General features: G+C 43.0%; 2 protein-coding genes across 2 annotated transcripts in view; one reads left to right on the top strand and one right to left on the bottom strand.

The window, feature by feature from the left end:
* TRIML1 (tripartite motif family like 1) overlaps positions 1 to 1,586 on the bottom strand; it is a 6,692-nt gene extending 5,106 nt beyond the window's left edge. The window contains exons 1-2 of the mRNA XM_040966127.1: positions 1,026 to 1,586; positions 683 to 778 (exon numbers count right to left, since the gene is read on the bottom strand). Of these exons, the coding sequence (XP_040822061.1) occupies positions 683 to 778; positions 1,026 to 1,478 (549 nt within the window). The 5' untranslated portion in view covers positions 1,479 to 1,586. The remainder of the gene's footprint in view (positions 1 to 682; positions 779 to 1,025) is intronic.
* Positions 1,587 to 22,002: 20,416 nt separating this feature from the next.
* TRIML2 (tripartite motif family like 2) lies at positions 22,003 to 35,941 on the top strand. The gene is made up of 7 exons (XM_040966260.1): positions 22,003 to 22,182; positions 22,438 to 22,533; positions 25,648 to 25,842; positions 27,521 to 27,661; positions 29,542 to 29,564; positions 29,720 to 29,820; positions 35,266 to 35,941. Exons 1-7 carry the CDS (start codon positions 22,003 to 22,005, stop codon positions 35,814 to 35,816), a joined length of 1,287 nt encoding a protein of 428 aa, XP_040822194.1. The 3' UTR covers positions 35,817 to 35,941.
* The last annotated feature ends 36,148 nt before the right edge of the window (positions 35,942 to 72,089 follow it).

The following is a 72,089-nucleotide window of genomic DNA, read 5'->3' as shown; positions in this document are numbered from 1 at the left end:
CCTTGTTTTCCCTGAAATCATTTGAGAGCATCTTTTTTAAAATTTATTGCAGGACTTGGCATGCTAGTCTAGTAGTTTAATCCTTGCTTTGCCCTTACCTGGATCCCATTTGGATGCCAGTTCTAACCCTGCTGTCTCACTTCCCACCCAATTCCCTGCTTGTGGCCTAAGAAAGCAGTCAAAGATGGCCCAAAGCCTTGGGACCCTGCACCCACATGGGAGACCTGGAAGAAGCTGCTGGCTCCTGGATTTGGATCAGCTTAGTTCCCGGGGGGGATGGCCACTTGGGGAGCGAATCAACAGATGCAAGATTTTCCTCTCTGTTTCTCCTTCTCTCTGTATATCTGACTTTCCAACAAAAATAAAACATTAAAAAGATGTTTAAAAAATGTATTGCCATCCCATGTTATGTCTGTAAAACTAGTACCCTAAATAATTACAATCAGAGTCTCATAATAAAGTTCCCTAGGTGCACAAAGAAGGAGAGGAAACATGTCTGCTTAGAAATGGGGGAACTTGAACTGAGTCTTGAAACATCCAAGTGGACAAGCCAAGCAGGACATGGATACTACTATGTGTATACTGCGAGAAAAAAACACTGTTCTGATAGGAAGTATGCCCCTTCTAGTCCCCCTCAAAATACCAATGACAAATAAAATCCAAAAGTAAGAGTAGTACTAACCTTACACAGTATCACTCTCTCCTTCTCATGGGTCAGTATAACCTGAGCTTCCTTTCTCTTTTTACGCAAAAGATTTAGGATTTCATGGAGTTTTTCCTGTAAAAGAAAGAAACACCCTGTGGCAAACAAGAACAGCACCTGGTCATGGAGAGACCTTGACGACTGCTATCTAAAACAGGATGCCTGGCACTCTAAAAGAAAAAGATAAACATGGGGTCCACACAGTTTCTGCCATGGTGCTGGGAGAGGACCATCATAACTGACACGCATGAAGAATATTAGGGAAGCTGAGTGACAGAACCTGACTTAGATTGGGGGATTTCTATTGAGCAACCGATCTTACTTTGTGTTGTTCCTCAGCCTCACTTGAAAGATACACTCGGTTTATTCCATGACATGGGATTGAGAAAGAATTTGTACTCTGCTCATCATCAGAGAACACCTTAGTAGTTGCAGCAGCTACTGCTGCCGCTGCTGCTGCTCCTACTCTCCCAAAGTTGCCTTGTTCGTCCTCATTCTGTGACGCCTGTGATCTGAGTTGCCTGCCAATAGAGGCCAGCCTCCCCAAACGCTCATTGGGCTGGAAATGGGGGCCGTCCAAGGTCCTCCAGCACTCAGGACAAGATAAAGGCGTGTTATGTTCCTCCCAGCTCTTGAGGAGACACATCAGGCAAAAGCTGTGCCCACACTCAGTGGTCACTGGGCTGTTGAAATAGTCCAGGCAGATAAAACAGGTGAGTTCTTCTCTGAGATTCTCCATCAAATCTGCGGTAGACATTTTCTCTGCGGTAGACATCAAGCTTATACCTATATTCTGGGATTAGAAAAGTCTTCCCTGCAGTTCGGTTGTTTTGAATAACAAGTGGGTGATCAACTGCTATGTTGTTATTACAAGAATTCTTACTCTCCCTGTGCCTGGCTCCATCAATCTACATATACTCTCCCAAAACAAAGCCAATTATGACTCAGTGTGGAACTCCTGGACACAGGGTTCATCACCAACCACAAACTTTTATTGAATGTTTCTCTATGTAACCTATGTGCTGGAAACTAAGATTTGCTCCTATCAGATTATTTCAAAAGTGATTACTGCGTATAAGTAATATCACAAAACTGTTACAACATCAATTGCAAGATTGAAGACCAAGGACTTTGGTGTAAACCACTACAGACATCTGAATTATCATGGTCTCTACTAAGGTCTGAACTGCAATTAGGTCTAAATATTTTGGGAAATTCCACTAAAGCAACTTAGTCAAGAACAGAAAGAAAACTAGAATGATACATTCTAGTTTAGTTTTAGATTTGCTTTATTTTCGCATTATATTCTAGTTTAATTAGCCTTTTTCCAACAAAAATTCGCCAAGTACTAGATATTTTTACTAAATTGTATTCATCCCAACAAAATGAGACTTTAGACATGCGGTGGGTTACCAGACTCGTATTCACTGCTCCATCCTATAGACGAATGCTCTCACCCACCTGTCTCCACGGAAGAGTGTCTCAGGCAATGTTCTTCCTGGCAACAGCCACAAGAGGCAGTTACCCTGTGGAGTAAATAAAAAGAATCACGTGTTAGTGTGCATTTTTTCATTATAACTCTCTAACAATGCCCAAACTAGCCCTTCTCAAACGAAATAATGGAAATAGGAAAGAAAACATAGACACACTTATTTTAGCCCTTGAAAAAGTAAATATTAGAGTGGAGAAAGTACACATGACGGCCACTTTGATTAGTGCTAAATGCTATAAATCCACCATGCCACAGGCTTATGAGTCAGGTCTCGTCATGGCCCACCTTCCACATACTGTATGCCAAGAAGTGAGAGTAAAGCTCTTCCTCAAAGTTGGACCATTAAGTTCATCATTTGATATGTAGATTTGCAGCTAGTCACACTCCCATTTAGCAACCTTCCCTAAGTCTCCATTATCTAAGTTGTTCCATTAATCTTTTCCTGACTTGCATAAATAAGATCATCCTTTCCCACTGATGTCCAACAGGATGCTGGGGATTTTCTTATCATGAGCTTTGAGAAAAAGAGTTCTGGCCCAAAATTATTCTTCCTCTATTTATTTCCTCCCAGTCAAAACTCACCTTCCCAAAGTCTTAATTCAACATGTTTTAACCATGTACTCTTTGTATGGTATTTGTGAATTATTGAGACAAGAATTTAAACTAAGAGAGATCAGACCAAAGGGATGCTATTTTAAAAAGGAAAGATGGACAGCATCATGAAACCTATATCACTTAAGTGACTGGGAGGAAATAAATAGAGGAAGGCTAATAAGCACCCCTAAACTATTGCCACTAATTAGTATTAAGTGTTTAACAAAAAGAAAAAAACACTAACTTTCAATACTGAGAAAGGAATTTATGGGTTATCATCTCCAGTCAATGCGCTACTCCCACATAAACCCAGAAAAACCACTTAACACTGAACAAAATCGTTAAAATAAGCCTTATAATAGAATTATGGCAACATCACAAAGCAAGTATTCCAATTTGGAATATAGAGGGAGTGGCATATTCTATGTTCAGTTCACACTGATCTTTTCTCACTTCCTCCTTTTAGATAAACTCCTAAGTTTCATAATACAACTGTATCTTATTTATCTATAAGTAGAATAACTCTTTATGTTGAACCAGGAATCAGCTTATCTGTAAGATTCAAATGAACAAACAGAATGACAGAATCAGTCATCTGTCTAGCTAGAAGACAAAAGATGAGCCAATCCAACTACTTCTACAGATGACGAAGAAAACCAAAGCTAAAGTCAATTGAATTGACTCCCTAATACTTATTGAGTCAGTGGGATCAAGATTATAAATTTAGTCTCCTATCTCCCAGATATTCTTTTGTTAGCACAGTGCTCTGAATTGCCTCTATTGAATAGTAAGTGGATGAAAGTTTCCAATTATCTCAATGAAACGAATATCATTCAAATTCTGCCAAAAGAAAATAAGACAGCTGTAATTACAGTGTCATAGTGTGACACGTATTTGAAATCACTCACTACAGTCACTGTTGGTTTATACAAGCTCCTTTAACCACCTCTCTGAACATATTGACTAAGCTATATTTCTCAAAGCTCAAAACAAAAATTAAAAACACACCATCTAAATTTAAGATGGACAATTAAAAGAAAAGAGATACAGTCTAATTTCTTTCCCCTCCTGATAGTAGGAGACATGAAGTCTAAGATTTGAGATTTCTGGAGAAAAATAATTTGAATTAATGCCATACAGGTAGGATTAAAATCAATGAAGAATGATGGTTGCTTAAAAATAAAATATCTGAATATGAGGATCACATTTCCATGTCTTGCTTCTGAGAGGCCACTTTCACTCAATTGTCCAATAATTATTAATGTGTCGAGTTTTAGGTGTTGAGATAAAAGCTGACTAAGTACTGTCTGCTGTAGTAACCTAGCGGCCAAACTCTTTGCCTTGCATGCACCTGGATCCCATATGGGCGCCAGTTCTAATCCCGACAGTGCCATTTCCCACCCAACTTGCTGCTTGTGGTCTGGGAAAGCAGTCCAGGACAGCCCAAAGCTTTGGGACCCTGCATCCGTGTGGGAGACCTGGAAGAGGCTCCTGGCTCCAGGCTTCAGATAGGCTCAGCTCTGGCTGTTGTGGTCACTTGGGGAGTGAACCAGCAGATGGAAGATCTTTCTTTCTGTCTCTCCTCTTGGGAAATCTGACTTTGCAATAAAAGGAAATAAATCTTTTTTTAAAAATCCACAAAGTATCACCCCATATTAGACTAGCACTTTATGCGTAAGAAAGCAAATGCTTATGCATATGCTTTGTTACCAATGTTTTCATGAACTCCACTTTCTACTCTTCTTAGGGAAATCTCAATACTTATTCCAGACTATCTCTTACCATAAAATGTATGCTCAAAGGAAAATACATGAGATCAGTGCATACACATGTACATCTCCCACTTCGATCCAGGTATTAAACTCAGCACACATTGGTTGTCTGATCAAGGCATCCTCACCCTATGAGGCAGGCATGAATTTTAGCCCTATTTACAGATGAGAAAGCAAAGTCTAGTTGTGTAGTTTGTCTTAGATCCAGAGAGGCAGCATAATTATCTAATTGAATCCATGCTATTTACCACAGAGTGAGGCGGCCATGTCCAAAGAATGGGATGAGTCAAGCAGGTGTAATCAAAACAGTTTTGAAATTGTAGCCAAAGGCTGGTGTGGTAAGCAAGGATCGAGTCAAGTCAGTCCCTGAGGGTAAATGGGTCCAGCGGTGACCGGCGCTCGATGCACGGGATCAGGGAGCGCTCCTGCAGTGTTCGCCTCTTACAGCCACGGATATTAAGGTCAGAGAAAGCAGCATTTTGCTTTCTTCTGGGTCATCTAACGACATAGCAGTGAACAAGAACAAGTGCAAGCAGACAAGATCCTTCTGTGCCACCACAGCTCTTTCTTGGATTCCAAGGGGCGACCCAAGGAAATGTGACTCAAGGCATGAGACTGTTACTGTGGATGAGAAGGAAACCACGGGAAGGAAGAAGACGAGGGATATTGTGGGAAAGAGCACGACAAAGGGATTGGAACCTTGCAGGCAGAGCAGCTGGGGACATAACGCTAAGTGTGTGGTGAAGGTCGGCCAGGACACTGACAGCACACACTCATCTTTACATGCACTGTCTTCTGGACGCCTGACTGTCCCGCCCCAGCCTTCGGAAGCTTCCCTTCTCCTGGGTGTTCCTTAACTCTGCATGTCAATCACGTGGGAAGGAGAAACATCAACTGGAAGTGCATGTGCCACCTGCAGTGGTTCTGAGGGAGTTGATATAAGATCCTAAATAATCTAGGGCATTCCTTAGTGCTTCATAGCATCACCTTGAATGTGTTAGAAATGCAAAATCCATGGCCCAGCGTGGCAGCCTAGTGGCTACAGTCATTGCCTTGTACACACCGGGATGCCATATGGGCACCGAGTTCATGTTCCCGGCAGCTCCACTTCTCATCGAGCTCCCTGCTATGGCCTAGGAAAGCAGTCAAAGATGGCCCAAGGCCTTGGGACTCTGCACCTGTGTGGGAGACCCAGAAGAGGTTCCTGGCTCCTGGCTTCAGATCTCAGCTCCGACCATTATGGCCACTTGGAGAGTGAACCAGCAGACGGAAGATCTTTCTCTCTGAATATCTGACTTTGCAATAAAAATAAAATAAAACAAAATAAAATAAAATAAAGATAAATCTTTATAAAGAAAAGACTTTTTCAGGTCGTTCTGATGTACTGTAAAGTTTGAAAGCTAGAGGTTTGGGTATCACGCTTATTAATAGGTCTCCAGAGATTTCTAATGTGCAATTAAGTTTTACAACCCTGGCTTTAAAAGGTTGGGTTTCAAGACACTAGCTGAGGGCCCAGCGCCATGGCCTAGCAGTTAAAGTCCTCACCTTGAACACAGCAGTATCCCATATGGGCTCCGGTTCTAATCCCGGCAGCTTCACTTCCCATCCAGCTCCCTGCTTGTGGCCCGGGAAAGCAGTTGAGCACGACCTTGGGACCCTACACCTGCGTGGGAAACCTAAAAGTTCCTGGATCCTGGCTTCGGTGCAGCACTGGCCATTGCACTCACTTTGGGAGTGAATCATCGGATGAAGATCTTCCTCTCTGTCTCTCCTCCTCTCTGTATATCTGACTTTGTAATGAAAATAAGATAAATATTAAAAAAAAAAAAAGACACCAGCTGAAAGTTAATTCTTTTCCCTTTTCCTAAAACCTTCTCTCGCTCTAAAACCTTCTCTGCCGCCAACCCCTCCCCTTGTACAGACAAGAGCCTCTGGCGTGAATGTGGGTTGTGATTAGCACTGAGAAGAAGAGGGCACAAGAATTAAAGCCCCAGACAACTTCTACACCAAGTGAGAACTGTGATTGGGAAGAAGGTGAGAAGTGACTCAGAAGCTAAATGCAAGTGTGAGCTGACAGGGATTCTGGCTGTTACAGAAGGCCTGGCTGAAGTGAACTTCTGGTTTTCTTACTCCTTGTTCCTTCTTTCCCCTCGCAAAATGCACAGAGGCTACCTTATATCTATCCCTATTGCAACAAAGAGATAACTTGTGGGCCCAGCGGCATGGCCTAGCAGCTATCCTTGTATTGAATGCACTGGGATCCCATATGGGTGCTGGTTCTAATCCCAGCAGCTCCACTTCCCATCCAGCTCCCTGCTTGTGGCCTGGGAAAGCATTCGAGAATGGCCCAAAGCCTTGGGACCCTGCACCCACGTGGGAGACCCGGAAGAGCTCCTGGCTCCTGGCTTCAGATCGGCATAGCATCAGCCGTTGCGCTCACTTGGGGAGTGAATCATCAGACAGAGGAGCTTCCTTTCTGTCTCTCCTCCTCTCTGTATACCTGATTTTACAATGAAAATAAAATAAATCTTTAAAAAGAGAGAGAGAGATAACTTGTTCTATCTGTTCACACTACCTGATCGATTTATTTGATTGACTGTGGGCAGAGGTTTTGCACTAAATGCCTCTCTAGAAGCCAGAAAGAAACTCCTGGTTGCAGTGCCTGCGTTAAATGCAACCATACTTACAATTTAAGAGATGCAACAGTCACAGAGCTAGGGATTATGGCTGAGATGCCAGGACAACTGAAGCATCATGGGTAGACTTCAAGAATAGCATAAGTTAGGAAAACAAACATGAAGAGGTTCTGTGCGACAGATCAGAGCCAGTGTGTAAGATCTCAGTAAAACACATCCCGCTCAGTGTTCGCCATTGAGAAGGTAAACGAAATCTTACAAAAAAAAAAAAACCAAAAAAGTATCTTCTGTTGGGAAATTCTTGGAGCTCATTCTCCTTCATTCATTCATTCTTTTGGTAATATCTTGTGACTTCAAATTAAAACTATTGTCTAAAGAAGTTTTCCCTTCCTAGCCATTCAACAATGGAAGCTTAAAAGCCCCCAAAGCATGTTAGATTAGGAAAAAACTGCTAATTTTCACATTCCAATTCCTGTCAAACCTATTGCTACAACTCTATAGAACCAGCATAACAAATTCTTGGGCCTGGCCTGGTAGACTAGCAGCTAAGGTTCTTGCCTTGCACATGCTGGGATCCCATATGGGCGCTGGTTCCGATCCTGGAGGTCCTGTTTCCCATCCTGTTCCCTGCTTGTGGCCTGGGAAAGCAGTGGAGGATGGCCCAAAGCCTTGGGACCATGCATCTGCGTGGGAGACCCAGAAAACGCTCCAGGCCCCTGGCTTCGGATTGGCTCAGCTCCGGTCATTGAAGCCACTTGGCGAGTGAATCATAGGACAGAAGATCTTCCTCTCTGTATATCTGACTTTACAATAAAAAAAATTAATAAATCTTAAAAGTAATAAAAGGAAGAGCTAGCATAACAAAATCCGAGAGGATTCACAATGATTCTTTTCCAAATGAAGCCCAGAAAATCTTGAATCTCTATCTAAGAGAGTAGTATTTCGGTGGACAACACCTTCCTTGGAAGAGAAAAACTCATGGTTACTCTGCTGGGGCTTCTTCAGTCCAAAGTGAATCCAAAGGCAGAAACTGTTGCTGTCCCTGCCACAGGGACCTGAGCTGTTCCAGAGGCCGGGATAAGCTCCTGTTTCAGGGAAGCCAGCCTCATGAAGGAAAGGAAAAAGCAAATGGACAATCATGACCCCAAAGATACGGTATAATGGCTGTGATGAATATATAAAGAAGGTACCATTGCTATGGAGAAAGAATTAGAAACAAATATAACTCAAGCCCGTGGTTATTTGGAAGAAAACAGACAAGGCCTAGTAAACCTAAGAGAACTCTACTTGATTCTAGAAATGCACATTTACTAAAATGTCCAACAATCTGCCATGATCGTGGGCTTTTTTTTTTTTAATGGTAGGCTTCATGTTGAGTCACAACTCACAAAACTTTGTAACTGGTTGCAGTTCTCAGAAAAAAAAAAAAAATATATATATATATATATAATGGCAGTGAGGTGGAAAGAAGGAAACTGCCATCAGTCTTCAAGACAAGATGGCTAAAGCTTGGTGTTTAAATATAAAAATATAGAGAAGATAGTCACTAACAGATGATACCAATATTCTTGAACAGCCAAGTGAATGTGGTTGCCTTTGACACACAGGCAAATACAGAGGTGCTCGTACAGGAGGATCCTAAGCATACATACAGCACTCCATTTTGGACATGTTGACTTTAAGATGCCTATATGATATTTGGATAGAACTTTCCATAAAAGCAGGGCCGGCACTATGGGGTAGTGGCTAACTTGTGACTCCAGGATCCCATATGGGTGCCAGTTCAAGTGACAGCTGTTCCCCTCCCCAGATATCTCGCTACTAATGTTCCTGGGAACGCAGGAAAAGAGTTCCCAATTGACTGAGCCGCTGCACTCATGTGTGAGCCCCAGATAGAAACTCCTGGCTCCTGGCTTCAGATGGCACAGCTCTGGTCATTGCAATCATTTGGGAAGTGAACCAGCAGACAGAGGATCGCTCCCTTTCTCTAACTCTGACATTCAAATCAATAAACCATTTAAAAAAAAATCCAGACATCAATATCTATATACATCCAGTCTGAAGATCAGCTGTAAGATTAAAACTGGAAATAAGGATTTGGCATATAGAAGGTAACTAAAACCTGGAGAATAATTGCTTAGAAAGACTTTATAGAAACAGAAGTCTTACATAAGGAGGCAGGTGAAATGCAAAATTCAAGTACATATCAAACATTCCTGAAAATTGCCCTCCTAGGGTAAGAGATCCACTCGAGGGCTAAAAATAGCATGTTCCCATAATGCAAAAAAAGGGTATTCTCTGATAAGAAAACCCCTGTGGGTCCCCTGTGATTTTCTCCCACATACAGTACAGAGGCGTGCAGCCAGTCACCAATGCAGCAATCGCTTTACCACCGCAATAAGCACTCACACTGTTCTCCTCTTGGCTCCACTGGACTAGACACCATCTTAGCAAAGCTCGTCCTGCTGTCCCTGTGTCTTCCGTCCTTGCCACCCTAGTTCACTCAGTGCTTCCTCAACTCGACCATCACTTTCACTTCGCAGAAAAGATGATCCTATAGTTGCCACTTATTTTCAGTTTTATTGTCAAAAGTTTGTACGTCCTTCACTATACATATGTGCATAGTTTTTCAAGGTCAACAATTTTTTTTTTTTATAAATATCTGGTTTGGGTTGTACGGGTATTCAATGTCATCCCCTTATATTTAGAAAAGCAAAAGTATTTCTAGCTTGTGATTTGGTAAAATGTAAGGTGTCTCTGATTTTACGAAATCACTTTTTATACATCAGGAATGTAGATATTTGGAACAACAACAACAAAAACAAAAGCACCCTAAGATCAAATTCTAGATGTCAATGAAAGAGACACCAGTATATTTATTAAGATGCTAGCCGGGCCCTGAGCAAGATCCCTGTCAGCATCGTAGCACACATCTGGCCAGATTGCCAGTAGACTTGCAAAAGAACTAAGCAACAAAGCAGGCACATGGAAGCAGACTCATGGCCTTAAATGATAAGATGTCACTCTTCTCCATGGGCAGTAAAGAAAACTATGCATGGTTTATGCAGCTTCAGCACTCACACCCAGCTGAAACGTTCAGCAAAGGCAACCTCATTTCACTAAGAAGCTGATGATTTCCTAGCAGGTTAGCACTTTGCCATGCAAAGAAATAGTAAAGCCAGGCTCTTAATATTTTTGGATGAATAAAAATCTGTCAGTACTACTCCTATGGTCTATAACTTGGCTTACAAACTGTGTAAGTCTAACTTAAATACCATTGAAACATAGGTGGAGACTTGGGATTCTAGGTAAAAACCCACACTTTTTTTAAGACATTGTAATGTTCAAGAATTTTAGCTTGATTGTATTTAAGTATAAAATATCACTTATAATTTTGTCCTTGGGTAAATTATTTGGAAGACAGACTATTGAAACATTAAAAAACAACAACAACAAAAAAAAAAACTTCAGTGGTGTTTGGCGCAGCAGGTAACATGCTGCTCGGGGTACCCACCCCCGTGTTGGAGGGCCTAGGTTTATGTCTCAGCTCCTGCTGGAATCCAGCTTCCTGCTAATGCTCACCCCGAGAGGCAGCAGGGGATGGTGGCTCAGGTAGCCAGCTGGGGCTCTGCCAGACTGCAGCTGCTGGCTTCAGCCTGACCCAGTGTGGACTCTGGAAGCCACTGCAAGTGGACCAAGAGACAGGGGATCTCTCTTCTCTCCCTTCCCTCCTCAAAAAGCAAACTAGCAAATAATTCTAAAACATTCAATGTAATATTTAAATTGTTAGCTGCAGATGGACTATACGAAGTAGTATAAGATCAAAGGTATGGACTTTAGCAGCTAAAGTCCTTGCCTTGAACACGCCGGGATCCCATATGGGCGCCGGTTCTAATCCCAGCAGCCCCGCTTCCCATCCAGCTTCCTGCTTGTGGCCTGGGAAGGCAGTTGAGGACATCACAGGGCGTTGGACGCTGCACACCTGTGGAAGACCTGGAAGCTCCAGGCTCCTGGCTTCAGATCCGCTCAGCTCAGGCCACTGTGGTCACTTGATGGAGTAAATCAGCAGACGGAAGTTCTTCCTCTCTGTCTCTCCTCCGCTTTGTATATGACTTTGTAAGAAACTTAAATAAATCTTTAAAAAATTTGCTAGGTTTTTATAACAAGACTAAACTAAAAAGCTTAAGGAAGCCTGTTTTCTGAATCTGCTTTTATAAATACAAAGCTTCTGAATGGCTTAAGCTAAAAAACACTGCCCTCGTGGCACCCCCTAACGTAGACATAGATCCGTGTGTTACATAGAAAGGCCCTTGAGCAGCCATGGAAAACACCATTTGAAAACTAAGCTTTCCCTAAACCATAACGATTTTGAAAAAACGGACAAAAAAGCAGTCTAAATGATAGGAAGAAACAAAGAATGTATTTGTTCTGCTCTTGGTAATAGCTTTCGCTTGGAGCCACCAATCATTTTAATGAAGAAAGCGAGCTTTCATTTATCTGTTTGCCCAACAATGTTTATCTCCAGAAATGAGTCTGAGGGATTAATGAAAGCTACTTCTGGGAGTGAAGGGCACCTTTGTTTCCAATATGCCCTCCCCCACCCCACCTCTCTTCCCACCCTCTCAGTTCGAGCTTCCTTGGGGAAGTTTTTCCAGATTTCCTGGGATATTTAAATAACTCCATTCATTCGTGCAGCGCAGACCCCTTTGTACTTCTTACTGGCTTTAGTGTTGCAGTTTTGTCATTTGATGCTTCAATCATCTTTCTCTTGCATCAGACTGTGTAACTCTTTTTGTCAGTGATTTTCAAACTACTAACCACAACTTACTAGAAGATACACTTTGACCGAACTTGGACCAGCAATTCTTATATAAAACAGCCTAGGCATCACAATAAAAAAAGTACCCTGTAGCTTCCATTTTTCAGTGTTGGTTTCTATTCCTCATGTTGACCAGTTACAGGCTAGTATGAGAGCAGGGATCATATGTACAGTCAGATTTTCCCTAAACATTGTATTTCAAGAATTTTGCACCTACGTAGACAAGCATAAAATTGCTATAAACACAGGGCTGAAAGACTTCAGCTTTTATCACCAAGCTGTAATTATGTACAAAATTCCTTTTGTGAAAGAAGATTTCATATCTTAAAATAAGTCTGGGGCTGGCACAGTGGCCTGGTGGCTTAAGTCTTCACCTTGCATGCCTGGGACCCCATATGGGCGCTGGTTCTAATCCCATCAGCCCCACTTCCCGTCCAACTCCCTGCTTGTGGCCTGGGAAAACAGTTGAGGACGGCCCAAAGCCTTGGGACCCTGCACCCGTGTGGGAGACCTGGAAGAGGATCCTGGCTCCTGGCTTCGCATTGGCTCAGGTCCAGCCGTTGCGGCAGCTTGAGGAGTGAGCCATTGTATGGAAGATCTTCTTGTCTCTCCTCCTCTCTGTATTTCTGACTTTGCAATAAAAATAAATAAATCTTATGAAATAAATACTGGTTTCATCCTGTCAGAGTTCTTCCCAGAAACAACTAATTTTGAGAAAATGCTTTGGGTTTGCCAATTACATGTAGAGTTGCAGCCCTTTGTCCTTAAGGCCAAATAGTGTCAAAGCGGTAATCAGATCTCCACAACCTTCGCTCACTACTTCCTCCAAATGCCGCTTCACCCTACTCTCCCTGGATTACCCCAAAATGGAATAATGATATAAATCCCATGTTACAAAGGTGTTCACACTGGATCTTAGACTAGTGGGAATTATACAAGCATTTATTTCATTATACGAAGCAAGTGCTTTTGTCCAAATGCAGATCACAAAATCTATGATTTATATGTATATATTTTTTTAAAGATTTATTTTATTTTTATTGGAAAGACATATATACAGAGAGGGAGAGAGAGAGAGAGAGGAAGAACTTCCATATGATGATTCACTCCCCAAGCAACCTCAACGGCCAGTGCTGCGCCAATTCAAAGCCAGGATCCAGGAACTTCTTCCAGATCTCCCACACGGCTGCAGGGTCCCAAAGCTTTGGGCCATCCTCCACTGCTTTCCCAGGCCACAAGCAGGGAGCTGGATGGGAAGTGGAGCTGCCAGGATTAGAACCTGTGCCCATATGGGATCCTGGCACGTTCAAGGCGAGGACTTTAGCCACTAGGCCACTGCGCTGGGCCCTAATATGTATATCTTATTAATGCTTCTGCCAAATTTATCCAGTCTCCACTTCCATCTCCAAAAGGGATTGTCACCTAGTAGCACCAGTAAACACAAGGATCTTTTGGCTTGGCAATGAACATGCTGATAAAGACAGCCCCGTGCTGCGCTGGAGGACCTGGGCTCAGTCGGCCTTGTTTTTCTTTTGACTCCAGCTTCTTGGTAATATAGATCCTATTAGGCAGTAGTAATGGCACAGGTAACTGGGTTCCTGTCTAAATAAAATCATAAACAATTTCTCTTGGGACAGTAATATAAAAAAAAAATATACATGCCTTTTTTTTAACCTGAGGAAGAACATTAAACATAAGCAGACATACACTGTATAAACTGCTAAGTCTTTTTCCCCCTATTACATTTTTTAACCATTAAGTTTTTTCTTTTAAGATTTTATTTATTTTTATTGCAAAATCAGATATACAGAGAGGAGAAGAGACAGAGAGGAAGATCTTCCATTCAATGATTCACTCCTCAAGCTGCTGCAACGGCTGGACCTGAGCCAATGCAAAGCCAGGAGCCAGGATCCTCTTCCAGATCTCCTATAGGAGTGCAGGGTCCCAAGACTATGGGCCGTCCTCGACTGCTTTTCCAAGCCTCAAGCAGGGAGCTGGATGGGAAGTGGGTCTGATGGGATTAGAACCAGCGCCCATATGGGATCCCAGTGTATTTAAGGTGAGGACTTAAGCTTCTAGGTCACCGTGCCTGGCCCTAACTATTAAGTCTTTAAAAGACTTATACTAGTTATTTTTGGATAGCAGAAACAGTTTTATGCTTATGAATAATTTAATATTTAAATAGTTACTAAAATATTTGTGTTCATACGAGTTTTGTTAATATTTTATTTACTTGGAAGAGTTACAAAGGGAAGGGAGACAGAGAGATCTTATACCTTGCTGGCTTGCTCCCTAAAGGACCACGGAGCCAACTGGAAGCCAAGAGCTTTCCCCGGGTCTCCTTAGTGGGTGGCAAGGATCCAAGCACTCGGTTCATCCTCCTCTGCTTTCTCAAGCACAAAAGCAAGGAGCTGGAACAGAAATGAGGCAGCCAGGACTCCGACAGGTAACAACATCGGATGCTGGCACCATAGGTGGGAGCTTAACTCATTTTACCACAATACTGGCCCCACATGAAAAACTTTTTTTAAAGAAATGCTTTCATAAAAACTCTTGACTTCAATGTATAATCTTTACAACCTTTCTGTGATTTCATTGTTTTTTGTTTGCTTGTTGTTTTTTTTTTTTTACTTTATTAACAGCATTCCATGACTAAGAAACAGCCAACAGTTTGTGACTAATGAATACCTGGTTCAATGGAAATACTCATTACCCACTGCTGCTGCTGTTGTCTGTCTCTGTCACTTGAACCACTTCCATGATGGACCAGAATGCAGCTGAGCCTGCCTTGCTGACAAACATTGTGAGAACTAATATTGAAGATGGATTGGGGATGGATTTCCCATACTCTATTCTGAGAGAAGATGGATGAAACTATTTTTATTTTGTTTTACTTCTTATCTACCCTTACTCACTGTGGCTAGGACTATGAAACTATAAAACCATTTGCAGTGATAGTACACTTTACGAATCACCCCCACTGAGTGAATTTCTGTAACAGTAACGCTCTGGATTTTATAAAAATATTTTTACAACATAAAAATTTTCTGCTTGAATTAATGTTGTTGGCCTAAGAACCTTTAATGCAGAGTACTTAGAAAGCTTTTTTGGTTGCCGTTCCTCAAAGCTGGCGGTTTGGACAGACTGCTATTTAATGCCAATCTTCATCCACACGTGCACTTCCCATTTCTAAAAGATGCTCTAATCATCAGATGACTGCTGTGTGGACTCCTTGTTTCACACGAAGATGTAAAACTGCACGTTTTCCAGTGATACTGAGAAGCAAGAAGTTTCTAATACCTTGATCATGGAGTTTTATTGTTGAAATTGACTGTGATGGAGTAGTAAAAATTTCTTAAGCATATAAATGATTTAAAAAGAGGAGTGGTTTTCAAGCTTAATATGTGCATCAATATCAATTACATAATTCCAACTTTATCAAAATGTGCTTTCCTAAACAAAAGAAATTGGAGACACACAGAGATGCTCGTTACTTCCCATATCCTAGTTGCCCCTCTGTGTCACCTCTACGACCTCTCCTGCTGCACCCTCCCCTGGAAAGCACTGCTCCAGACTGAGCTGCACAAGGAAAGAGAAATGCCTCTGCTGTGTGTTACACAACCTCCCATAAATTGCTCCCAAATTTACAAAAGGTCATTTCACTCTCATTTTGTACATGATGCTCAGTATTCAGTGACTTGCTCAATGCCATGGTAATTAAGTGGCAGAGCTAAATGCAAGCCCACTTAGACTGTCTTCATCAAGTAAACATAATGCTTTCCTTAATGTATGACCCTTGGCAAAATCCCAAACCTCATTTGCTCAGGGTTAATGGATTCCAACTAAGGGATGGCACTGTGGCTTTTACTCTCACCTGCAGTGACAGCACCCCATGTGGGTGCCAGTTCAAATCCCAGTTATTTCACTTCCAGTCCAGCTCCCAGTTAATGTTCCTGGGAAAAGCAGAAGAAACTGGCCAAGTGCTTGGCCCCTTGCACTCATGTGGGAGATCTGGGAGAAGCTCCAGCTTCCTGGATTTGGACTAGCCCAGCTCTGGCCATTGCAGACATCTGGGGATTGAACCAGTGGATAGAAGATCTGTCTCTCCTTCTCTGTCAATTGGCCTTTAAAATCAAAATAAAATAAATTTTTAAAGGATTCCAATTAAAGCCAGCCCTTTAGTTTTGCAGATTATGTTTTTAGTGACTAAAACATAGAGATCTCAGCCCTGGAAGGTAAGGTAAAGGTAACCTCCACATTTCTGTGCAAATTAATACTTGAGAGAATTAGACAAGCATGACTTGGGGGCTAATCCTCTGCCTGCAAGCACCTATATGGGCGCTGGTTCGCGTTCCGGCTGCTCCACTTCCCACAAGCTCCCTGCTTGTGGCCTGGGAAAGCATTCTAGGATGGCCCAAAGCTTTGGGATCCTGCACCCGTGTGGGAGACCAAGAAGAAGCTCCTGGCTCCTGGCTTCAGATCATCTGAGCACTGGCCATAGCAGCCACTTGGGGAGTGAATCAGTAGATGAACGTTCTTTCCGTCTTTCTCTCTGTAGATCTGCCTTTCCAATACAAATAAATAAATCATAAAAAAAAGAGCATGCATTGGGTTATAGTTGGCATAAGCAACAGACAACTGTGCTACCACTCTGTTCACCAGAAGTGCTTGATTCTTTAATGTTATTGCTTTCTGAAGAAAGAAATTCGAATAACTACTACAGTTGTAGTATATGTGCTGCCAAAGCAAGCACAACTGCTGGAGCTCTTAGTCAAGGGGGGTGAGTGAACTATGCAAAGTTCAGCCCAGCTTCTATAGAACAGCCTGGAAGGAAGCACAGAAATTGGCTCCTGATAAATAATACTATGCGGGTCATCATATAACTCTATCCCTAAAGTGGGATAGGAAGTGGGTTGCTACAGCAGAGTTGATTCCAGAAGGAATAAGTGTCCTCATTCATCATCACTCCTGTTCGTTTTCTCCAGAAGCTGCCAGTAGATTACCCTGGGCCTCACCAATAGCTCAAGAACTGTGATTAGCAAACACGGCAGGAGATTTAACAGTTCCTCATGAATTGCGTGGTTCGGCCATAATTTTATCCTTTGACAAGTAGAAAAGCATCACAATTACTAAAAAAAATGTTTTCATTAGTAAACTGCTTTCCTCTTTTTTTGTGGATTGTCTGTTTGAGAGGCACATTCACAGAGAGGAAAGATGGAAGAGAAGCCTTCCACTCCACTGGCTCTACACCCCAAATGACCACATTAGCCATAGCTAAACAGATCTGAAGCCAGGCGCCAGGAACTTCTGGTTCTCCCATGTGGGTGCAGGGACCCAGGGAGCTTTGAGCCATCCTCCATTGCTTTCCCAGGCCATCAGCAGGGAATTTCATTGAAGTGGAGAAGCCAGGACTTGAACCAGCACCTTCTATGGGATGTCAGATTTTCAGGTGGAGGATTAGTACTCAGAAACCAGGCCGACCCTGTTTGCCTCTTCTTTTTCCTTACGATTTTTATTTATTAAAAAAAAAAAAAAAACAAATCTTATTTATTTGAAAGACCAGAGTTAAAGAGAGGGAAAGACAGAGAGTTCCTCTAGATGCTGGTTCACTCCTCAAATGCCCACCCCAGCCAGGGCTGGGTCAGGATAAAGTTAGGAGCCATCTCTCATGTGGGAGGCAGGGACGCATGTAGTCAGGTGACTTTGTGCTGCTGTCCCCAAGCACCTCTACAGGGACTCCAAGAAGCTGAGGAACCCAGACTCAAGATTTGAGAGCTAAACCATTGTGCCCAGGTTGGCCCTTAAAGCTTTCCTCTTAAAACTTGTAAATAATCTGTTTTTCTTATAAATGTATCTTTCACTCTAAATTTATCTGTTCCACCCTGTAAAATCATCTTGTAAAATCTGAATCATGAACTTGAGGCATCTACTTTTTTAAATTGGCAAAACAATTGGTTAGCACTGTAATAGGGACAAGTTAAAACAGTAAGAAAACACCATGGATTCGCCATTAGATAGGCTGGGATTCTCATCCCGGAACTGTAGCCTCCTGCATTGAGGGCTCTGGTTTGGTTCATCTCTGCTGCATGTGCCTTATGATCTATGAATGCTTTCAAACCTCCCAGGTTAACGGGATATATAAAGAAACGGAGTCTAGCACAACATATTGAACTGTTTTAAGAATGACCTTAAAATGATGCATCTTCTAGAATTAATAACTGAAAAACAAAGGCTACCTTTAAGAGACTCCAGCATCTGAGAACTTTCCAGACACGTCTGCTCAATTCAAAGGATTTTGGACAAAGATGCCTGCCAAAATACGTAACTGTGGGTTCTAAAAACTCAAAGGATGCTGAGGATAATTGCAAGAGTAACAGATAAGACCTTCACAGAAAATGGCTGCCCCCAAGGCTTCAGAGGAGCAAGGATTGGGGAGAAAAAAAATTCCAGAGCAGAAAGGCAGGTTGCTCAGGCTTAGCAAGGAGGGACAAGAATGTGGTTTATTTAAAGGAGAGTAAGGAATTCGAGTTCAGAAGAGGGAAGGGGTGTGGAGTAACGCTGGAGATAAAGAATGTCTGAGTACCTGAAACTCTAGAAGGGTAGAACCAGATTTGGAGAGGATCAGAGAGCAAAGCACAAGAATTTTCTCATTGTCCAGTCAGCAGTTAAGAAAAAAAAAAAGGTACTGAAGTTGATTTGATTATCGTAGGTCGGATTGATGCAACAAAAGCCTTCCAGGGGACAGAAGTGTACATTTTAAGAAACTGCAGATTTCACTACTGAAGCCAACCGCGCAGAGCCGAGGGCTGTCCTCTTCTCCGTCCGTGCCAAACTGACGGGCAGTTCTCTCCACGCTTGCTTTTCTAGCTGTGAAAAACGTAATGATCACTGTCTTCAGCACACATTCTGGGAGAAACGAAATCAGGTGTTATTCTCTAGATAAAGTATTTGACAATTAATTTTTTGAAATGTATGGCTAAAGTGAAAACAGTTAGATTGTAGACTTTTCCTCCTGTGAATTTGTCAGTACGCACTTGAGGTTCATCTTAAAAATACGGAATTAGGAAGGGAACTACGACCCCCAGGCACTGTACAGTGAAGAAACTTAACCATCCATCCGCAGAGTGGGCTATTCAATATTCTCAGGGAGCTCATTAGAAATGCAAATTAGTTGACCCCACCCTAAAGCTATAGAGTCACAGGCCCCCGGGGTGGGGGTGGGGCCAAAGAAAACTCTGTTTCAGTAAACTCAGGTGATTCCAGGGCTGGCTGGCTGAAGTCTGAGAAGGACTCTCCTGGAGGAATTCCTGGGGTACTGTAGGAAACCTTGCAGAGGTCTACTCAGTGCTATGACGGGGAGCAACTGACAGACACAAACTCTCCAGGGCTGCAGCCGTGTTCCGGAAGGGAAATAACAGGATTACAGGTAAAGTAAGCTTTCTTCTTCTAGATCACTTCTTTCGTTGTTTTTAAGATTTTATTTGACACGCAGAGTTACTTTGAGAGGGGGGACAGAGAGGAAGAGGGAGAAATGCTCCATGTTCTGGCTCATTCCTCAGGGCCATGACGGAAGTTGAGCAGCCGGGCCGCGACGCTTCAACATGGGAAACCTCGCCGCTAACAGTGCTTTGGCGGTACTACTGACCCCGACAGAAAACCTTTTTCCTGGTTTTCTATAAAGTCCTAAAGAGATTTTAACTGAAAATGTAAATCTTCTGAAAGATTTTCTGGAGAAACTCAGAGACCAGAACTAAACTCTCTAGCACCCCAAGATTTAGAGATTGAAAAGACGTGGAGAAAAAAATTTTTTAGGATGCAGAGACCCAGAGCAGATAAGATAGGCTCTTGGAAACCAAGAGACGAAAATATTCTAGAAGGAAGGGCAAGGTCAGTTTTGTTGATGGCTTGTGAAGGTAAGACAGGAAAGTTATAGGGAGACCGAGGCAGAGTAAAAGCGATTATAGTATATTGAGAACTGGTTTTGTGGCCTGGGCTCGTAGTCTGGGTCACCTCTCTGTTGGGGTGAGAAAGAGCGGGGAGAATTTCTTTAAAAGTGTACCCAACGCTCGCCTCCGCCCGGAAAACACTTTTAGCAAGACAAAAGTGCCTTCCAGCCTTTAGCTTATCATGAAAATGGAAGGAAGTTACCAGTCACGCTCATCAGGTGGCTTTTTGTTTTATCAGAAACAAGCTGGAAAACAAATAAAAACAAGCTAGATGGGCCTTTCTCCTGCACCCTTGTTGATTGTGAACCGAGGTTCCAGTCACCAAAATGGTGCCTACGAGATACTACTGCCACCATTTTATTTGGCCTTTCCTCTCTTGGCGCCCCCTGCTGACACAATGAGAGATTTCTCTTAAATCGATTTTAACACTGAAATTGCATGAAAATTCTTTAATGTGAGACAATAATCGAGGTTGCCTTCGAATTCCCTGTGACAATTTCAGGACATCTTTGTGCTCAAAATCATTGATAAAAATATAAATAAGGTTTGCTTCTATATGTTGACATCTATATTTGCTGTATGAGAAATTAAAACAGCAGCTTAAGATGAATAATTCAGTAAACTTTTCATAATTATTGCAAAAGATAATTTCATTGTTTTTGCAAATTTCCATTTATTTCTTCTCAGTTATCCCAGTATGGGTATGCTGTTTACATTTAAGTAAGAAAATCAGTTCTCACAGGGTGCAGGATTAGCCCCGCGTCGGGCTCCTGACCCACTGGCAAGGGTCCCAGCACTTGTCTTCCAGGTACGTGAGAAAGGTAGCTTACATTTCTGGGTTACTAAGCCAGCCCCAACGCAGTTGGTACAGCCTCAGGTAATGCAGATGTGAACGCAATGAAAAGGTAAGGCAGTTCTTGGGAACCAGATTTTGAAAATGCTGCTTGAAAATCATACGCATGAGATGCAAAATACCTTTAAACTTTATGTCAGAAAAAAAAAAAAAGAATGAAGAGCTGGTTTAGTTGATGGCAAAGGAAGAAGGCTGTAGGACAGGACAGGGAATGCCGAGAGCTGTTCTGTCAGAAAGGCTAGCTGGCAAAGTGGGAGAGAATGGGAATAGGAGAGAGGATTTTGAGAAACTGGTACTTGATGTTAAGATGTCACCCCCCAAAATGACAAGACATAGAAGAAAGCAAGGAAAACTAAGTCAACTGAAAGTGTGCCTCACGGGGAAAGTTTACAAAATTCAAGCAGTAACACATTTCAACAATATGGTTAAAACAGCATTTCTAGGCAAACGGTAGAAACGTTGATCAAACATAATAACAGTTGTGATAGCAACAGAGATGCATATTATTGATTGCTTCGAAAATGAAACACGTAAGTGAAGGTTCTATTTCTTAAGAAAGTTTTATGGGTTGTTATTTTAAGAACCTAAATGCTCAGAGTCACAAAGTAGCCTGGACCTGCTGGGTTCAAAAATTGAAGGAGGCACTGAATTCTCACTCTCAGGTGCACCTTGGCAATCTTTGAATATGAATGGCTCCTTTAATTTGGTACCCTAGCACCTCACTTAAGGCTTTCAAAGAGTGTTACCTTGAATTTCTGCCACATTTGCACTACAAATGCCTAGTTTTACCTTCTCCTAGTCCCAGATTCACCCTTTGCTTAACACCCCGCCTCTTATTAGTAGTCTTTTACTTCCTAAATGACCTACCAGGAAGTGGTGAGACCTGATGCTGTTTTAGTTTTCAGCCTGTTGAGATTGTTAGAAAGTTTGATTCTCTGTGATCTTGCAACACTGGCTTACCTCTTGTCTCCTTCCCCAGGTACGGGGCTGCCTGAGGTCTGTGGGTCTGAGGAATCCAGGTTGGACTGACCTGCTGTCTACAGGAACAGTTTGCTTGGGTGTTTGATGTCTGACAGTTCACCTTGAGTGCACCTGCTCCCAAACCAGACGGCAGCCTGCCAGTCCTCTCCTCCTCAGAGTTTACACCAGGAACAGGACCCAAACACCACCAAGGAGCAGTAACCAGGATGTCCAAAACACTCAGCTCACAGCACATCCCAGAAGACGCCTACTGTGAGGTCCACCTGGAGCCACCACAGCTGTTCTGTGAAGATGACCAAGTCATACTCTGCAGCAAGTGCTCCCAGTCTCAGGAGCACAAGCATCACCTGGTATACGGGATACAAGAAGCTGCTGACAATTACAGGGTAAGCCTCTCTGCCCATCACAGGGCACTCTAGCCAGCTTGGGTTGATTGATTAATTGAGCAGAAGTTATGATCTGTCCAGATGTTGATGAAAGTGTAACAAACAAGTACCATGCTCAGCTGAGCCTTCAATTCCATGGCGAACAACAACAACCAAATACAGTCTATTCTTAGCCATTCAATTGTCTAATGCTAGGAATCCAACTCTCCTAAAGTGATGAACTTATCCAACGCTCTGTGACCTGTTTCTCCACAGAATTCATTCCAGGAAATGTTAAACACATTGAGAGAGAAACTTGAAGTAGCTAAAAGTGTATTGGCTGATGAGCAAGAAAGAATGGTGATGATTCAGGTCAGTACTTGTCTTGATTCTAGGAAGAAATACATTAATGACGTCGGGTAGCAAATAATGTAAACAAAGTCCAAAAATAAGCTGGAAAAATTTCTCAAATCCACAAGGATGAAAAATGCTAACATCTAAATGTATGGAGAGCTCTTAAGTCAATATGAAAAAGTCTAGAAATTCAATGTAAGAATGGAGAAATGAAAGTTTATTTTAAAAAAAAAAGGCACAATGTTTAAGATCTATTTTATTTGAAAGACAGTGACACAGGGAGAGACCTTGCATCTGTTGGTGCTAATTGAGTGCCACAACCTCAACTGAGGTAGGCAGAAGCCAGCAGCCAGGAATGCATCCAGGTCTGCCATGTGGCGGCAGGGGCCCACATACTTGGGCCATCTTCACCTCCCTTCCCAAGTGCATTGTGTGGGAGCATGACTCAAACCGATGCTGTGATACTGTCCAAGTGACTGTTTAATCCACTGGCTACCATAGCCCTGGCCCCTGCAAAGCACCATTTACACATACCAAAGGGCTTGAGCTTTGCTAGAGATGCAGACATATAAATTAACTAGATTAATTTGTTATGAAGTAGCACTTTCAACCTTTATTGGCAAGAATCAATAAGTTAACAATTTATAACAATAGCATTAAAGGAACTAATATCGTGGATCATAATGGTAGCCATGTAAATTGTGAAACTTTTTTAAAAGATTGATTTATTTTTATTAGAAAGGCAGATGCACAGAGAGGAGGAGACTCAGAAAGACCTTCCCTCTGCTGGATCACTCCGCAGGTGGCCACAACAGCCTGAGCTGAGCTAATCTGAGGAGCCAAGAGCCTCCTCTAGGTCTCCCACACATGATCAGGATCCCTAAGCCCTGGGCCGTCCTTGACTGCCCTCCCAGGGCACAAGCAGGGAGCTGGATGGGAAGTGGACCATCTGGGACACAAACCAGTGCCCATTTGAGATCTCGGTGTATGCAAGGCGAGGACTTTAGCCTCTATGCTACCATGCCGGGCCAATTGTGAAACCTTTTACAGAATAATTTGAGAAATGCTACCAAATCGAGACCTCGTCATCTATTATACATATCAATTTCAAACTGAGTGTTCAATTTTTAACCCCGTTCCATTTCACATGTTCCAGAGCTCTGGGTCTTCTTTTTCTTAGTTGTTATAGAAAAATAAATGTCCAGTTGTAGATGACAGAGGAAGAAAATAGTGTAACCGCAGAAGAATTTTTCAACCCGTTCCCATATTTCCCCAAGCATCGTACATTCATCAAAGATTAAAATCCCACTACTTGGCAGGCACGATGTGAAGTGCTGAGGGGCAGGAAAAGCAATTCTGAACTTGCAAGATTTACATTTCAGTGGACATAAACAAAATCAGTTGAGGGTTTTACATGATGGATACATTTTTAGTAAATTGGCCCAAGTCCTTGCATTCAGAAAATTGTATTTCAGAAGACTCGAAGAGGTGTGGGGTGAAGGGACACAGTTCTCTTAAACAAGATTATTTTGGGCAGAGGGAACACCCGTGTGGAACCGCATGAACAAAGTGGAGATTTTTAGAGGATGTAGCAAACGAGAAAAGGGTCCCAACATGGAATGCAGTTAGCTTTAAACAGCATGAGAAAACCTCTGCGAGGTTTAAGGGAGCAATGGCGATGTCCCTGCCATTTTCATGTTAATATTCTAGCTGCCAAGGTAAGAATAGAGGCTGAGAGCAAAGGGGAGGAGATCTGGATGGAAAGGCATGGCTGCTGTCACCAGGCCCAGGCGGTAAGAAGCCGCTGGCTCTTGGCTATATCAGGAGATGAAATATTATCTCTCCAATAACTGATTTCGGGGTCAGCATTTTTAGGTCAATGAGCGCAGCTGCCTGTGATGCCCGAGTCTCAGATGGGTGCTGGGTGGAGTCCTAGCTGCTGTACTTCATTCCAGCTCCCCCTGGGAGAGCAGTTGAAAATGGCCCAACTCCTCGGCCCCCTGCCATCCACTCACATGGCAAGTCCAGATGCGGTTCCAGGCTCCTGGTTTCACCACAGCCACTGCAATCTTTTGGGATGGAAGATTTCTCATTCTCTCTCTAAATCTGTCTTTTCAAGTATATTAATGAATCTTTTAAAATACTACTTCCATATACATTATCTTCAGCCCAGACTTCCAAATGGAAATTTATATGTCCAAATTCCCGCTTGGCATCTCTTTCTGGATATTTAATGGGCCAATCAAATTCAGCCATATCCAGAGCTGAGTTTCTAATATGCTCCCTACCTCTGAAATCTAGCCTTTGTGTAGATACTCTATGAGGGTTAGTCAGTGTCTTCCAGTTGCTTGGTCAAAAAGCCTTTGTGTAGGGCCCGACGTGATAGTGTAGTGGTTAAAGTCCTCGCCTTGCATGCGCCGGGATTCCATATGGGCGCAGGTTCTAATCCCAGCGCTTCCCATCTACCTTCCCTGCTTGTGGACTTTCTTTTATTTTTATTGGAAAGGTGGATATACAGAGAGGAGGAGAGACAGAGAGAGAGGAAGGTCTTCCATACGATGATTCACTCCCCAAGTGAGTGCAACGACCGGTGCTGACCCGATCCGAATCTAGGAACTTAGACCCTCCTCCAGCTCTCCCACACAGGTGCAGGGTCCCAAGGCTTTGGGCTGTCCTTGACTGCTTTCCCAGCACACAGCAGGGGGCTGGATGGGAAGTGGAGCTGCCGGAATTAGAACCGGCAACCATATGGGATCCAAACGCGTTCAAGGCAAGGACTGTAAGCCGCTAGGCCACTGCACCGGGGCCAAGCCTTTGGGCTTACATTGATCTTTTTTTTTTTCCCACACACCCCTAACTAAATCACATTTTAATGGCACTAACATCTGGTCTTCCTTGTTCACAGAAGCTGTAGCTTTTCAGCTTTTCTGAATTAACTTAGGTGTATTTCCTGCTTTAACCTCGTGGTGATTTCTTCACTGATTTTGAAGCACATTTTCTTTTTGCATTTGGATTTCTTTCCCTGTACTTTATATTTTCTCATCTTTGTACTGGAGTTAGAGAAGGAAAAACAAGTACGTTGTGGTCAATGTGTTATGTTTAACCTCAAATCTATCTGTGTCTATGAGGAAGGAAGAGGAGCAGAATTTTAAAAGGATGATTGAGTCTGAATATAGAACAAAGTTCCATTTGCTGAGTGAAGAAAATTACCGGAACTCTCTGAAGCTTGAAGAATACATGTGTGACTCACATTTGAGAGAAGCCAGTGTGACTCTCCTGGCCAAGTTCGGCATGGAGCTGGAGGAGAAGTCCCGAGAAATGCTACAGGTGAGTTGTTGAAAACAGCGTCTGTCTGTATTTAAGACATAAACAATGAGTAAGTGTGCCAGTTGCAGAATAAGACGTCCAGGGACAACTGTAGATGTGTTCAATAACTGTATATAACCATTCGGCGACTATGTTTATGCTTACAGCAATTCAGTGTCTGTGTGTTTATCCTTATCCGTGCATGAAAAGGCACGGAGATGAGCCAGCGCCGTAAACGGGCTTCACTATACTTCACTATAAGCCATTGGTCAGAATTTAATTTTTGAAAACATGCTGTTGGAGCTTTTGTCCAGGATTTGATCTTTGTGGGTCTGTTGCTTAACCTCTGACTCAAGTCCTTCAATTGTAAGAAGGAGCTAACATTGTTCTCTAATTATAATGTTGCTGTGAGGTCTGAGAAAGATAAGACCATACTCCATCAAATAGTGTCTTGCTGGGTTGGTGTGAAAGCATAGTGGGCTAAATCTCTACCTGCAGCTCCAGCATCCCATGTGGATGCTGGTTCAAGTCTCAGCTGCTCCACTTCCAATTCAGCTATCTGATTATGGCCTGGAAAAATGACCAATGCTGGCCTAAGTCCTAGGATCCCTGCACCCACATGGGAGATTCAGAAGAAGCTACTGGCTCCCAGCTTTGGGTGGCTCAGCTGCAGCTATTGAGTCCATCCAGGAAGTGAACCAGTGGATGGAAGATCTCTCTCCCTCTCTTTGTGCCTTCTCTCTGTGAAATTAAACAACTGATGAATAGTGCATATTATTATCACTCATATAGCATTTATTGCTAGTAAGAGATTAGACAAAACCTGCAGGAGTGAACATCTTACTTAGTAGTTAAGACTCTTGCATTCCATACCCATAGGGCGTGTGTTTGAGTGCTGCCTCTGTCTCCAGCTTGTTGCTGATGCAGCTGTAATGGCTGAAGTCATTGGGTTGCTGCCATCCATGTGCGAGAACCAGATAGAGTTTCTGGTTTCGGCCTCAGCCTAGCCCTGGACATTGAGCACGCACACACTCTCTCTCTGTCCTCCGCCCCCCATTATCTGGCTTCCTGCATCTCAAATAAATAAATGTTTAAAATGTGAAAAGACAGAATTTGCATTATCAACAAGCAACTCGCAGATAAATCGTACTATATATATAATGTGGAGTACTCTTGAGCATGTGGAAGGACACCATGGCTCTTGGTGCAGGAATAGGGAACCCGGCACTCTCCAAGAAGCAACTTTTCTCATGAATGCTTCAATATAATATGCCGTTGTTTATGGATATTTTGGATTTTTTCCTTAAATAATCATGCTTATCAAGGTAGAATGCACATGAAAGGATAGAAAGAAAATGCTTAGCAGTTGCTTAACTATTAGTAATTAATTGATGCAATTTACTTTATTTAAATTGCTTATATTTCAATGGGAATTTAATGAAGAAAATAGAAGAGTGCAGTGTGCTTTAGGTGCATATTAATCTGAGTATTTGGGCTACTTGTAAACACATCCCTCTTGAATTAAAACATATCAAATATCAATTATTATACTTCTGGTGAGCTGTCCAGCTTGACAAGGCCTTAATTATGTCCAGTTTTAAGTGGCAGGCAGAATAACAGGTTTCTAATGATAGAGTTGAGTTAGAATTAGTGAATGGGATGTTACCGGTTGGAAAAATAACAAAAAATACTTCTGCAGAGACTGACTGTTCTGGGGAGAGAGAACATGAACAAGCTGAAGGAGAGTGAAGCCCGGGTTTCGGAGCAGATCTGCAGCATCCAGAGCATCATCACGGAGCTCAGCGACAAGTGTGAGGAGCCTGCCTTCACAGTGCTCCAGGTAAACCTCTGGGCAGGAAGTGGGACGTGGACAGTCCTCATGCGGGAACTCGGAGAACATGGTGTCCAGGGCTCCGCAACCATGCACGAGGTCCTCACCGCTGTTTTCCAGTTGCTTTCTGAATTGTCATAAACTTATGGGATTCTGTCAGTTACTATGAGATGAGTTTTCATTGTAAACTTATCAAAGAGCAGGTTTGACCTAATTATTCTTCCATAGGATCCATTGCCAAATTGTGGTATATCATATTTTCTTTTTGTTTTTATGTTTTTATTTATTTGAAAGGCAGAGTTACAGATAGAAAGGTCTTTCACCTACTGGGTCCCCAAATATTTGCAACTGCCAGACTGAAGCCAGGAACCCAGAACTCCGTCTGGGTGTCTCATGCAGGTGCAGAGGTCCAAGGACTTTGGCCATGTTCTGTTGCTTTCCCAGGCACATTAGCAGGGAGTACAGAGGCCTTGAACCAGAGCTCATATACAATTTAACCCTCGGTGCCATAATGCTGGCTCCTCCATGTTATAGCTTACAAGCATAGAAAAGATGCTGAAATACTTTTTGTTTGTTTTATACCAAAGAAGCAAATATGTATGTACATATGTGCTTGCTAACATGCACAGCTATACTGTGGGAAGCTTAAAGAACTATGCACAATTAAATACTAAAAGTTAGGCGGAATGGCATTGTGGTATAGTGAATGAAGCCACTGTGATACTAGCATCCCATCTGTATGCTGGTTCATGTCCTATCTACTCCACTTCTGATTCAGCTTCCAGATAATAACCAAGAAAAACAGCATAAGATGGCCCAAGTGCTTGGACTCCTGTCACACATATGGAAGTTTAGATGAGTTTGCCCAGCCCTGGCCTTCACAACCATTGGGGGAGTGAACCAGTGGATGAACTCGGCTTTCTCTGTATACAGTTTCTGTTACTTTGCCTTTAAATAAATAATTAATTAATTAAAAGTAAAGCATTCATATACTTTGTCTAACCAAAATATGTACAAGACATGTCTGCTTAATTACCAACAACATTGCAAACCAAGGTGAGATCTATTTGTATGGCGTATGGTAAGGTCCAAGTGTTGTTATTTCCAATCCCCAGCCCCCAACACATGTGTACTTTGGAAATTCTCACCTCAAAACGTGATAGTATTAGGAGGAGGACCTTTGGGAAGCTATTAGTCCTGGGTACAGATGCCATGAACTCATTAGTGCCTTTATAAAACTTCAAAACCAATTATCCCTTTCAAAACAGTAAACAATCTACAAGAATTCAGCAGACATCAAATCTACCAGGGTGTGGGTCTTGAAATTCCCAGACTGCAGAGTTGCAAGAAATCCTGTTGCACTAAGTTTCCTGGACTCTGTTGTATTTTATTATAGCACTCTAACCAGACTAAATATTTCATATGTTAAACTTTATATACTAGCACACATTGCCTTTTTAGAAAGTAACTATTTTTTAACATCTGTTGTGTTTCCCTTTGCAAGGTGAAAGATTGGATTATAAGTTTGTCAACTTAATATCTCTTGACAAACCATTAGGAAAGTGTTAAGTTCTGGAAATTCTGGAGCTAAATCTAGTTTCAGACTGTTTAGGCAGATAGGTCTCAATTATGTTCAGATCCTGAGCTGTCTGCAGCTACCCGTGCCAGCCTTCCTCTGCTTGGGTCTAACCATCACCATCACAGAAAGCTAATAGACTGCACCATCTGAAGGGTTTTGACTTATCACATGAGGCTGAAAAAAAATTACAGGAACATTGAGTTCGTTATTGCAAAAGAAGATATTTTCATGAGTTAAGCTCTGGGGTGGGAAGGAGGGAACACCTTGGTTCAAATACCCCCGCAGTGACCTTGTCTCTTTCTCTTCTTAGAATGCAAGACATATTTTGGAAAGGTAAGTACTCAGAGTGGGATGTGCTGATGAGCACACGAGGGTGGGACTGCTGGGAGAGGAAGAGGGAGGTCCTTTTGGCAGAATGTGGTGAGGTCCAGCTTGGAGGGCGAGGACTGGGGTCTGTGCACATCGCTGAGATTGTCCTTTCTTTATAGGAGCAAGTCTCTCCTGCTTCAGTGTCTGGAGCCTGCTCATATCACAGAGATGAGTTTGTGCCATATAAAAGGAATGAGCAAAATGCTAAGAGTGCTCCAAAGTAAGTTGACACCTACCCATGATTTTAGGGCCCTTTGATTTTTGTAGTTAAGAATCAAGTGACCACACCATCGTAAACAAAACTAAGCTCTACTAGTTTAAAGATTTAGCAAAATTTAAGCCCGGCGCGATGGTGTAGTGGTTAAGGTCCTCGCCTTGCACGCCCGGGATCCCATATAGGCGCCGGTTCTAATCCTGGCAGCCCTGCTTCCCATCCAGCTCCCTGCTTGTGAAAATAAATCTTAAAAAAAAAATTTAGCAAAATTTGTATGTATTAGCGTTCAACAAAATAGCTACATGATTATTTGTTAAAAATTTTTTTCTGCAAATATTCTTTATGACTTTTCCAACCCTAAAACATAAATGCAGACAGATTTTCATTACTTAAAAATATAAAACTTCCTGGGGGAAAATGCTAGCATACATGACAAAATTTATGTCTTCTTTAGCTATGGCTTTGCCATTTTCCAGACTTTAGTTTCAGTGAAACCACAATGTCTGGCCTTTTGAATCCTCCTGGCTCACTTGGCAAAGCAGAATAATGACGCGTCAAAATCAGTGGTTTTTTTTTTTTTAATTGTTGGGAGTATTTTATGCGAGGATATATGCTCATTTATGCTTTTCCAAGTTCATGGACACCTAGTTGCACTCAACTTTTTGCTATAAATTTGACACTGAATTTTTGTGTAGATATACTTCATATTGCTTGATTCAGAAGGAGGATTACAAATTGCTTTCCAAATTGTCAGTACCATTTTGCATTCTTACTAGTAACGGTTGTTGCTACATCCTCTCCAGCTTTTCTTACTTATTTTTTTTAAAGATTGATGTTATTTTTATTGGAAAGGTAGATATAGAGAGGAGGAGAGACAGAGAGGAAGATCTTCCATCCGATGGTTCACTCCCAAAGCAGCCACAACGGCTGGAGCTGAGCCAATACAAAGCCAAGACCCAGGAGCTTCTTCCTGGTCTCCCACACAGGTGCAGGGTCCCAAGGCTTTGGGCCGTCCTCAACTGCTTTCCCAGGCCACAGGCAGGGAGCTGGATGGGAATTGGGGCTGCTGGGATTAGAACCAGCGTCCATATGGGATCCCAGCATGATCAAGGCGAGGACTTTAACCACTAAGCCACCGCACCGGACCCGTTATTTTGTTTTTTAGAGCCAACCTTGTACATGTGTAATGGTATCTCATTTTTAAAAATTTGTATTTCTGGAATTTGTTCTCTTTTTTTATTTAACATTTATTTATCTTACATGTGCTTTGCGAATAATTTCTCCTCATTAAATTTGTATTCTTGTTTCCCTGACCATGTCTTTTAAAGAATAGAAGTTTTGTGTTTTTGATGAAGTTTAATTATGAATTGTTCCATTAGGACTTGTGTTTCATCTATAACTTATTTGCTTTCTTTGTAGTTTTGAGTTTACATTAGGTCTGTGATCCATTAGGAGTTAATATGTGCATATATCTCAAAAATGGCACAAATATTTTGTTCCTGTTTCTCTCTCTTTGGTTTGTTTCTGTTTTGGCAAATGAGCAGGCAGTTTTTCCAGGGCTGTCTGCTGGTGAAACAGATATCATTGCTTGATTGAATTGACTCGACACCCTTGTTGGAAATCAATTTGCATATATGACCAGGTCTAATTATGGATTATAACAGTCCTGTTCATCATTGAGTCTATTCTTTTACCAATACAACATTGGCTTGGTTGATAGCCAAATAGCATTGAAGGAAAATGCTGTCAGTTTGCCAAATTTATTCCTTTCAGAATTTATTCTAAATTCTTTGCTTTTCTATATAAAGTTTCAAAGTCACCTTGTTGATGCTTCAGAATAAGCTTCCTTGGGATTTGGTGGATATTACCTTGAATCTGCAGACCAGTTTGGGGAACACTGCATATTGACAATACAGAGACAGAGATTTCAGAGAGAATGGGCAGAGATGGAAACATCTCATCTTCAGGCTCGTCCTCTAAATGCCTTCCATAGCTAGGGCTTGCACAAGCTGACACCAGGCACCAGAAACTCCGCGTCGTTAAAGCAAGAAGCCAAGTACTTGGACCATCCTCTGGTGCCTGCCAGGCACATTACCAGGAAGCTGGGTCACAAGTGGAGACACAAATGTGAACAGGATGTGGACATTCCAGATGGCACCTCAACATACTGTGCCACACATTTGCCCCAGTGATTTGTAGTTCTCAGCATTCAAATATAGGTGTTTTTTTTTTTTGGGGGGGGGGGACTATAATACTTGATTACTTTTTTTTGAAGATTTATTTATTTTTATTACAAAGTCAGATTTACACAGAGGAGAGACAGAGAAGAAGATCTTCCGTTCGATGATTCACTCCCCAAGTGAGCGCAACGGCTGGAGCTGAGCCAATAAGTCAGGAGCCTTTTCCAGGTCACCAAGGGGGGTGTAGGGTCCCAAGGCTTTGGGCCATCCTTGATTGCTTTCCCAGGTCACAAGCAGGGAGCTGGATGGGAAGCGGGGCTGCTGGGATTAGAACCAGTACCCATATGGGATCCTGGTGCGTTCAAGGCGAGGACTTAAGTCACTAGGCTATTGTGCCGGGCCATAATACTTGAATTTTTTAGAGCTATTATAAATGTTTTTAAACATCAGTTTTTAATTTACACTTCATTTATTTCTAATTTATTATGGATATCTAGAAATCAAAACTGTTTATACGTTTGAGTCCTACAGCTATGTTACACTCATTCATAGCGACTTATACAGATAGATTCCCTGTGATTTTCTAATGAAAAACTAACGTTATCTGTAAGTATTGTCAGTTTCATTTCTTTCTTTCTAATCTGCCAGCATATCTCTTATTTTTCTTGCCTTATTTGTATTGGCTTAGGTTTTTAATATGTTGAATAGGAGTCAGCAGAGTGGACACTTGTCTTCATCCTGACCTTTAGGAAGAAGAAATTTAAAATTTTCACCTAAAGTTTCCTGTTAGCTATGGGTTCATATAGTTTCACTTCATCTTGTTGGAGGAAGCTTCTCTGTTCTAGTTTGCTAAAAAAATTGTGTCATTCATATATAGTAAGTTAAAGTATAAAACTGTTGTGGTGCATTAAGCTTGCTGCTATTGTATTTGAGAACTCTATTTGGTGTCAGCTGCTCTTAATCTAACTTCCTGCTAAAGTAACTGGAGAGGAGGCAAAGGACAAAGTGCTTGCTTGCTGCCACCCATGTGGGAGACCGGGACGGATTCCCCTTTGGCCAGGCACAGACCTCGCTTTTCAGACATCTGGGGAAGGAACCAGATGATCGAGTATAGCCTCTCTCTCTCTCTCTCTGTCATTCTGCCTTTCAAATAAATAAAAACCAAATCTTTTTTAAGAAAATCCAAAAGTATTCAAGAGCTTTTTATATATCTTGACAGGTTCATTTTTTTTCTTCTGTTAATATGGTAAACTATATTGATCGATTTTTCTATATTGAGCTAGTCTTGTCATTTCCAGGTTAGACACTTAGAAATGATGCTTTACCCATTTTATACGTTGCTGTATTTCGCATATTAATATTTTGTTAAGATTTTATGCATTCGGGGCCGGCGGCGCGGCTTACCTTGAACGCACCTGGGATCCCATATGGGCGCCGGTTCTAATCCCAGCAGTCCCACTTTCCATTCAGCTCCCTGCTTGTGGCCTGGGAAAGCAGTCAAGGGCGGCCCAAAGCTTTGGGACCCTGAACCCGTGTGGGAGACCCGGAAGAAGTTCCTGGCTCCTGGCTTCGGATCGGCATAGCATTGGCCGTTGCACTCACTTGGGGAGTGAATCATCGGACGTAAGATCATCCTCTCTGTATATCTGACTTTCCAATAAATAAATAAATCTTTTTTAAAAAAAGATTTTATGCATTCATATTCATGAAGGATATTATTCTTTCACTATTTTTTCTTGTAATAATCAAGTGCTAATTTTACCCTGATTGGTTTTGGTTTGAGTAATCTATTTCGTTCATTATCAGATCGGTTTAGTCTTTGTTCCTGTATTTCCTATATCTTACAACTACTCCTAAAGTTCCTTTTTCCTTTCTAGCAGTGTGCCTTAAGAGCACATGCTTGATGTTTCACGTTTCTGAAATTCTTTACAGGTTTATTTCTGCCAGTTGCACTCATTAGCAATTTTAAAGTGTGTGCATAATGATTTTTGATAGTACATTTCCCGTTCTTTGTCATATTATTTTTAGAAAGTCTTCGCTGCTGCTAGGAATGAAAACGTGTATTTTTCCAGAGAAAGTCTACAGTTGTTTCTGCCAGCCTTCTGTAGACATTAAGGGTCTTGGACAACCTGAAATTTAAAGTGCAAGGCCTGTGCTCTTTGAGACCATTCTAATCATGTGAATTGAGCTTCCAGTCCGAGCTTTAAGTCAGTTTCATTTACTGGAGTTAAGGAACAGGTCTTGGTGCTGTTGGATTAGATGTTAGAAAAAGTAAGAAACAAAGGACTACCCTAGCTTCTGCTTTAATCACCGAGAGCAGTAAAGGTGCTGTTCAGTGAGAAGCATCGACTGCGGAGGACGCGAACGGGAGTTCCACTTTGGATATATTATGCTTGAAATTCCAATGTTATGTCTGAGTACTATTTGCCAATCTGTTTGTGGAATGAGCCATGAACATGTAGAAAACACTTTTAAGTAAACCAAGTCAAGTCACCAAGGGAAGGAGATATGAGACCGGTCAGTTTCAATCTTATTTCAGTTGTAAGGAATCATATTGAGCTTTCTTGTTGTGAGCTTGATTTTCTGGAACATTCCATAAGTTTTCCAGTCTCTGCTAGTACAAGGGCACTCTGCAAAGTTTGTGGGAAAATAGAAACGTGTATTTTGGGAAAAGATAATTTGAAAATCTGTATGCAATTTTCTAATAACATTTTCTATGAACTTGTTGAAGAGTATTTTCTATGAACTATATTGTATGCATAGACTTAAAAGCATTTATGTGATAAAGCCAACTCACTTTAATTCCATCTGCATGAACTTTTTGATGTATACTCAACAGTACTTAATATCAATGTTTTTTTAGGAATTCAAGTCACATTCTGGGGGAGATTTAAAATACCTGGACTGATTAGACAGATAAGAGCCAAATAACTTTTGTTCTACGGTCAGACTTGTGTTTCTGACCGCTCCAGGCCTTATCAAGATCTTTAAGAAACTAGAGTTGGGACAGCCCCTTGGTTGAAGGTACTTCTAAATCTTCCATCAGTCCAGTATTCTTGATTTCATTCTTCTTCCTCAGGCACAAACATCTCTTTTGATTGTTTTATTGACTTCTTTTTCATGATGCTCACTTACCGAAGTACAGCTTGGAGATTCCTTTTCCTGGACCCTCCTCATATCTGTGCCCACTCAGCCACAGACCTGCATGGCAGTGTCTCTTGCATTGCTATCAATGAACTCCAAGGTTAACTTAATGTCTCTCTCCTTACAGGAAGCATAACTTTGGATCCTGAAGCGGCTCATGCCTGCCTGGTTTTATCAGAGGATCGGAGAAGCATGAGATGCGGCAATACCCAGCAGGCTGAGGCTGGCCACCCGGAGAGATTTGATTTTGGTGCCACGGTATTAGGTGTGGAATGCTTCACCTCTGGGCAGCACTACTGGGAGGTAGATGTGAGGAAGGCCACCAAGTGGCAGTTGGGTGTATGCAGGGATTCAGCGCAGAGGAAAGACAGCAGGCCCGGCAGCCCTGGGGAGAGAGTCTTACTCATGGGAGCCAAGATGGGGGCCGAGTACACCTTCTGGGTCTTCCCACCTTTAAAAAAAGTCCCCCTAAAAAAGCAAATACTGCAAGTTGGGGTTTTTCTAGACTATAAATATGGGCAGGTATCCTTCTATGATGCAATGGAAGGATCCCTCATTTATAACTTCTCTTGTCTTCCCTTCCAAGGAGCTCTTAAGCCTGTATTTTCTCTTTGTATCCCAAATGGAAGCACTGATTCAGACAGTCTCACTGTTTGCCCTCCTCGTGTTCTTTCTTGAAATGCTACTGTGAACCCTTAACCTTCCATTATGGGTTAACCCAACACTGCAAGAAACCAGAAGGCTAAGAACAAGGCTTTGTGAAATAATGTATATAAAGTTATTCAATAAAAGACTGGCTTGAACTGGAATCCATTTTAGTTGAGCCTTTGCACTGATGTGACTGTCAATGCATGTTTACTGGAAGAAGTTGCACGTAAGTTGAATTCTGAATGATGGTAACTGAGAGATAATAGGCTTGTTAGAACAACGAGTGCCTAACACATCATAGGCTGGAGTAATCAGAGAATCAATATGTTCTAGGATGGTGAAGATTAGGTTAAGAATTCTTGCTATGTTGAAAACACTTGCAGAATGACGTATAATTAGGAGGAAACACAGGACCTTGGATTTGAGTCTATCATCAGAGTGCCTTGTTGAAGTAATATCCTGTCACTGACATTCAGGCCTAATTTTGTCAATGGTACCAAGACTTCTAACATTTATTATTCCAAATAGAGAGCTATTACTTAATATGCCTATATATTTTATGTAGACAGCAAAGAGGTATTGTAGTAAATGTGAATTTTCAAAAATAGTTTTGAGGTGGTTTTTTCTGCTTCTCTGACAAGGAAAAATTCAGTCTTTGAAAAGGAACCCCACAGTTCAAGGCTTCAAAACACACAAGAAATATTGTAAAGATGTATTTGCTCTCCTTTTTCTTTGATAAACCACTGAAAAATGCTGTGTCCTAAATCCCTGCCCAGGTGGTTATATAATGCTGAGAAGAAAGCAAAATATTTACTGGGGGACTTTTATATGAAACATTTACATACTTCATCTCCCTCAGTGTGTTAAGCAATCTATTAAGTATTATTAATCTTATTACTCAAGTATAGAAGATGAAGCTCAGCTGGTTTAGCTTTCCTGAAGTTAGGTTTCTATGAAGTAACAAGGATAAGGAACTAAATATAGATTACCATGTGAAAAGACGAGCCCTGCGTGAAATTTTAATACATGGGCTCCTACTGTGATGGCTAGCATAGAGGGCAGTGATTCAGTTCTATCCAAGTTTTCTAAAAATGTAAGCCAGTTTCTACATGAAATGGTGGAAGCGTGTTAGTTGCATTGTACTGTGTGTGTTGCAGAAGCTAAGTTCTTCAAGATAGGAAGAGATAAATATGAGAAAATTGCTTGTGTTAATTTCAAATGTCTGGATGTTATAGCCTTAATCATTTGCCTTTGGGGGAACATTTTTTTTTTATTTGTTTTCTCTGTGTCTGTCTACATCTCAAAGACATTCAGCACGTGCGTGCACACACACACACACACATTTCTCTTCTACTACTTCATTCCCCGGATGCCAGCAGTACCTTGGGCTAGACCAGCCTGATTCCCCCCCAAGTCGGGTACTCATTGTAGATGCCCCATGTGGGTAGAAGGTACCCTTTACTGAAGCAACAAGGTCTGCATTAGCAGAAATCTGGAAGCAGAAACACAGCAGAGATCTGCTCAAGCACTCGGAGAAGTGGTGCAGGCATCCCAGGTGGCGTCACCACAGTACTAAGCACCGCTCATGGGGAAGCTTTGCACTGAACAGCTAGGATTCTCCTGGCTCCTGGCTTCAGATAGCTCAGCTGTGGCCGCCGCGGCCACCTGGGGAGTTAATCAACAGATGGAAGATCTTTCTCTCTGTCTCTTCTTCTCTCTGTATATCTGACTTTCCAATAAACATAAGTAAATCTTTAAAAAAGAAAAATCTGCAGCCCAGGTTTTACACCCTGTGAAAACCATTCTCATTTTGAGGCAGTAATAAAAGTGCCAGGATTATGTTCCTTCTCAACACTAAAGACCTCATTTATAAGCTTTGTTTGATCAAAGTTTTTGGAGGGGTTCAATAGTTGACATTTTTTTTTTACTTTGAATAACAGAAAGCAAGTTCATCTTCATTATAGAGATGCTTCCTCATTTCTAGTTGCAATGAGCCAAGTTGTTCTACTTTGTATTGAGTTTTTTTTATTATTATTATTATTGAAAGGCAGATATACAAAGAGAAGTAGAGACAGATCTCCCAGTATTCATTCCCTAAGTGGCAATGGCCAGAGCTGAGCCCATTTGATGCCAGAAGCCAGGAACAACTTCTGGATCTCCCACACAGGTGCGGCGTTCCAAGGCTTTGGGCCATCCTCAACTGCTTTCCCAGACCACGAGCAGGGAGCTGGATGGGAGGTAGAGCAGCAAGGATACAAACTGGCATCCATATGGGATCCTGGCACAAGCAAGGCAAGGATTTAGCCACTGAGCCATCATGCCAAGCCCCATTATCAAAAGTCTAGGTTTTTAAGAAATCTTTGGCTAGGGATCAGAGATTGGCAAAAATTTTCTACAAAAACCAAAAGTTAGAAAAAGAGATAACTAATATTTTAGGCTTTATTGAAATCCTGACCCTCTTGAAGCCGAGTGTGGTCCTAGACAATACTTAGATGAATATGACCCTCTCACTCCTGACACCTGTTGTTAAGTTTCTCTATAGTCACTGGAGAGAGCCATTTAAAAAGATGCTTTCTTAGAGCTGTTTATTTGGAAAGTAGAACAAGAGAGTGAGGAAGAACATGATCTTTCACACACTGGTTTATTCCTCAAATACCCAGAGCAGCTGAGAACGAGCCTGACTCGAGTCACAAACCAGGAACTTCCAGGTCACGCATGCGGGTGGGAAGCAGCCAACTTCTCGAGCCTCCCCTGGTGCACACTATCAGGAAGCTGGGCTGCAAGCAGAGCAACAGGAACTTAACCAGGCACCCCGATTTAAGGCACTGGTATTTCAAGAGGTGACTGTCAACAATTCTCACTCCTGCGGGCAACCTGCGCAATGATGAATCGGGCAAATGGTATCAAGCTGACAAAAGCCTTTCAGTGGCTTCTCACTGCTTCTAGAATAAAGGCCTGGTCTCTCAGGAGATGCGTGGCTCAGCACACACTCACCATCTTGCCTGTCTCCCCTGCCTTTGAATTCCACTGTTAATAACTAATCCCAAACATAGAAACCAAAAGACAAAGCAGTGTGTCCTCACTCCAGGATGTTATCTCACACCATTACAAGGATTGTTTAAATTCTAAGAGAATTACTTGTTTTGACTTTGCTGTTTACCATTTACAGACAGTCTATACACTGTGAAGTTGAATTTTAACTTGGATTATTATCTAGGAGAAAATATCCTCTCAGAGGTTTTGGTTTGATTGCCCTGTAGAGTATTGGACAATTTTGTCTCTAGCCTAAGCAATCTTATTTTTAACATTCCTTTTTATCCATTGTAATCTTTATATCCAGTTTTTTAATTCTCTCAAAACCAGTTTCACCATCTGACTAGTTCCCTAATTAATGACTGAGTTACATCCTTAACAATATTCATCTGTATCTGCATGATGCTCCTGTTACGCTCTTGAAAATAGTACTTTGGATGAAGGTAATGTGACACAGCAAATTAGGCCGCCACTTGGGATGCCCCTGTGTGCTGGTTTGACTCCTGATGACTTCCAACTTCCTGCTAGTGTGTCTTAGGAAGGCATCGGAGACCCAGATGGAGTTCTTGGCTCTTGATTTCATCATGACCTAGCCCAAGCTGATGTCAGCATATTGGGGAGTGAATAAGCAGATTGAACACCATTTTTTTCACTCTGCATTTCAAGTGATAAAATAAAAAACAATAATGATATGTGATGCAACCTCGTGGTCTTCTAAAACAATGAATGCTCAATGAAGCCTTCCGGCCACAAGAGCTTTGCTTCTCCACTTCACTGTGCTTCATTCACAATTTACTTCTTTTAAATCAAGTGTGACACCTATGACATTTTGCATGCATCCGAGAAGGCTTCCTTCCCATCCTTGAAAGTAATCAATCCCAAGATTTGTTGCCACAGCTACAGCCTCTTATACTGCAAGGCATGGATTAAACAACACAGGTGATATGGAGGATTCACCTGCTGGGGCTGCCACAACAAAGTGTCAAATGGGCTTACACAACAGGAAGTTAATCTGGTACTGCTGGAGCCTAAAGGTCCAAAGTCAGTTCCTTCTAAGATAATTTCTACACATGATTCCTAACTTCGGATGTTTTACTGGCAGCTGTGTTGGTGCTCCTTGGCTTGTTGCTATAACATTTCCTCTTGTTTTCCCTGTGTCTGTCTTCACATGGGAAGTTTTCAAGATTAGGACACTAACCATACTACCAAGTTATGGATTCATCTTATTATAATGACTTTGTTTGAACTCAACAATAACTATTTCCCAATAAGATCACATTCTAGAGAAAGAGCTGCCATCTGCTATTTCACTCTCCAAATGCTTGGGAGCAGAAAATTCAGTCCAGGTCCCCCATATGAGATGCAAAGAAGCAAATATCTGAGCCACCACTGCTGGCTCCTCTGGTCTGCGGGAAGCTGGGGATGGAAGTAGAAACACGATTAAAACCTAAATACTCGTCTATAGGAAGCTAGTATGCCAAATGGTGTCTGTAGTGCAAGGCCTCTTCTACAATTCTCCCTCCTTTTAGTGCTTATTTTATTTATTTAACAAGCAGAGAAAGAGATTTCAATAGTGGGGAGAAACAGGTTGAAACATCATTCAACCTGTAACAAAATCGATATACAAATGATATTCCAGGGCACCAATCCATGTTCCTGCTGTTTCATTTCCAATCCAACTTCCCAATAATGGCTTAGAAAATGTAACAGAAGGTGGTCAAGTGATTGGACCCCTGCTACCCACCAGAAATATCTGCATGAAGATTATGGCCAACACTCAGTCCAGCCTGGCCTCCTCCCATCCCCAGCTCGCCTGCTCCAGTGGAAGCAATGGCCCAGCCCTTAAAATTCACCTATAGGCCTGTTCCCACATCCAGGCCTTGCACATGCCAGTAGCCCAGACTGAGATGGCCTGCTCCCATTCTCAGCATTTACCAGCAGATGTTAGTCTGGTTTAACCTAGCCTGCCCTAGTCCCAGCCCTCTGTCAGCAAATGCAGCAACCTAACCCACCATGGCTCACCCCCAGCCCTCTTGTGAACTGGTGAGTGTTGTCAAACTTGTCCTGGCTCTCGGCTCCTGCACCTGCTAGTGTGCAGTGGATTGGTCCTGCCCAGCCTACCTCCAGACCCACCTCACACATCCTGACAAGTGGCTGCATTTCACAGTGATCTGGGCCACTCAGCCTTGGATCTTGCATGTGCTAGTGGGTGCTGCTACCTAGCCCAACATGGCTGGCCCGCAGTCAAGGCACTCACCAGTGGGTACTGCATCCTAACCTGATTAGGCCACATTCATTTTGGCTCTCACTGGTTGTGCTGTAGCCTAGTCCAGCCTGGCCCACCCCAGACCAGCTCATGTGAACCAGTGAATAAGCATCACTTTTGCAAAGCTTTTTGGGCAATTTCCCAGTTCAAAGAAAAAAGTTTATAGAAGCAAGAAATAGAAAACTGAAGCGGATTTCTTCTATCAATCCAGACTTATGTGTGGTATGTGTCATGTCTAGGGCTACCAATCAAACGACTGTGTTAGGAAGATTGTTGCTGGGGTAAGGCATATTTGCAAGTAGCTTTATGAAATTGCAGGTCTTGGCTCTTTGGTCTAAGTCATACCTAGGAGGGCTCCTAGAAGAGCTCCTTGGGAATACAGAATGTCTGCACCTATCCCAATGAGCAGGGAAGGTATCTTTACCATTAAAACATTTTGTGTGTGGGAAATACACCTGTGGAAAAAAAATCTATGGATCAAGTAAAAAATTGATTTCATAGTTGTAACCTGGAAAAAGTGCTCTACAAATATGCATAGAAGTCAAGCTATAAGCTTTATGGCTGACCCACATACATATCTGGGTGAAGAATTAAAAGGAATAGTTCAGTAAGTCTCAAAACTCATACATGGCCTGACCAGATCCTTCTTTCCTTAACTAAGGTGCCTGAAATAGTCTGCCCAGAGCTAAACAGAAGGAAAAGGAAGTGACCTCACTGTAGCTGATGTTCTTGCTTTTGACTAACACAAGAAAAGCAATCAGAATAAAAAGAACATAGAGGGCCCGGCATGATAGCCTAATGGTTAGGGTCCTCGCCTTGCACATGCTGGGTTCCCACATGGGCGTTAGTTCTAGTCCTGGCACAAGCTCTCTGCTTGTGGCCTGGGAAAGCAGTCAAGGATGGCTCAAAGCCGTGGGACCCTGAACCCACATGGGAGCCCCAGGAGAAGCTCCTGGCTCCTGGCTTCAGATCAGTGTAGCACCAACCATTGCGGCCACTTGGGGAGTGAACCATCGGGCAGAAGATCTTCCTCTCTGTCTCTCCTTCTCTCTGTATATCAGCCTTTCCAATAAAAAAAAAAATCTTTTTTTTTTTTTGAGATCATACAGAATTCTCAGGAAATAGGAGAAGGATTTGAAGATTTGATTGCTTGGATTTTATAATCAGAATGTGATAAAGACTCTAAGTAGTACTTTGAAGTTAAACAGTGCTTAGGTAAGGAGCTAGAAAATGTAGAAAAGGTTGCATTTTTAATTGTACTTTTGAGAATTTATAGAGTGTATAAAAGAATGAGAGCCTGGCACAGTAGCCTAGTCCCGAAAGTCTCGCCTTGCTCACACCGGGATCCCGTATGGGCTCCAGTTCATGTCCCAGTGGCCCCACTTCCCATCCAGCTCAGTTGAGGACAACCCAAAGCCTTGGGACCCTGCATCCGTGTGGGAGACCCAGAAGCTCCTGGCTCTTGGCTTCAGATCAGCTCAACTCCTGCCATTGCAGCCACTTGGAGTGAATCAACGGACAGATCTTTCTCTCTTTCCAATAAAAATAAATAGATCTTTTTAAAAAGTAGAGAATAAAACATTAGTCCTGGGGAGAATCAAAGGCGAGATTAGAACTCCGCCCTCACATGAAAACAGTTCCCTGAAGCAACAGATGGATATGTCCAAATTACACACAAGAAAGGGCTCTGAATTTAAATGTTATGTGCCTTTAAAAAATAATTTAAAAATTTGTGTACATGCGCTGTCTGTTGGGTAAGGTTCTAAATGCTTTCAATCCATTCTCTCACTTCATCCTTTCAACTTTAAGAGGCAGAAGCTTTTATTGTCACTTTACAGGAACAGAAATAGAGTCAAGAGGCTCAAAATAACCAGAAAGTGATAGTATGAACCCTGGCTCTCCGTTCTTTCCCTCCACTTAGATGTATCTCCTTTAAGGTTTCCACAGGCAGAGAACTGAGGTGGTTGGAGATGAAGGGAAGCAGTCCCGAGACCTGGCAGAGATGTGCAAGTAAATTCCTCAACAAAATGGTGGAAACTTAATCTAATGCTATTTTATGAGATAGATTTGTGAATTTTATTCTCAAAGTTTCAAACTAGATGAAAACCTATGTGAAAACCTTTTTTCCTCCAAATAGGTTTTTAGAATCAACTGTACCCCAGGAAGAGAGTACAGCTGTGCGGAGTCCTTGTATTGTGTTTCTTGATTGAGAGAGGCAAACTAAATTGCTATTCCAGTTGCTAGATGCACGAGTGGATTTTGTGCTTGTAAGGAGAGTGGGGTTTGCGGTACTGTGGCATGGAGGGTAACACTGGCTCCATTATGGGTACTAGTTTGAATCCCAGCTGCTCCAACTCCACTTACTTTTTTTGAGATTTATTTGTTTCTTTATTGGAAAGTCAGATATGCAGAGAGGAGGAGAGACAGAGAGGAAGATCTTCTGTTCATTGATTCACTCCCCAAGTGGCTGCAACTACCGGAGTTGAGCCAATCCAAAGCCAGGAGTCCAGGGCCTCTTTTGGGTCTGCCATGCAGGTACAAGATCCCAAGACTTTGGGTCACCCTCCACTGCTTCCCCAGGCCACATGCAGAGAGCTGATTGGGAAGTGGAGCAACCAGGCAAAAACCGGCACCCATTGGGATCCTGGAGCGTGAAAGGTGAGGACATTAGCCACTAGGTGATACACCGTGCTGGGCCCTCTAGCTCCCTCCTAAAGTGCCTAGGAAAGCAATGGAAAATAGCCCAAGTGCTTGGGCCTTTGCAGCCACGTGGAAGACCTGGATAAAATTTCTGGCTTCCTACCAAAATAAGTTTCTGGCTCCTGGCTTCAGCCTGGCCCAACTCCAGTCATTGTGGAATGAACCAGCAGAAGAAAGAAAGAGTGGAAGGAAGGGAGGGAGAGAGGGATGGAGGAAGGAAGGAAAGAAAGAGAAGTATAAAGAAAATAAGAAAAGGGGTGAGGATAAGGGGGAGGGAAGATTATCCAATCTCCACTCTCATCATGTCCTTTGGACTGTGGAATTTCTGAAGCTGGAAACTATTTCTACATTTGACGTTTAGACTCAGAGTTTAAAATATCAGCACATTTTACTTAGTAAGTAGGTTTATCTGATTTAGGCCTGGGATGGTTCTTTAGTGCACACTCTCCTTACTGTGTTGTCCAGCTCGACCCTGCGGAAGCAAAATGCCATGTTTTCAGAAATGTTGCCAGATAGTTGATGTCACCTTGCTGCCCTTGAAATCAGTAGAGTATTTCCATTAGGGAAATCGATAAGCAGTATAAATTAAGGCTCCCCACCTCCAGCTGATCATTAAACATTTGCCAACACACAGATGCCTGCAGGAGTTATCTGTAACAAATATTCTGTATAATATTTCAGGCTGTTTCTCTATCTCTGATTCTATCATCTACCTCTCAAGTTAATAAGTAACTTAAAAAGTTAATTTCCTTCAAGCTCCCTAAGGTGATGGGCAGGGTGGGATGTGTTATGCTTTTAATTAGGTTTTAGTATTCTTTTAATTCTTAATCTTTGTCTCATCTGGCATCCTTTTGTTTGATTAGCTAGCTGTATCTGTGTTTTAAAGATCTCTCAGGCGAGCACAGCATGAATGATTAAAAAAACTGACAGGAGCTTAGTGGGTTAAACCTCTGGCTTGCAGTGCCCCCATCCAATACGAATGCCAGTTCAAGTCCCAGCTGTTCCCCTTCCAATCAGATTGGTTCCCTACATCCCCTGAGTAGCAGATCCAGACACAGTTCCTGGATTCAGTCTGGCCCAATCCAGGGCACTGCAGCCTTCTGGGAGTGAACCAACTGACAGAAGGTCTCTCTGTGTCTTTCCTTCTGTGTGCGTGTGTAACTCCGCCTTTCAAATAGCCTTTTTTTTTTTTTTTAAGATTTGTTTATTTTTTATTTCAAAGCCAGATATACAGAGAAGAGGAGAGACAAAGAGGAAGATCTTCTGTCCGATGATTCACTCCCCAGTAACCGCAGTGGCCGATGCTCTGCCGATCCGAAGCCAGGATCCAGGAACTTCTTCCGGGTCTCCCACGTAGGTGCAGGGTCCCAAAGCTGTGGGCTGTCCTCGACTGCTTTCCCGGGCCACAAGCAGGGAGCTGGATGGGAAGTGGAGCTGCCAGGATTAGAACCAGCGCCCATATGGGATCCCAGGGCATTCAAGGTGAAGACTTTAGCTGCTAGGCCACAGCGCCAAGCTCTCAAATAAAGTCTTAAAAAAAAAAAAAAAAAAAAAAAAAAAAAAAAAAAAACGGGCCCGGCGCGGTGGCGCAAGTGGTTAAGTCCTCGCCTTGCACGCCCGGGATCCCATATGGGCGCCGGTTCTAATCCCGGCAGCCCCGCTTCCCTTCCAGCTCCCTGCCTGTGGCCTGGGAAAGCAGTCGAGGACAGCCCAAAGCTTTGGGAACCTGCACCCGCGTGGGAGACCCGGAAGAGGCTCCTGGCTTCGGATCGGCATAGTATCGGCCCGTTGCGGCTCACTTGGGGAGTGAATCATCGGATGGAAGATCTTCCTCTCTGTCTCTCCTCTCTGTATATCCGCCTTTCCAATAAAAAATAATAAAAATAAATCTTTAAAAAAAAAAAAAAAAAAAAAAAAAGCTGGCTGACTTGGGAGTGAATCATTGGGTGGAAGAGCTTCCTCTCTGTCTCTCCTCCTTTGTATATATCTGACTTTGCAATAAAAATAAAATAAATAAATAAATATCCTACTCCTCCAAGTCAGGGTTTTGTTGGTGGTGTACATCAATTCATTATTTGAAAGGAAGAGGGACAGAGATCTTCTCTTCTCTGATCCACTCCCTAAGCGCCTTCAACAACAGTGACTGGGTCAGTAATTCCTTCCAGATCTCCCATGGGGGCGGCAGGGACCCAAGTATTTGACTATCACCTACTGTTTCCAGCTTATGCGATAGAGGAAATCTAGTTAGGAAGGGAAGGCAAGACTGAACCCCCATGGGCCCGGTGCAGTAGTCTAGTGCCTAAAGTCCTCGCCTGGCATGCGCCAGGATCCCACATGGGCACTGGTTCGTGTTCCGGCTGCTCCACCTCCCATACAGCTCCCTGCTTGTCACCTGGTAAAGCAGTAGAGGACGACCCAAAGCCTTGGGACCCTGTACCCGCGTGGGAGACCCAGAAGAAGCTCCAGGCTTCTGGCTTCAGATTGCTTCAGTTGCAGCCATTGCGGCTGCTTGAGGAAGTGAATCATCAGACAGAATATCCTCCTTTCTGTCTCTTCTCTCTGTATGTCTGCCTTTCCAATAAAAATAAATAAATCTTAAAAAAAAAAAAGTCGGGCCTGGCAGCGTGGCCTAGTGGCTAAAGTCCTCACCTTGAACGGGCCTGGGATCCCATATGGGCGCTGGTTCTAATCCCGGCAGCTCCACTTCCCATCCAGCTCCCTGCCTGTGGCCTGGAAAAGCAGTCAAGGATGGCCCAATGCTTTGGGACCCTGCACCTACGTGGGATACCCGGAAGAAGTTCCTGGATCCTGGCTCTGGATCGGCATAGCACCGGCTGTTGAGGTCACTTAGGGAGTGAATCATCGGAGGGAAGATCTTCCTGTCTCTCCTCCTCTCTGTATATCTGACTTTCCAATAATAAATAAATAAATCTTTTTTAAAAAAAAAGACTATACCATCCCTCAACTATGGGATACATTGTCCCAAGCGAGAGCCTAATCTGCTGTGCCACAGTACTCCTCCACCATTCTGTTTCATGCAAGTGCAAACTCTTCCCAAACATCTCTAGCCATTCTCAAGTTTAACTGTTCAAAAAATATGCGTAACATTAAAAAAAAAACCCAATTGCTGGGAGATGCTCAGTGGTTGAGTTATTTTAATACACTTAGAAAAGTATCAAATGCTATATTAGGCAAGCCCTTAATCTATAGCAACTCCCTTGTCAAAACTGGGCAACTCAACACACAAAAAAAATGTAAGGTGAGGCTCTGCCAGCGTGTGGTAGCCTCAGTAGTTTTTATCTGTGGCTGCATTCTCCCAGTCTGTTTCATCTTCATGTGTTTTGTAAGGACACTTGTACCGGATTCAGTGCCACCAAACAATCCAGACCAAGATCCCTAGTCTAATTCCATCTGCAAGAACACGTTTGCGAGATAAGGTTACGCTCACAGGTTCCAGGAATTAGAGCATGGACCTGTTCCAGGTCACTCCAACCCAACACAGGACGTGAGTTTCACAAAATGAGTGAAGTATCCACTGTGCCCTCAGTAAGCTCAAAGTCTAAACAACCATACAAACAGACGCGTGATTTTGAAGAACCATGTATGAGGTATTTCAAGGACCCAACGTGTGGCACAGATGGTAACACCGCCACCTGTAACAGTGCCCTTCCAGATGGGCATTGGTTAGTGTTCTGGCCGTGTTACTTCTGACTCAGCTCCTTGGCACTGGCGTGTGAAAGCAGTGGAAAATGGACCAAATATTTGAGTCCCTTCCACCTGCCTAGGAGACCCTAAAGAAGCTTCTGGCTCCTGACTTCAGACGGACCCAGCTCTGGCCATTACAGTCATCTGGGGAGTTCTGTCCTTCTCTCTGTGTAACTTATGGCCTTCACATAAATGTAAATATTTTTAAAAAGGTATAAAACACAGAGAAGTAATATCTATCTTTCTACAGTTGGAATGGTGTGAGGGGTCAGGGCAAGTACGTTACTGAAAAAGTCGTAGTAGGGGTGAGGTGGCTTCTAAGCAGAAACAAGCCTACAGATGATTTGGGGTCATTTAGGACAATGTGGGTGACTTGGAGAGGGTCATTAGACAAAAGAAATGCCACCACAAACTCAAGAAGGAAAAAAAGCTGGTCTGAAGGTCCATTTACAAGAATTACTGGAATATAAAATTACTCTGGTGCTGAGCAGAATGAGGAAGAGAAGCAGGCCTCAGTCATGTGTGCAATGGAAGCACCCTGGGCTCTTGTTCCAGGGGCACCTCTGGTTGCTCAGGTATGAAATTGGATCTAAAATTCTGCATTCCGGAGAAGGCCCCAAGTGATCGTTCTCCCGGACCACACGGAGTACCACTGCCATAGCCCAGTGGACAGAAATCCTAGAGCGAAAAGGAGCAAATGAGCAGAGCAGGGAACTGCTGATGACGATGGGCTGGACAGCACTTCCACTCAAAGCAAATGTGCAAGAGGCAATAAAGGGTCAACTGCAGCCTGTCTTCATATTATTTTCCAAGAGAAATATTTTGTTTAATCAGTACTTTTTAAAAAAGATTTTATTGGAAAGGCAGATATAGAGAGGACAAGACAGAGAGGAAGAGCTTCTGTCCGATGGTTCATTTCTGAAGTGGCTGCAGCGGCTGGAGCTGAGCCAATCCGAAGCCAGGAGCCTCTTCCGGGTATCCCATACAGGTGCAGGGTCCCAAGGCTTTGGGCCGTCCTCGAATGCTTTCCCGGGCCACAGGCAGGGAGCTGGATAGGAAGTGGGGCTGTAGGGGTTAGAACCGGCACCCATGTGGGATCCCAGCACGTGCAAGGTGAGGACTTTAACCACTATGCTATTGTGTGGGGCCTGAATCAGTACTTTTGATTGAAATAATTCAAAGTTCAAAAGCCAAACAATTGTTTGGTTTTTTTTTTTTTTTTGAAATATTGATCTGTTTATTTTTGACTCCTGGGTAAAACAAACCTCAAGATTCTTTCAATGAGAATGTCCAGGGCCACAGGTGGTAGAATAGCTGGTTAAGTGTGATGTTTGCAGCCCAAATGGGATCATCAGGTCAAACTGTCGTTGCTCCACTTCTGATCTGGTTCCTTGCCAATGCTCCCTGGAAAGCGGGGGAAGACAGCCCAGGTGTTGAGCTGCCATCCACGTGAAAGACTCAGAGTTCCAGGCTTCTGTTCCACCTGGCCCTGTCCTGGCCTTTTAAGTCGTTTGGGGAGTGGACCAGCATATGGAAGATCTTGTTCTGTTTTGATCTCTCCCCTTCTGTTAGTCCGTCTTTAAATTAATAAATCTTTGGGAAAAAATAACTTCCTGGAGGTAGAAGATGCACAATAACTTTGAATATACCTGCGAGGCTGAAATAAGATTGTCCTAAGGGTGCAGAGACCAACTAATTGCTCATGGAACAGTTAGGATTGCCTGGTAGAAAATGGGCAGAAACAACTGCTACATTTAAGCAACAGTGACAGAAGTGATCTCATTCTAAGAAGATGGAATCACCTGTGGCTATAAGGACCAGAAAGGGGCTGGGGGATGGCACCTGATTTTATCATGCAACTATATTAAAGTGAAACCCCAGGATTTTAGCATGGCCAGTGTTTGGTAAACAGGTTTTCTTAAGGTCCCTCCAAGGCATAATTTAACTTACGGAAGTTCTTGACAAATGCTTATGTTTCTAAATAGTCATGGGAAAAGCATCAAGGAAGGGTTGAGTAGATATCCTTCAGAGTCAGAAACTATGACACCCACTTTTAATTTCAATCTGTAGATTCTTACCAAGTACAGACAAGTATGTCTGACAAAGACGTCCAGGATTTGCTAGAGCTAGGCTATAGAAATACCAAGACACCCTTGTCTTTTTTTTTGAAAAGATTTATTTATTTTTAATTGAAAAGTCAGATATAAAGAGAGGAAGATCTTCCATCTGATAATTTGCTCCCCAGGTGGACACAACAGCCAGAGCTGTGCTGATCTGAAACCAGGAGCCCAGAGCTCCTGTATATATATATATATATATATATATATATACAGAGAGAGAGAGAGAGAGAGTCTTCCATCCATTGATTGACTTACCAAATGCCCACAATGGCCAGGACTGGACCAGAACAAAGCCAACAGTTTCATCCGGGCAGCTGGTTCTTCTAGGTGGGTAGAAGGAGCTCAAGCACCGGGGCCATCTTCTGCTTCTCTGCTAGGTGCACTGGCAGGCAGCTGGATGGGAAGCAGAACAGGCAGAATTAGAATAGGTGCCCATATAGAATTCTGGCATTGCAGGCAGTGGCTATACCTGCTATGCCATAGTGTTAAACACTAACAGTTGTTTCCTGTAGGGCCCGTTGCAGGAATGGGGTGCTCATGCCCAAAACTGCACAGGGACGCAGAGATGGATTGTCAGCTGGTTCCTGAACTCTGTGTGCTCGTTCTGTTATTGACTGACTTAAAATTATTTCCATATCCTCTCCTGTACCTCAGCTTAATCTTCTGTAAAATAGGGAAAAAATAAATTAAAAATCATTGAGTTGGTACAAAATACTAAGTGAATCGGGTTCTCCAAAGCTCTCAACATTTGACAAATAGCAAGCATGTTAAGAATAAGGATCCCAGGGCCTAGTGCAGTGGCCTAGCGGCTAAAGTCCTCACCTTGAATGAGCCCGGATCCCATATGGGCACCAGTTCTAATCCCAGCAGGTCCACTTCCCATCCAGCTCAATGCCTGTGGCCTGGGAAAGCAGTCGAGGATGGCCCAAAGCTTTGGGACCCTGCACCCATGTGGGAGACCTGGAAGAAGTTCCTGGATCCTGGCTTCAGATTGACATAGCATAGCACCAGCCGTTGCACTCACTTGGGGAGTGAATCATCGGATGGAAGATCTTCCTCTCTGTCTCTCCTCCTCTCTGTATATCTGACTTTGTAATAAAAATTTTAAAATCTCCTTTTTTAATTATTATTTTTTTATTTTGACAATCTTTACATAATTTGGGTAAAAAGGTTCAAGGGCTACAGGAAAGTGGGTAAGATTATTGTCTCCATATTGTTTCCTTCAAGTATCTGAGGTAAAGGGCGATATTGAGGGAGAAACCCCACTCGGTTTCCCACCCTCCCCAAGCCCCCGCATGTGGGGCATGCTCTGAGATACTCGCTCAAGTGGTTTCGATAAGGATCCCAGCCACTAATAATGTGAAATTCATGTGAGCCCTAGCTTGAGAAATCAACTTCTCATTTGAGTATGGACAAATATTCTTCCCTTTCCACATTTTTTCTTTAAGTTGGGGCCTTACAGAAGGTGAATTTCCCTTCTTTTTTGTTGAATTTTGGAGTCTGTAGCGTAGTGGCCTTGCAAAGGACCTTGCTGACTCATTCATGGAGCCTGATCCATGAGATGAAATTTGGGGGTGGCTTTCAAGCATTAGGTTTGTGGTAATATTACTAATCCAGGCATGTATTTTTTTTTATTTTGATGATATTAACATAGTTGATTAGGGCTCAAAGGGTCAAGGGCTACAGGAAAGTGGGTAAGATCTTTGTTTCCACATTCTCTTCCTTGCTTCCTGTATCTCGGGAAAGGGGAGAGACAAAGGGAGAAGCCACACCCACCCTCCCAACCATGCCAGGTCCCCGACGTGGGGCATGCTCCGAGCACACTGCTCAAGTGCTTTTGATAGTTCAACTGTTCTATATTGCTGCCAATCTCTTCATTCCAAGCGTGATGAAATCTCTTCAGTATCTACTGGCTGGCATAGTCCACCTTAGCATCTCCACTTACTCAGATTATCAGTGCGAACACCTGGCTGGGGTAGCTGATCAGTCCGTTCCGTCCTCTGTTGTGGTATCAGGTGTCCTCCGTGGGTTCCAATGTACTACCATATCCCCCATGTGCACCTGGATGTGTTGTCCACTGCCCTGTCTGAGCCACTGAGGGGGCTCAGCTTTGACACATGCACTCCACAGTCAGACCATGGAACCTGCACTTCTCTTCATGGTTGGGATTTTGAGTCCGACAGTTCAATTGGGGGAATCCCCAAAGAAATTTATTCTGAAGTGATCCCGGACCAGATTCTTGCGTGTGCTTGCCAGTACTGGGTCTGGCACAGTCCGTCGTCCCTATCAGCCTATGCACATGCTGGTGGTTGCAATTGCTGGGTCAGTTCTGCCTCCAGCCCCGTCTTCTACACAAACCAATGGGTGTTGCAGCCCATCCTGATCCTGCCCACCACATACTTGGCCATGTAAACCAGTTGGAGCGACTCCCAATAACCCCCGAAGACTCTACCCTTGGACCTGGTTCTTTTGCGTGCTGGTTGGTGTCACGACCTTGCTTAATGTGACCCATCCCCTGTTCTGACATTCGATCAGGTACTGGTACCTAGCCCTGCCAGACAGGCCCCAGCTATAGATTTCGTGTGGACTGGCGTGTGGCAGTCAGCAATGTTGTACGCTAACAGCCCATCTCAGGACTCCCATGTGGGCTGGTGAATCAGTCTGACCCAAACACATGTTATGGGCTCTCCTCTCCAAACCACCGGGTCTCATTCCCCACGTCTGCAAGCCAGTTCAGTGACCGCATCGCTGGGAGTCACGCAGGATGCATCCCTCGCCTACACTCACATTGGCCTTGTCCATGGATGTCCCAGGGCAGCCATTACATGCCCCCCAAAAACCTGAGAGCTCGCTGCCAGGCAGCCAGCAGGCGGAGCCTGGCGCCACTTTGCACCCCGGCCCCCCAAAAGCCCAGGACTCACTCACCGTGTGGCAGCAGTGCCCACGGCCTGAGTCCGACCTGGGCCGGGTCCCCTCAGCTGCCGCCACGCCGCCGAGGGCGGGCAGCTTCCCTCAGGCCCCGCAGACGGAACAGCCCCGAGACTCCGCCCACAAGATGGTGGCGGCTGGGCGGAGCCAGGAGCCTCAGCCGGAGATTCCCTCATGGCCTGCTCACGTTGAGGGAGGAAGCGCTCCGGCCTGCGGAAGCCGGGCACTCGCTCACCGGGCGGCAGCAGTGCCCACCGCCCGAGTCCCAAGCGCTGGGTCCCACCTGGCTCGGGTCCCCTCAGCCGCCGCCGCGCCGCCCAGGGCAGCTTTCATCGAAGCCCGCCGCCAAACCCGTATGTATTCTTCTAATGAATTTTGAAGACTATAATGAGTTTTTAAAAATGTTCTAAGAAAGCTAAAGACTTGATCCGGCCCATCACACTCAGACTTCTGATGTCGGACACTGGTTTAGAGCAGTCAACTTGATATCTTAAATTTAGCCTAGGGGAAATTTTCTGAACAATTGTTGAGATTTATTGATTTGGGGGCCCAGTGCCGTAGCCTAGTGGATAAAGTCCTTGCACGTGTGGGGACCCCATATGGGTGATGCTTCTAATCCCCGAGGCCCCGTTTCCCAACCAGTTCTCTGCTATGGCCTGCGAAAGCAGTCAAGGATGGCTCAAAGCCTTTGGGAGCCTGCACCCACTTGGGAGACCAGGCAGAAGCTCCTGGCTTCAGATTGGCTCAACTCCATCTCTTGAACCCACTTGGGCTCTGAAGCAGCAGACAGAAGATATTCCTCTCTATATATCTGATTTTCAGATAAAAAATTAATCTTTTAAAAAAATTTACTTGGGGCCCAGCGTGATAGCGAAGTGGTTAAAGTCCTTGCCTTACATGCCAGGATCCCAAATGGAGCCGCTTCTAATCCCAGCAGCCCCGCTTCCCATCCAGCTCCCTGCTTGTGGCCTGGGAAAGCAGCAGAGGACGGCCCAAAGCCTTGGGACCCTGCATCTGCGTGGGAGACCTAGAAGAAGCTCCTGGCTCCTGGCTTCGGATTGGCTCAGCTCCAGCTGTTGCGGCCCTTGGGGAATGAACCATCGGACAGAAGCTCTTCCTCTCTGTCTCTCCTCCTCTCTGTATATCTGAATAAATCTTAAAAAAAATATTACTTACTCTTACTGGAAAGCCAGATTTACAGAGAAGATATCCATTGGTTCACTCCCCAAATTACTGCAGTGGTTGGAGTCGAGCCAACACTAAGCCAGGATTCAGGACCTTCTTCCAGGTCTCTCAGGCAGGTGTAGGTTCTTAAGGCTTTGGGCCATCCTCTGCTGATTTCCCAGGCCACAGGCAGGGAGCTGGATGGGAAATGGAGCATCTAGGACATGAATGGCTGCCCATATGGGTTTCTGGAACTTAGAGGTGGAGGATTAACCAATCAAGCCACTGTGTTTCCTCAACGTTTCCTTTTTTGTTTGTTTAACATGTATTTTTATTGGGGACACAGATACACAGAGGAGAGACAGAGAAGATCTTCCATCTGCTGATTCACTCCCCAAGTGACCGCAACGGCCGGAGCTAAGCCAATCCGAAGCCAGGAGCCAGGAACTTCTTCCAGGTCTCCCACACAGGTGCAGGGTCCCAAAGCTTTGGGCCATCCTCGACTGCGTTCCCAGGCCACAAGCAGGGAGCTGCTTGGGAAGCAGGGCCTCCAGTATCTGAACTAGCACGCATATGGGATCCCAGTGCGTGCAAGGCAAGGACTTTAGCCGCTAGGCTCCCCTGCCGGGCCCAACAGAAACTATTTTTCTTCATATTTTCAATAAAAAAATTTTTTTTGATCCTCCAGAAAATTGAAAGATTCCAATGAGTACCTCTGTAACTTCATGTTATGCCACATTTTAAAAATCGTTTTCTCTGCCTTCTCAGTGCACACACATTCATGACGCCCTGTTGATTTGTGAGAACATGAAGCAAGCCGGTGTGGCTCTCAGCGAGCTGTGATCACAGCCTCCGCAGAGGGCAAGGTCACACACCTGCTGGGCTCTGACTCCTCTGTCCCCTCCACCTTCAGAAAGCCATTAGCAGGAGACGCTCGCGCTCATTCTGAGGCACAGACTTGCACGGCTCCTTCCTCCTGAACGGGAAAACACTCCGTGCTCTCTAATGGTGGCATTGGAAAAACACTCCAGGTTTGTGTTACTATCGGTCGTAAAGAAACTTGCAAGTGTGAGCTGGTGCTCCTGAGTTCCGTCCAGCAAACAGAATGATAATGAACTTCATACGGTGTTTCTGGTCATTCCTTCTCCTCTGTTGAGGTTTTAATTTGTGCAGTTCGAATGGTGCTATGTATTATAACCACCTATTAATTTGCTTTGATGACTGGATTATGAGTCTGTGTGGAAACCTGTTTTCAGAATCTATTTGAAACACAAATAATACTTGCACTTCCCCACTCTACTGCTCCATCCAACCAAATATTCCTCTGCATTTTGCAAATATACAAAGATATAAATCTGTTTACTACTCTTTAATAAGCTACTTGTAGTATTCTTTCCCCTGAATTTTCCCCAAAATTATGTAGCATAATATCTTTTATTTCTCTTTTACTTTCCATCATCTATGGAAATACCCTTCAAGAAGTTCGTGAGAAATGCATATTCTGAAAAGTAAGAGTGGATATTGTGGGCCCGGTGCAATAGCCTAGCAGTTGAAGTCTTCACCTTGTACGCAACAAGATGTTTGTGCCGGTTCTATTCTCAGTGGCCCACTTCCATCCAGTTCCCTGCTCGTGACCTGGGAAAGAAGTCAAGGATGTCCCAAAGCCTTGAGACCCTGCACTTGTTCAGGAGACCCAGAAGAGGCCCTGTGCTCCTGGCTTCAGATCAGCGCAGCTCCAGCCATTGCAGCTGCTTGGGGAGTAAATCAGTGGACGGAAGATCTTTCTCTCTGTCTCTCCTCCTCTCTGTATACCTAATTTTACAATAAAAAAATAAAAACAACCTTAAAGAAAAAGAATGGATATTGTGGTGCAGTGGCTAAGCCCCGCTTGTGATGCCTGAATCACATATCCGGGGGCCACTTCACGCCCCGATTCTCGCCCATCGGGCTTCCCGCACGTGTACCTGGGAAGGCATCAGATGACGCCCACATACTGCGATCCTGGGCACCCAAGAGGCAGTTCTGGAGGGAATTCCTGGTTCCTGACTTCAACCTAGCCTAGCCCGACTGTTGCAAGCCTTCAGGTAGTGAATCAGTGAAGGGAAGACTCTGCGCCTTTGAAATAAATCAATACATCTTTTTAAAAAGAAAGCTACACATAAATTTATAAATTTATGTTTATTGGAAAGTCAGATACACAGAGAGGAGGAGGGAGAGAGAGGAAGATATTCCGTCTGCTGATTCACTCCTCTGGTGGCTCCAACGGCTGGAGCTGAGCCGATCTGAAGCCAGGATCCTGAAGCTTCTTCCGGGACTCCCATGTGGGTACAGGGTTCCAAGGCTTTGGGCCGTCCTTGACTGCTTTCCCAGGCCACAAGCAGGGAGCTGGATGGGAAGTGGAGCTGCCAGGATGAGAACTGGCACCCATATGGGATTCAGGCATGTGCAAGGTAAAGACTTTTTCCTCTAGGCTACTGTGCTGGGCCACATGAATTTCATTTTTTTATACCAAATAATAACTTCTTTCCCATCAATTTTTTCATGAATTTTAAAAATTATTTGAAAAGCAGAGTGAGAAAAAAAATCTTTAATTCGCTGGTTTAATGCTCAGGACTGGGCCAGGCTTAGGCAGGAGCCCAGAACTCCCCTTGGGTCTCCAGGTGAGTACAGGAACCAAGCACTTAGGCCAGGGCTGCCTCCCAGGTGAGAAACACAGAGCAGCCAGGACCAGAACCAGGCACTCTGAAAGGAGACAGAGGCTTCCCAAGTGGTGTCCTAACCCACCACACCACAACCGCAGTCTCTCTCCAAGCAATGTTTGAAATGCCTTTGTTTATTTTATATCAGCATGTCCACCAAAAGCATATGAGTGTCTCATATGCTAGGTTTCCTGTCACTATAAGATGCTACAATAAAAAATTTTGTGTGGTAGAGTTTCACATACCACATGTACAAGTACATATTTAGAGTGCATTTTCTGGAAGTAGAAATACTGAATCTAAGATACCGAGTGGTGTGACGGATCAAGTCACTGCTAGGGAAGCCTATGTTTAAATTCAGAGTGCCTTGTTCCATTTCCAGCCACTGTGTGCTTCTGATCCAGCTTCCTGCTAATGCCCCTGGCATGCAGCACATGACAGCCAAGTATGTGGGTCCCTGACACCCACTCGGGAAGCCCAGAGGGAGTTCCTGGCTCCTGGCTTCCAGCCGTTGTGACCATTCTGGGGAGTGGACCAGCAGGTGGATCCCACTATCTGTCTCTTTGTAACTTTGCTTTGCAAATAGATACATAAATATTTCAAAAGATAAGAAAAAATTATAAGCATTGTAATCTTTAGAAAGCTCATCATTCTCTAATAACAATACATGTTCCAGTGATATCTTTTCCAAAATCCTGGCCCATAGTGCAAACAACATTGTCCAGTGCATAATTAATCAGGCGTTTGCACTGTGCATCTGGAATATATAAATGTGGCTGTGTATAGAGTCATGTGCCACCTGAGGATGTTTCAGTCAACGTTGGACTGCACAGATGCCAGCTCTTCCACAAGAGTGCCTCCCCTGCTTACGTCGCGATCTCAAACGACAGCTGCCTGTGTGACATTTGAGTGATGACAAGAACAAAGAATGTTTCTCAGAATATCTTTGGTAGATGATGCAAGATTGTGCGTGTGTGTGTGTGTGTCTGTGTGTCTGTGCAGGGTCTTCAGAAAGCTCATGGAAAATGTGTACTATGAAAAAATTGTATGAATTTCAATATTTTCTGCACCAAGACAAGCTTGCCTTTTAACAGCATTGTTCCATGACCTTTTTGAAGTAAATGGTGTCGGTGCCTGTATCTTCCGAAGCTCACCTTGAAATGTAATTACAGGGCACAGATATTAGGATGTGGGGCCTGGGGGTGGTGTTGTGGCATAGTGTGTTGCCCCACTTCCCATTCAGCTCACAACTAATGCTCTAGAAAAAGCAACAGACGATGACCCAAGCACTTAGGCCCCAGCCACCCATGCGGAGACGCGACCAAGCTCCAGGCTCCTGGTTTCAGCCTGACACAGCAATGGACATTATGGCTATCTCAAGAGTGACACAGCAGATGGAAGACCTTTCCCTGTGTAACTTGGGCTTTCAAATAAATAAACACATCTTAAAAAAAAAATAGTGGGACCTTTAAGAGACAATTGGTGTTTGAAGGCTGTACCCTGAGGACCGTGTTCATGCCATCACTGAGAGGACGTGCTTGTTATAAACGGAGAACTGAGGCCCCAGGCCTTCCGCAGTGTAGTGGTGCAGAAGAGCCTCTCTGGATGCTGGCGTTTTAATCTTGAGCTTTCCAACCTGCACAATTTTAAGTCAAGAAGTTTTCATTCATTCTAAATTATTCAGTGTCTCGTATTCTATTATAGCAACATAAAACAGACTCTGCCACGTACATATACATATATGTACGTATAGAGCTGCACAAACAGAATGATAAAAATCCGTGAACCCATAACTCAGTTGAAACAGCAGGATATCAGTAACATCCTAGCAGCTCCCCGATTTCTCCTCAAAGCCAATTTCGCTTAAAATAACCCAATTTAAAATGCTCCATTTCTATCAATACAAATGCATTTATGTGATTGTGTTGTTTTAATTTCTAGATTTATAGATGTCTGTAGATGAAAGGTACTGTTTTGCTGGAATTAAATCTACAGTCACGGGAGAGTGTCCTCCATTTAGAAAGGTCTTGCCCATTACGAGATCAGTTGTAAAACACTCTTTTTGTGTGTGAACAGTTTCGTTTTCCTCGCTTGGGCTGAGATCTTTACACGGGTTGTTTGGGGGTCGGTGGTCCTCCCTCAGCACGGCACCTGTCGCTGTTATTTGCAGCCATATACAGAGGTTCCTATCTTCTCTCTCTCTTGCAGGATCTCCAGATTGTCCTGGGTTTACAGACCCGGTGATCAATGACTGAATCCCTCACTTTGGGATTGTTCTCCTCCTGCTGTTTTACCTACCAGCTTATCAAAAAACAACTAGTAATTCAGAACCTAAACGTTGCGTGGCTTTAGAAGTACACTCGAGCATTTGAATACACTAGTTCATTTTTAAAGAGTGTTGATGCAGGAATTTGGGTTGGCTACATTGAAGTCTACCGCCTGAAGATAACTCAGCATTGTCAGCATTTTAATGTATTCCCTTCCAACTGCTAACTGTATGAATGCATACTTTTTATAATAAGCACGTATTAGGATTGGGCATTCAGCACTTTATGTCTGTTGATTTTGTATTATAAATTGGTACAAGCATCTTTCTGTGTTAACATAGATATACGTCATTCCAGTAGCTAGGAGACACCCTATTCGTTTATCATACGTGAATTGCCCTGTATTTAATTGGATACAGTTGTGTTGTTTAAGGTGTTCACGAATCTGTACTTGTGATGGAGAGCAACACTGACCCCAGTCACACATGGTTCTGCTGCCTGGAGTGGAGGCTCCAGTAAAATTCACTGAAACTAGAGGTGATGGGTAAAAACAGATTGGAAATCCTTTAGGTATGTTAGAATCTGATGACTTAAAAATAATAAAGAATCCATGATCAGTGGAGAGGAAAGTACTTATAAAAATGTCTTACTCAATTTCTTGAGGAGTTTTAAAAGAACAAATCTAGTTCCAAGAAATCAAATATGCAAACAACATGTTTGAGTTCAATGAGGAACTGTCCCTGAAGCAACAGCTGTCTGAGAACTACGCAGGCCCAGCGTCAGTGCAAAATGTATTTAGTCTAACCCCATCTGCAGAGAGGCCCAGCTCAGAGCTAAACTGTTAAAATGGCACTGACCAATCCAGTAGCCATTAGGCACATGTGGGTATTTGTGTTTAAAGTAATTAAAAATAAGTTAAACAGGGCCAGCACTGTGGTATAGTGGCTAACCCCATCCGTTGTGGCACTGGCATTACACAGGAATATTGGTTCAAGCCTAAACTCTTCTTTCTTCCTCCCTTTCTTTTTTCTTTCTCTTTTTAAGAGAAAGAATTCATAAAATCTAGATATCATAAATTGAAAGGGAAAATGCACCGGAACATTATGACAAACTGTTTTTTGACTTATTTCTTTTTCTTAAAAGATTTATTTAATTTTTTATTTGAAAATCAGATATACAGAGAGGAGGAGAGACAGAGAAGATCTTCCATCTGCTGATTCACTCCCCAAGCAGCTGCAATGGCTGGAGCTGAGCCAATCCAAAGCCAGGAACCAAGACTTCGTTCTGGGTCTCCCACACAGGTGCAGGGTCCCAAGGCTTTGGGCCGTCCACCGCTGCTTTCCCAGGTCACAGTGGAGAGCTGGATGGGAAGCAGGGCTGCTTTCCTAGGCCACAAGCAGGAACGTGGTTATAAAGTGGAACAACCAGGATTAGAACCGGTGCCCATATGAAACCCCACCCGGCGCGTGCAAGATGAGGCCTTTAGCCACGAGATTACTGTGCCAGGCCCCCAAAAAACTTTTTTTTAAGGCTTGTGTGTACTGGGAATTCAGGGCTAAATAATTTACACATATTGTCTCATTTAATGCCCCGAACCTTGTTTATCTAGGATATCAAAACATTTATTACAAATATACCGTCTCAATAAGTGCCTGCCATAAATGCACAATAAAGTAACAGCTGAGACTATTGTAAAGCAATTTCCTTACTTTCATGCTTCAGCTATTTTTCAATCTTTAATGAGATTATATTTTTATTGTTGTACTTTTATGGAGTTTTCAAACATATCAACAGTGAAGAGAAGAGAAGATGATTTCTCCTTGTGGTGTGTTAGTTCTGTGACTAGTTAGCTCAGTGCTAATCCTGCTTGAGCCGGGACCGCCTGCAATGCCCTGCACGAGCCTCAGGTGTTACTGCAGCCACATGTGTCCCAGATGGGAGCTGTGAAAGAGAACTCCATCCCCAGTCATTGAGCCATGTTGCCTCAAGAGAGTTTTCTATGTTTTCAAATTTTGTCTGCACTTACCTGCTTTCTAATATCCTGTAGTATGGATACAACACAGATATTTTGAAAATATTGATCTGAAAGACAGAGGAAGAGAGACAGACGGAGGTTTCCCATCTGCTGATTCATTCCCCAGTTGCTGTCACTGGCAGGACTGGGCTAGGCTGAAGCTAGGAGCCAGGAGCCAAGTTTCCCACATGGATGGTGGGGACCCAAGTATCTGAGCCATCACCTACTGCATCCCAGGGTGCACATTAGCAGGAAGCTAAATCTGGGAGCAGAGTTGGAATTCAAGCTGTTATTGCAAGCACCATCTGCTTGGGTCTTGAACTAGCAGACGGAAGATCTTCCTCGTCTCTCCTTTCTATATATCTGATTTTCCAATAATAATAAATAAATCTTTTTTTTAAAAAAAGACTGCATTGCAGTAAATGTTCAGACTAATTTACACTCAAAACAACCAAAACATAAACTGATGGAACTAAAATATTTGAACCTTTGTCTGTGACTAAAAAATAAAAATGATAAAATAGAAATTAAACAAATAGCAAATTAGAAAGCAACTACATTTCTCATACTACTTTAATTTCTCAATTTCTCAATAAGAAGCTTTTTAAAAAATTAATAAGCAGTAACATCCCCAAAGGTATGATAACTTACAAAAAATAAATGTAAATAGTTCTTATGAAAATATTTTAATAGTAAGCAATATACAAGCTGAATCTACTCTGAGATAACCCTTTCTTACCCATGAGATTCATAAAATAACTTGAAGATTAATGTATTTGAAAGACAGAACCAAGGAGGCAGATCGGGGGGAGGGGACAAGAAGATTTTTTTTAATCTCCTGTTTTACTCCCCGCATGGCTGCAGCAGCCGGGGGTGGGTCAGGCTGATACCAGGATGCGGGAACATCATCTGGGCCTTCCCATGGGCGGCAGGGACCCAAGAACGTGGTAAGTGCATTAACAGGGAGCTGAATCAGAAGGGGGGAGCGGGGACTCGAACAGGCACTCCAACATGAGAAGCTGGCATTGCAGGTGGTGGCTTACATCATTCAGCCACAGCTCCTGGCCCATAACATTTTGACAACCTGTACCTGGCTGTAAAATCAGCCTTGTGTCATTGTTTGTGGGACTGTACTCCAAGGCTGAGGTCCATCTGTGTCCTTCCTCAGGGCCTCCCCTGAAGTTTCCTTTATGCAGGGTCAGTTTATTTCCTGCTCTTTCGTCAGAGCACAATTTAACATTGCCTACTGGAGGAAGCATTCGTTGACCTTGGTTCCTACCCTTGGAGTTGCCCTGCTTCGGATGTTCTTTCATTGCACTTCTCATGAGCAGTATTTGTTTGAAAACTGTTTGTTTTCCCTATTCAAATTCAGAATCTGTAAAGTCAGAAACATTAGCTATCATTTTCTCCAGTACTTGGCTCCTAGTGGATATGATTGCCTAGCAAACAAATAATACATTTTTAATTGAATGTGTCATTTAATTAACCTCTGTTTCCTCAAGAAGAACATATCTCTTTGGGATCTGTGGTTATTAGATGAGATAAAGTGTAAAGCATGTAACTTATTGCTTGATACAGAGTAAACTCTGGAAAAAGGAAGATATTCTCATGTTTAATTGTCATTAAGAGAATGTGCACAGAGTTGACGCTAAGAAAGGCAGGTGTTACGGAACAGGCGGCTAAGCCAATATTCATGGTAACTTAATTCTATGTAAGTGCTGGTTTGTATCCAAGACGCTGCTCTTCCAGTCCAAGTCACTGCTAATGTGGCTGGAACGCAGTGTCTCTCTCCGTTTCTCCATAACTCTGAATTTTAAAAATGAATAAATGAATCTTATTTTTAAAAGATTTTTATTTATTTATTGGAAAGTCAGATATACAGAGAGGAGGAGAGACAGAGAGGAAGATCTTCCGTCCGATGATTCACTCCCCAAGTGAGCACAACGGCCGATGCTATGCCGATCTGAAGCCAGGAGTCAGGAATTTCCTCTGGGTATCCCACACGGGTGCAGGGTCCAAAAGCTTTGGGCCATCCTTGAATGCTTTCCCAGGCCACAAGCAGGGAGCTGGATGGGAAGTGGAGCTGCTGGGATGAGAACTGGCGTCCATATGGGATCCCGGGGCATTCAGGCGAGGACTTTAGCTGCTAGGCCATGCTGCCGGGCCCAATGAATCTTTTTATAAAGATTTATTTTTATTGGAAAGTTAGATTTAAAGAAAGAAGAAGAGACAAAGGTATTCCATTCGTTGGTTCACTCCCCAAGTGGCCACCAATGGCTGGAGCTGAGCTGACCGAAACCAGCAGCTAGGAGTCAGGAGCATCTTCCAGGTCTCCCATGCTAGTGCAGGTTCCCAAGATTTGGGCTGTTCTCAACTGCATTCCCAGACCACAAGAAGGGAGCAGGAAGGGAAGTGGAGCAGCTGGGAAATGAACTGGTACCCATAAGGGATTCCGGTGTATGCAAGGTGAGGAGTTTAAGCACTAGGCTACCACGCAGGGCCCATAAATATATTTAAAATATATATATATATATATATATATATATATATATTCACACACACACATATGTGTATTTTATTGGAAAAGCAGATTAACAGAAAGAAGGAGAGATGGAGAGAAAGATCTTCCATCTGAGGATTCATTTCCCAAAAGATCTCAACTGCTGAAGCTGACCCAATCCAAAGCCAGGAGCCAGGAGCCTCTTTCAAGTTTAGGTTCACAAGGCATTGGGCCATCATCCACTGCTTTCCTAGGTGAGCTGGATGGGAAATGGATCAGCTGGGATACAAACCGGTGCCCAAATGGGATCCCAGCACTTGAGGGTGGAAAGTTAGCTGATTGAGTCATTACACTAGGCCCAATAAATACACCTTTTCTTTTTTGCTTGATTTAAATATACATACATTTTTAAATTTTAGATGATGTTAACAGTTAATCTGGTTGGGCAGGATAAAGAGTTAGGGAAAAGTGTGTGTGATCATTGCTTCCAAATTTTCTATTTCTTCTTTCTGTTTCTGGGGGAAGGGGAAGGGATAAGGAGAGAAGGCTTACCCAGCCTCCCAACCACCCCAGTACTGGGGAATGGGGAATGGTCACCGAATATCAACCCAGGGTCCCAGTGTGGCGCTACATGCCAAGGGTTTTACCCAGGTGGTTTTAATAGTTCTGAAATGTTGTCGATCTCGCCAATCCTAGGATGAGAGATCCCTTTCAACGTCCGTTGGCTGACATAGTCTCCATTTGCCCCAAGTTTGCTGTCATTTTTTGGCTGTGGTAGTTGTTCAATTTGTTTTGCCCTCCTTCCTCTGGCGTGGTACAGATGTCCTGTGCAGGCCTTAGTAGGCTGCCATATCCTCCATGTGGATATGGGCCAGCTGTCCACTACTCCATCTTTTCCACTAAGGAGGAGGTTGACCCAATGACCCAGGCCAGATGACCCGGGCCCCACCAGACCCTTCACCCCCATGGCTCACAGATCCAGCACTCGCTATGCAGGTAGGCCCAAGGACTGGGTAAGGAGATCCAGGCCCTTTGGGACCCCCACCCTAGTGAATCACTCAGGCCCAGCACCTACCATGCAAGTGCTTGAAGGTGGAGGATTAGCCAGTTGAGTCACTGCACCAGACCCAATAAATACATAGTTTTTTAAAGTTGAACATGATCACAATTTGCAAAACCTCATTCTCATTTCTGCTTCACACAATTTTATAACTATGTCCTCTCTAAACTCTTATTTATTCAATATTTTCTTTATGGTGACTGTAAAATTAAATATCTACTTTAACGTCACACCAAATTGCTTTCCAAAATTTTGAGTTGTAACGATTTTCTGCAATAAACAATTTTTAAAAGTTCCTGGTGATTACATCATCATGGGAGGGTGCCACCTAAGTCCTTCTGGAATGCTGAGATGGGTAATCACTTGAAGTTTAATATTTCCTTTCTTTATGTTTGTCCAATTTGTCCCTGTTAGAACTGTTTATCTTCATGTTTATCATTAACTGGAGTCTCTGAGGGTATGTTCTCCTGCCAGTGATTACCAAGATGACTTTCCCAGAGCAGTAGCTCCATAAGTGTTTGATACCTGAATTAAACAGGTTTTGAACACCTACACTGACTAAGGAATGTGCTAGTATATTATATTGGCAGAACCGAAAGAATAATAAGAGAAAGATTAATAATCAAGACAGTAGCAAGCAACAAAAGAAACACTTTTATTTTTCTATAAAACTGGAAATGCTATAAATGTGTATACATTACACATATGTACTATATTTTCATGGGCATTTCCAGTAAAGATAAGTAGCTTTTAGCTGATAACTACATTTAAGTTATATCTTAAAGGACAATAGTATGAATCCAAGATGCATGCATGTATTTGCTGGCATATATGCTACATATAAACTTGGTACAAAATTTGAAAGTATACCATATGGGATGTTGGTGCTTAAAGGCAGAGGAAAGTTTTTCCTTTTTAAGGAAATAGCTGGTGTTGGTATTGTGGCATAGCTGGTAAAGCTAAAGCCACCACCGATGCAATTAACATCCTGTATGAAAACTTTCCCAGATGTTCCACTTCTGATTCAGCTCCCTGCTAAAAGCAGTAGAGAAAAGCAGTAGAGGGTGGTTCAAGTGTTTGCGTTCCTGCCACCCATTTAGGAGACCCAAATGAAGCTCCTGGCTCCTGGTTTCTCCTTGGCTGGACCGTAGCTGCTGCAGCCATCTGGGGAATGAACCAGTGAATGAAAGACCTATATATATGTAACTCCAACCTTCAGAAAATGAATAGCTCGTTAAAAGAAATAGCTGAGAATAAGATTCAAGGAGATTAGGACAAGCAGAAAAATATGAGTCTGAAACTCAATTTTTTAGAGATTTGCTGAGGTAACTATATTGTTGCCAAAATAATGCCACAGGCAGAAGTCATAGCACTTAGGAGCACAGAAACAATGAATGAGTGAAGGGGGAGGGCTTATTCAGGAGACAAAGAAATCAGAAATGAGCTCTCATTTCATAAACATTTATTTGTTTAAACATTGAAAGAGAATAGGAAAGAGAGATTTTCCATTTGCTTATTCATTCCCCAGATGTCCACAGTAGCTAGGACTGGGCAACACCCAGCTGGGTCTTCTACACAGGTGGCAGAAACTCAAGTACAAGAGCCATCATCTACATCCTTTCTGCATGAGCAAGGAGCTAAATCAGAAGAGAGGTGTAACCAGAATTCAAACGAGGCTCTCCGTAAGGCTTGATAGGCTGTGCCACAACTCTCTCTGTGAAACATGCATTTTATGAAAAGGATAATTTAGAATAAGGGATCGAATAGTGAAGCATAAGGAAGGGCAAGAAAAAAGTCAGGGGCCAGAATTGTGGAGCAGAGATTTAAGGTGCCATTTACAATCTGGCATCTAGTATGAGTGCCAGGTTGAATCCCAGCTCCTCCACTTCCAATAGCAGTCACTGCTGCGGCACCTGGAAAAACAAAGAAAGATGGCACAGTAGCCATCAGCTAAAATACTCACCTTGCATACACCGGAAGGGTTCCATATGGGCACTGGTTCTAATCCCAGCAGCCCCGCTTCCCATCCAGCTCCCTGCTTGTGGCCTGGGAAGGCAGTGGAGGACAGTGCAAAGCCTTGGGACCACATGGGAGAACCAGAAGAAGCTCCTGGCTTCAGATCAGCTCAGCTCCGGATGTTGCAGCCCCTTGAGAAGTGAGTCAATGGACGAAAGATCTTCCTCTCTGTCTCTCCTCCTCTCTGTATATCCGCCTTTCCAATAAAAACAAAATAAAATCTTTAAAAAAAAAAAAAAAAGGAAGATCAGACACTAGCTGTGGCATCATTTTGATCATTTTGAAAGTAATTTTGGTAGAAGCTTTTTTAAGTAATAAGCAACAAAGAAAGGTATCAAGAAAGTAAAGTAAAAATATAGATTACTATGATATCAAAGTAAAAATGTCTCAGGGAGATTTGTGCCACACATTTCTGGCAGATTAGGTAAAGTCCATCAAAGCATGTTAACTTGAGTGTGCTCTGTGATGTCTCTAAACACTCATAAATACAGTAGTGTATACTGGTACTGTATCTAATCTGAAGATTCTCCTTGTTACGTTGATTGAATTAAATTCCATTTCATTTTATTGCGTTCATTTCTCCAATATAATTTCTATATATTCCCCCAATGCCTAGTTTCCTTTTGATTAAAACAATGGACTAGCCCACCGGGATATGCAATGTGTAGGCGTATTATCCTTGTTTTCACTGCAGTAGAAATTTATTTATTTTGTCTTAAAATTGGATAGGATGGCAAGAGGTGTCCTATGAAAGCAAACCACGAAGAAATTAGACGAATGTGGACGGAGAGTTTACCTGTACGGGGACTTTCTGCATGCCGAAGTTTGCGTAGCAGAGGCACAAGGTAACACAGCCCTGTGAGTAGCCTGGGTCGCTGCAGTGTCCCTGAATCTTAGAGACGTGGGCAGGAGGGATCAGCAGGTGCTTCTGTGGTGAGCTGATTCAGCATACAAGGAGCATGCAGTTTGGTCCGTTGCTTACTCCAACATCATCTCTGGAATAAGGAAAATAACTGTGTCGGTCACCTCTGCAGAGAGCTGGAGACCACATGGTTGTTCTGTTTGGTTAGAGGATGTTATCAAACTAGAAGCCTTTGAATAGAGGAGCCGATTTTGCTATCTCAAGACTGGAAAACCGAATAGCCAGCTTCTGTGTTTCTGAATTGAATAAATGCTAACCGTGTTTGAGAGGAGGCTTCAGTTAATCTGGGGAAGATGACCCAAATCAAAAGAAAATGAATTTCTCCTGAGTTAAAGGTAAAACAAAAACCCAGAACTACCAGGGGTAGTGGAGCTCCCTTTTGAGGTCTCTTTCCGTGAGTTCATAGCTCGTGTCACCCAAGGGGAGGGGCAGAAACCAGCGCTGGGAAAATCAGGCAGAAGAGTTCCTGCAGGCAGAGTGCTAGCCAAACGGGAGAGAGGGGTCTCTGAAATTCAACAGTTGGCAGTAGACGTCAGGTTCTGAATTGGAAGCTCTTCAGAATAGAATCAGCCAGAAAAATTAAAACAAAATAAGCAATCCATGCAAGAGATACACTCCTTTTTGTTGATTTATTGTGGATTTTGTCTCTATGATATCCAGATTTTCTGGTTACAGTGTTCTAATGTGTAACTCAAGTTATTTCTGTAATAGGATCAGGTATTTTCAAACTGTAATGTTGAAGCCATATTTGCATATATGATTTTTTAAAAATTAGTTTCAAAATAAAGATCTTTTAATTCCATTTTCCAGATATTTTATAGAAGATTTATACTATTTATTCAAAAGGCAGAATGGCATTGAGCCAGAAAGAGACACAGAGTGGGGTCTTTCATCCATTGCTTCACTCCCTAAATATTGGGAGCTGCAGTGTTGGGCCACACTGGAGCCGATTACAAGGAACTTCCTCTAGGTTTTCCACATGCGAGCAGGGGCCCAAGTACTTGGGCCATTTCCTGCTATTTTCCCAGGAGCGTGTTCTTAAAAGATTTATTTATTATATTCAGAGGTCGGACTTACTGAAAGAGAGGGGAGAAGCAGAGAGAAAGATCTTGCATCCGCTGGTTCACTCCCCAGATGGTCTAAACAGCCAGAGCTGCGCTGTTCCGAAGCCAGGAGCCAGGAGCTCCTTTTGCGTTTCCCATGTGGGTGCAGTCTCTAAGACCTTGGGACATCCTTAGTTGCTTTCCCAGACAGAGAGCTGGGATGGAAGCAGAGGAGCTGAAACACAAACCAGCACCCATATTGGGTGCTGGCACCACAGGCCAAGGATTAGCTTCCCGCTCTACCGCGCCAGCCCTCCCAGGAACATTAGGGTAGAGGGAACCCAAAGCTGAGAACGAGCACAAGAGATAGTACTTGACCTTCTGTACCATAATTCTGACCCTCCGCAATTTTTTGTAGGTGAAATAGATTGAGAAGTTGTAAGCTTTCTTGGTAGCTTCTCTTACACTAAATAAGCAGTATGGAATTCTGCAAAAGCCAGTCCCTTGGTCCTAAAACTTGAAGAAAGAATTTCAGACATGATGCTATCATGTAAAATTATTATAAAGCTATAAAGTACTGTAAGTGCACACTGACCCAATTGAAATTTTGCTCCAATGGGTACCTCTTAGAAAAAGCTTGTTTGTTTATGAGCCTGGCATAGTAGCCTAGCAGCTAAAATCCTCGCTTTCCATGTGCCAGCATCCCATATGGGTGCCGGTTCTAATCCCGGCGGCCCCTCTTCCCATCCAGCTCCCTGCCTGTGGCCTGGGAAAGCAGTGGAGGACGGCCCAAAACCTTAGGATGCTACACCTGCATAGGAGACCCAGAAGAGGCTCTGGGCTTCTGTCTTCAAATCTCACATGGGTGCAGGGTCCCAAGGCTGCAATGGCCAGAGCTGCACTGATATGAAGCCAGGAGACCGGAGCCTTTCCCAGGTCTCCCATGTGGGTGCAGGGTCCATTGCTATCGCCTGGGGAGTGAATCAACAGACAGAAGATCTTCCTCTCTGTCTCTCCTCTTCTCTATATGTCTGACTTTCTAATAAAAATTAAATAAATCTTTAAAAAAATATTTTAAAAGGAAGAAAAGTTTGATTAACTTTGTCAAAATTATTTTAACATTCTGTTTTTTTTTAAAGACTATTCAGAAGTAAACCATCCCAAACAGTACTTCTTATTTGTCATCATTGAGGGCTAAATTTTAAAGAGATTGTTGGGCTGCTGGTTCATATCCATCAGCTCATTTGACTTTCACGTTTATCTTGTCCCCAGTGGCTTCTCTAGAACTGCTCTCTTCACCATGACTCTAGCAGCTTTCTCAGCTCAGACGTTTTGAGCATTTTTTTATTTTTCTAATGGAGAAACAACAGAGAAGACAAGTGATTAGCAAGCCTTCCCATGTCTTTTACAGTGCCATTTGGAGCCAGTTTATTGACCACTTGCTGCAAGTCATCTGTACCTCCCGGTTCACGCTTCCTACAGTCCTCTGGATATGGTGGGCATGCCTGTGCTGAGCACAGGGAATCTTCCATAGCAGATTGCTCTTTTGTGTGTGTGTGTGTGTGTGTGTGAGAGAGAGAGAGAGAGAGAGAGAGAGAGAGAGAGAGAGAGAGAGAACCAATATAAGGCAGACAAATAGTCATTGGTGGTCTTAACATGTACATGAGCTTCAGTCACGGTCAGCCACCTTTTGACCATGGAACACATTTTGTTGTGGATCAGATCCATACAGTGGAAGCCAGTCAGGCACTTTGGCCCTGAACATCCTTAGTAATCAGCTGAATTTTCTAAATGTAGTTTCATCGTTCTGCAGGCTAGTTATACTCACTTCTTAAACATGACCCTTGACACCATCAGATACAGTTTTGGTTCCTTGAGTGTTTGTGACTACTGCTTTTCCAATATTTCATATTTGAGCTTAGCAGGTGCTTTGACATGATGCTAATCTTTCTTAGAATATGGATCAATTACTTGCTTCTTGGCTCCCTTTTTGCGGCCTTTTGCAAGGTGCTTGTTCTTGCCAACTGCTTTATTAGTGCTCAGAGAGCCAAAGGGCTGTGCTAACACTTTCTTAGGAAAGCTTTTTGTATATGCTTTCAGATATTCCCTAATCATTACTTCAGTCATTATATGGAATTGTACTAGACACAAGTTTGTGAAACTTTTCTTTCTCACTAGATGATTTTTGCCAGTATTCTGCATTTTTACACAGAGATCCACTTGTCTTTAATAGCTGTGTAATAGTTAGCTGATGAATATTAAAGATTAGGTTTATTAAGGCCCCTTAAGAAACTTCAGTTGTTTCTACAGTTTTGTGATTATAAGTGTTGCTGTCTTTAATAGTCTATATATTATCATATGAACTTGGCAGCTGCTTGTAAAATAATTCTAGATAATGAATTTGGGGGATAAAAGATGCTAAAAGTTTTATTTATTTAATTTTATTTTATTTAGAAAGGCAGACAGACAGCCAGAGAGAAGAGGAGATCTCTTATTCACAATGTTCACGTCCCAAAATGTCCACAAGAGCCAGGACTGAGACTGGGCAGAAGGCAACAAACCAGAACTCAGTATGGGTCACCCACATGTGTGACAAGAGCCTGAGCACTTAAATCACCACTTGCATGTTCCGAGGGTGACATTGGGGTGGCAACACTGATTTGAAACAGAGGCCTCTGAGGTGATGTTTCAGCCACTGCAATGAATGTCTGCCCTATGATGTTAGATTTAACAATCTAATTTTAAAAACTTTATTTTAAAATATATTGTTGTCATTGATTTGCAAGGTAGCATGAAAAGAGAGGCAGACTTAGGCAGAAAGAGATCTTCCACATGCTAGTTCACTCTCAAACCAACCTGATTAGCTGCTGTTGAGCCAGGCCACAGCCAGGGCCCCAGACTCCAGGTAGGTCTACGATACAAGTGGTAGGGATCTAACTGCTGTCTTCCAGGAACCTCATCATTGGGAAGCTGGAATCAGGAACAAAACAGTGGTTGAAGCCCAGGCACTCTGAAATGGAATGCCAGCAGCCCAAGCAGTATCTTATCCTATGTGCCAAATCCCTGCCCAGCTGCCAAAGTTTGAAAATCTACTTTGAAAAAATGTGTTGGTATTTCATTTTTATCTCTGATTCTCTGTTATTTAAGGATATATTCTCAAGAAGGGAATAAATACGTTTCTTCAAATTAGGAAACTCCCATTTACAGTCATTAGGTTCTGCTGTGTCCTTTAATAAAAACTAAAGCATTGGTTTCATGAAGGCAATAAAAGCTATTTTTCTTCCTTTTGTTTCCACTGATTTTTGTTGGTGAAATGTCTTTTCTAAACAAATAGATGGGTTTTATTTTTAAATCCAGTCTACCAATCTATGATGTTTGATTGAAGAGTTTAAGCCATTTACATTCAGAATTAATATGAATGGGTGGCAAATTTGCCCTGTCATTTTAGCAACGGGTTATTCATTGATTTAGTCTTCTGTTGTTATTTTACTGGGATATTCTTCACGTTGACCTTTGGTTTGGGTAGATGCTATTCCTCTTCTCTATCAAGAGAACATCTTTAAGTATCATTTACTGTGGAAGACTTTTATTTCCTTTTCAACGTCGAAGAAAAGTTTTGCTGGGTACATTATTCTTGGCTGAATGTTTTTTGCTTTTAGAATCTGGAATGTGTCATTCCATTCTCTTCTTGACTGCAGTTTCCTTTGAGAGGTCACCTGTGAGTTTAATTGAGATTCCTTTATATGTCAGTTGATTTTTTTTCATATGCACATTTAAGGATCTTTTCCTTATGTTCGTTTGAAGCGAGCTTGATTAACCTGTGTTGTGGTGAAAACTGGTTTTGATCAACCCTATTGGGAGCTCTG

Source organism: Ochotona curzoniae, unplaced genomic scaffold, assembly GCF_017591425.1.
Source record: "Ochotona curzoniae isolate NIBS_2020 unplaced genomic scaffold, NIBS_Ocur_1.0 scaffold_4505, whole genome shotgun sequence".
Classification (NCBI taxonomy): Eukaryota; Metazoa; Chordata; class Mammalia; order Lagomorpha; family Ochotonidae; genus Ochotona; species Ochotona curzoniae.
The sequence above is the reverse complement of the archived record's forward strand: the minus strand, read 5'-3'. Positions and strand labels throughout refer to the sequence as shown.

What these genes read in the sequence shown, in the direction of transcription:
- TRIML2 (XM_040966260.1), top strand. Translation starts at nt 22,003, where the DNA reads ATGTCCAAAACACTCAGCTCACAGCACATCCCAGAAGACGCCTACTGT. An exon ending in CTGCCTTCACAGTGCTCCAG is followed by an intron (nt 27,662 to 29,541) that starts GTAAACCTCTGG and finishes TTCTCTTCTTAG; the next exon opens with AATGCAAGACATATTTTGGA. An exon ending in AATGCTAAGAGTGCTCCAAA is followed by an intron (nt 29,821 to 35,265) that starts GTAAGTTGACAC and finishes CTCTCCTTACAG; the next exon opens with GAAGCATAACTTTGGATCCT.